The sequence below is a fragment of the Hippichthys cyanospilos genome, chromosome 1 (genome assembly GCF_059441005.1).
Source record: "Hippichthys cyanospilos isolate Australia breed blue-spotted pipefish chromosome 1, RoL_Hcya_1.0, whole genome shotgun sequence".
Classification (NCBI taxonomy): domain Eukaryota; kingdom Metazoa; phylum Chordata; class Actinopteri; order Syngnathiformes; family Syngnathidae; genus Hippichthys; species Hippichthys cyanospilos.
Window position 1 is genome coordinate 21,401,166 of NC_142369.1, and position 71,870 is coordinate 21,473,035.

Consider the following 71,870-nt stretch of genomic DNA (forward strand, 5'->3'; position numbering starts at 1 on the left):
ATCCGGTCGCAAAGACCCGGCGAGAGCGGCATCAACATCATCACCGCCGACTTTGTGGAGCTGGGCGAGTTCATCAGCGCCGTCATCACCCTCAACTACCACATGGACGACGAAGACGACGACGACGCCACCTGAGAGCCGCGGGCGGGCTCGCCAGCGAGCACAGTCGCCCCCCTCCCCGCTGCCCGGGGGTCTCGGTCTGTGCTCTGCCTCTTTTCTCCTTGGCGTTTGTTTCAGAGGAGATGTGCTGCTCCTCTCACTTTATTTAGGGCTACAGCCGAATGGTGAACGACACAGAGATGGGCTCCAGAAAGTAAAAGGTCGGCTCGGTGACTTACATGGTGATCTGTGACAGTGTCAGCCTGCTAATTCTGGGATCGAAACGTCCCCTCTTTTAAGATGTACCATCCCAGCTGTAAAATGACTGCTTTCGCTATACAAATGTAAAGCCTTTTGTTCGTGTTCCTCAAAAGGCATGTTTGCGTACACAAATTAGTCCATTCCAAATGTTTTTTTTTGTTTTTACTCATATCAATATTTTCAAAAATATATTACATTTATTTTAACTATATTTTTCCAGTTTTGGTAAACATTTATCAGTTATATGTGGTTTTTTATTTTGCTTTTTTTTTGGGGGGGGGGCACGATTGAGGATGTAATTTTTAAAAACAAATAACCAGACTGCTTTTTTGTTTTGTATTTTTTTTTTTTTTTTAAGTTTCGGAATTTATTTGCTGATTTGAATCCATCACCTTCCATTGAATGTATGTGGCAAAATCACAAATCTAAAAAAAGGATTGAACAGCAAGGTTTCACGTTTTAACATGCCCCCCTGCCAGCAAGAAAAAAAAAAAAAAACAAGGACATAGCAAATAAAACAAAATTTGACACTTTTAAAAATCCCTTTATTTTTCATCATGTTTTTTTTTTTTTTTTAATTGAGTAGTTAGCCCAAATCATACTATTAAGAGAAAACAAGAGGTGTGGGTGGCTGGAAGCGATGAAGTAAAAAGATTGCACTGCTTGTAAAACATTTCTTATATATTTTTAATTTGTGTTATTTTCTCATAGTGTCTTTTGATTAATTTGAAGCCATCTCACACCATTGAAAGGGTGTGGGAAAATGACCAAATTAGCAAATAAAAAAAAAGTTTTTACTTTTTTACAAATGCTTTAGCTCTTTTCGTAATGTAAAAAAATTATATATATTTTTAAAACATTTGTTCTTTGTTAAGCCTATACTTTATTTGTTAAATCAAACTATCACGCAGCTTTTCACAAAATTCTTATACTGTAGATTTTTAATTGATATTTATCTATGATTTACTTATCAATTTGAACCCGTCTCATAACATAATGATCGCCAAAATTCTTTAATTAGACAACTAAAGTTCATGTCTTTCGCACATTTCGAACGGTCTTTCATTTGTATTAAATCTCACCGTGAACTATTAGGAGCGTGCGGGCTTGGGGGAAGCAAATCGGATTTGAGCGTTTTTGAAACAAGTTCGCTGTTGCTGTAAAGGTTTGTGAAGAGTTGGCTGGCTCCGAATGAATTGGTGGTGGGTGCTGAGTCGTGATGTATAAAAATAATGCTCGCAAGAGTCTATCCAGCATCTGTTTATGCTTTCGATCCCCACCTCGTACGTCTGTATCGACTGCTGTGGTGAGGCATCCATGAGTCACCGTCATGCTTTGCTAGTCTTTCTGCTGACACGCAATTTTAGAGGTCAACTTTCTTCCAAGTCAGCTTCTGATGTTATTTTTTTTGCAGCACTGCTTCAACATGTTTAGTGGTAGTACATTGATGTCTTTTATTGGGTGTCTTTGAATGTCTCCAGAGTTCTGAATCTTACAATATCTGGCTGGCACCGTTGTTCCATTATCTGTGCATAGAAGATCTTGCGAGAGAAATGCATTCGATAGAGGTTTGAGGTGGCGTATACGCTAAAAATAACATTTAACTTTGACTTACACCCACCTGTAAGAGGGCAAGATCGAAAACTTTTTTGTGTGTTTTGGCATGTATTTCATTTTGTGTGTGTGTGTGCGTGTGTGTGTGTGTGTGATTGAAAAGGATTTGGTGGACACATGACCAAAATTACTGTAAAAGCCTACAGCAGTCCGAAAACGAACTTGGAACTATAATGATGACAGAAAAAAGAAAAAACTAACCAGTGAAATGTAGACATTGCTTTTGAATTATTGTTCAAACAAACACATGAGTCCAATGGAGATATGTGTCAAAACTGCAAAAATTTGGCAATGCACATCAGCTCTTTGTTTACAAACCCAAAATGATGCAGACCAACAAGGGCACACGGTTGCTTCTGTGGACCATGGAGGAGGCTTTCTTAGGGTCTCGTGCTTCAATTCCGCATCTATCAAAGGGTGTTTAGGGAGCAATACCATCTCAAGACCATCCAAATATTTTGGAGAGAAATGTGCTTTTCAGTTTGAGTCAGTCGGCTCTTGCAACAGAATAATGACGTATAACACACAGCTAAAAACACCCGCAAATGGCTAAAGTCAAAAAGCTGCATAAGCCCTAATCAAAATCCGGTAGAGGGATCCGAATCGAGCCATCTGGAGTAAGCACCCTTCAAAGCAAACCCAAGTGGAGTAGTTTGCGCTTGACAAATGCTCAAAATACCTGCTGAGAGGTGTCCAAGTGTCAGTAAAAGTAACAAAAATCACAACAATTGCAATAATAGCCTCAAAAGAGTCTGTGACAAACTATTAAGGGTACACTTTCGGTAGGCGCTTAACGGTGTGGTGTGTGAGGGTTGGGTGAATAGTATTTTTGGCTTATACGGCACCTCAAACAGAAGTCTTGCATTCCAGATAAAAGAAAATGCAGCCCTTTCTGCGGAGAATGTATCCTGTCAGGAATTGTTGTTTGATTCCCTACTGTCCAACCATTTCACATAACTATTAGGGATCAGTGAATGTGTCCTCAAAGTGTGTCCTGTGCCGTGCGCTTGTGAAGAATTCGTATGCTTCTGTCTTTAAATGTGTGTGCTTTTTATGTTTTATATTGTGTTTGACTGTTTGTACATACTGAAGTTGCAAAAGAGTACATTGCCAAGAATTTGTAAAGCAGTGAGTGATTTCAACTTTTCTCTTTTTTTTTCTTTCTTAAGTGCGAATTTGGTAGTGGCGTGCATGAGTGGAATACTTAATGAAGTACCATGTGGATGCACAAAAGATCTGTGCATCCGTTTGATGATTTATGTTCTTACAGTTGCATGACTTTAAGACATGTTTTTTCTCCTGTTTGCGGTCAAAACATTCAAACTGCACAAATGACTTGTGATTTGAGAAGGGTGTACAAATTGTGTTGTGGGGTCATTCTTGTCTTCCCTGGTCAAAGATGTTGTCATTGCGTTTATGTTCTGCTTTATAAAACAACAACAACAAAAAAATGGTGACTGATACAATAAAAGAGTCATTTGCTGTTGTAAAACTGAAACCTTCGTTTGAAGAGTGTCAGAAAAATAAAAGCCTTGAATAGTGAACACTATATCTCTCTGGCGTGTGTTTGTTTTCGAATAGCTGTTTGAGTCTTTCTTTTCCATATCCTTGACGCCATTAAGGGCCGTGTAGCTTATTAGCACACTTTCCCCCTTTTGACTGAGACAATTAATTGAGTGCACTGGTGCAACACTCAGACTGGATAAAAAGGGTGTTTCTTCCTTCTCAGATTCTTCTCGACCTTCAAGAGGTAAACAAAAGTACTTGGCTGTATTCATGTGTCTGTGACTGGATATTTTGTACTGAAAAGGTTGATCTTTTTTTTTTTTTTTTTTAATTCCACGTCGCTCCAAGCTTTCTTTATGAAAATTGTGTTCACAGATTTTTCCAACCAGCAATCTCGCATCATAAATAGTTCTTAGGGCAACCAGAGTCAAGTATTCCCACTTGTAGAACAAAGCACCGACCTTTATCACTACTTGTGCCGCCTAGCACACAACTAGCCTAACACCTCACCAGTGAACTACAGCGCTACAGTCATTTTGCCCAACTCGTTGACAAGAATCAAACAATATTAAAGCTCGACTTTGTTGAATTTGAGCACTTTCCAGCAAACAATACTCCGTTCCATGTAAGTTCACCCCGGATTTGTTTTCTTGATTGCCTCATGACAGTCATTTCAGTCTATTCAATTGGACTCACAGTTTTTTAGCTCCCTGCGTGCACAGGAGTATCCACAAAAAATGATAAATATGAAACAAAAATCATCCTAGTTACCACGGTGATGAGAATGGAAGTGGGCGAGCGGTGGCACACGGGGTGACCTTGCACAGACTGCGTTGTATAATTCATGTAATTCACCGTATCATTCAGATGTAATTCACCGTGTGAGTGGAGAACAGACCTGACTTGAAATTGGACTCCTTGTTTGTTCGGAGTATAGGCTGACCAAAAAAAAAAAAAGTTTGGAGTATATGCTGACAAAACACCCGTCAAATATAGATATGCAAAGTTCTGTTGGTTTAAGTTAAATGTGTATTTTTGAGATTGGAGAACATATGAGAATCATAATGTTTGTATCGTGATTGGGGTGTGGGAGGCGGGAGAGTGTTTGTGTGTGTTTGTGGGGGGGGGGGGGTCACTAAGAACACCAGTTCTCCAAAAAATGCACACTTTAAATTGAAACATTACTTTTTAATGTTTTTTGAAGGATGCTTTTCCTCCTTTACATTTTTGTTGTCTTTGTGGAATTTGAATTAAGCAAAAACAAAAAAAAAAGATTTTTTTTTCAGGGCATGATCACAAAATCTGTATTAATTTAATTATTATTTTTTTAACTGCACACTTTAAATTACAACAATGTGCTTTTTAAAGATTTTACATCTTAACTTCATATTACATGTGTCAGCATAGTACGCTCCGTCAATAAAATTAATTTGTTCTGACTTTAGTTCTTCCTGAGATTATATCTGGAACATTGTCATATTAATTTCCAAACTACAGGTGAATATTGCAACTTATTTTTCATGGAATAATATTTTTAAAACTTGTGTATATTGAGTATAGAGAATTGGAGTTTTCAAGTAATTCAGGCAATGAGAGGCATTCGTGCTGTGCATGAACAGGTAAAAATGCGTCACTTTGTTATGGTTAAGTTTGGAGTGGGAGGAGGAAGAAGAAGAGAGCCTCTTGTTCATCTCATTATACGGATCAACAACAACTAACAGTACACTGAGGTGCACTTTAACTGGAGGAGAAGCGCCGTAAAATTTCTAGTGTTGCGTACAAAAGCACTCTGGGCAGATATTTAATGACTAAATGGACCAAGATGAAGTCATTAGGAGGCACACGGGGGACATGAGAGGAATTGTTAGGAATCTTTTGTTCACTCGGAAATGATAAGAGCATAAGCTAAGATTGGGTCAGCGAAATGGTGCCATGTTCGTTTGTTATCCTCGTTTAAAAATAATTTCACTGGTTCTCAATTCACGGGGGCCAGTGACCGAGCACTGGCGTGAACAGCAAGAAAACAATGCACGCTAACATTTCTTTTACTTTATGATTGCCGGTTTTAATACGCAAATTAGTATCCCAAAACAGTTTCATATTTTAAATTTATCTTGCAATGTTAGCCTTGAAAATGAATGGCTTGCAGATTTTTATGAGGAAAAACACGCCCCTCAAAGTGTGTGCACGGCTCTTTCGTATTTCTTGCCTTAATATGATGAAACTAAGACAACAGAGATGAATCACATGCTAACCTCATGTTTTTGGTTTGAGTTGGGTTTTTGGGGGGATTTTAGTTTCATCACATATTCTTGTTCATCCTGTGCAGTGCAAATACTGCAAAAGTGAGAAATAAAGTACAATATTTTTGGAAATGAATTAGGTGAAATTTAATTGCCAACTCCCTTGATAGGATCCCTTTCCATTTCATTTGGTGTCGCTCTATTAACCGCACCAAATGAATATGCACAATGCAAGTATCAAGCTTTTTTTTAAATTAATGATGTTAAATTGAACCAATCAAAGTCCCCATCAAAGTTCTCGAGATACGATCTATCTATCTATCTATCTATCTATCTATCTATCTATCTATCTATCTATCTATCTATCTATCTATCTATCTATCTATCTATCTATCTATCTATCTATCTATCTATCTATCTATCTATCTATCTATCTATCTATCTATCTATCTATCTATCTATCTATCTACCTACCCATCCATCCATCCATCCATCCATCCATCCATCCATCCAGTCGGCACAACCGAGGGTTTCTGGGGAACCGACACATGTTCCAATGCTCAAAACACGCTCTGAAGCATTATTTTGGCTCAACATCACTTTTTGGTGGTTATTCCTTTTTGTTTCCTGTTGTTTTGGATTTTGGTGATCGAGTATTTTTGATTTCCCTTTTTCTAGTGATTACATGATTTTTTGAGTCTACACCTGTTTCTCTCCCTTGCTTCCCTGCATTTGGGTACTCAACCCCCAAACTTGACAGACACTTTCCTTGTGGACGTGTCTTTGGTGGCATTTAGCAGCAACTTGCGCCTGGTACATATAAGCACCTTTCAAATCTGGAAAGACTATCCGTTGCAAATGTGACAATTAAAGCAAGGAAACTAAGTTCTTAAGCATGGTTTGTATTCTGCAAATGAGGGAACTACTGAGCTCTCTCAACCTTTGACGAAATTCACAAGCTGACTCATCACTTCCATGGAAGCGACAAGAGTATCAACAGTTTCTTTTCGGCGTGAGAGGAGACCTGCTCGCTTTTCGGGAACAGATGGCGGTCGAAAAGTGACATGTGACCATTGTGTGGCGGCACTAATGGAGACCACGGTCTGCCGATCTGTTGTCTGAGCCAACTGTTATTGTAGCCTGAGGCGTAGTACAACAATGGAGGCCCTCGGACATGTCTTGCGATTTGATCTGAATACGACCCACTCGTTCTTTACTCGACTCGAGTCTTCACCTGACTCTATTGTTGTGCATATACAGTAGCGCCCAAAACTTTAGAGACTCTAAACCATGAGGCGGAAGTGCTCGTCACTCTTGCACTGAGCTGCTCCTTACTTGCAGCACAAATGAATAAACACATTGTTATTATGAACACTAAGTAAATCATCAATAAACACATTGATGTATTGAAAAGTCAGTAAATATCATTAATACTATATTTTTAACGCACACAGAAATTTTCACCACATTTCAAAGTTCTGTCATGACAAAATCCTGCAAGTACTACAACTGATGATGATGATGAGGACAATCATGCGGTTAAAACAACATTAATAATCTGTTCAATCCACATAAGATATTTTCATAAGTCCTCTGATAAAACTTTGACCAGCAAACAGTTGGATGGTACTTGTAATTGTGTTAGAGGGTCTATCGCTTGTACTTGCACTAAGCTATTTCGAAGAGGGTAGCATTAACCATGCCACACTAAAAAAAAAAACACCCTACAAATGTGGTGACTCCAATACAGTTTACATCAATACAAGTTACAAAGAAGGCAGTTGATTCAAACATCTAAGCGTCATAACTAATGCCATGGCAAAATAAATAAATAAATAAATAAATAAATAAATAAATAAATAAATAAATAAATAAATAAATAAATAAACATAAAAAATGCTGAATCAGCTTCAGTTTAGTTTCTTAAAGTTTATAGTTTTTTTTACTCAAAACACTGCCGCTCTTGTCCGTATAGGGCCGCCATAATCACGAAACCTGAACATTCTTAAGTCATTGCTTTTAACAGAAGTGTTAATCAAAATGTAGTATTATTGTATTTGCAAAGGCAGTATTGAATCTCATTAGTGTTCAGATTTTTACATTTAATCTTTCACCAGTGTTTATGCATCACTTAAGGTTATGCATAGCAAGGCACCAGTGCACAAAACAAGCAGTCAATTTGTGTCTACAATGGTTTCTAAATGTGTAGTGACTGATGCTGACGAGCTCAGCATGCCTCAAAATTGCCTAAAAAAAAACACCAACAAGATGTTACTGGTGGAAACTTTTTAATTGCCCCCCCCACACACACACACGCACGCACACTCACGCACACACGGCTATTGCCTAAAAATTTCAGGATTTCTCCTCCAACATTGTTACCATATCGAAAATACATGCTCTTCACCACTTGCAGTCTGCTCACAATTGTTTTTTTTTTTGCTATTACTTGGACCATGCTAAATCTGTCAGTAGGTTTTATTTGTTCGTGCAAAGAGAATCATCTGTCACTATCCAAACTAATGTGCCCTCTGGCTCAGTGGCACTCGCTTCCGAGCTGACAGCATGTAATGGCTTGGAATTGCACGGGGGCCCTCAACGAGTTTGACAGCAGCGTAGAAATGGAAATGCGGATGAAGCAAATAATGCAATTATAAGTGTCCAGTTTGTGAGGAGATGTTTGAAAGGAAATCTTTTTTTTTCATTGAAATTGTTTTCAGCATTTAATTTGCATGAGAGATTGCACGAGACGTTTTTGTGTTACATTTTTAATCGCGTGTCTTGAGCAAGAAGCAGACACCATTCCGTTTTCACACTATAGTAGGCAGTCAGCTCCTGTGGTTTTGACAGCCACACTCGCGGTGGAGTACGAGAGCACACAGGCACAGACAGGTGCCCTTTTTCTTCCGTATGGCAATTTAGATGCAATAGTGTGTGTAAATTACTGCTTTATGAAACTACGTGTAGTGAGAAGCGATTTTAAATCTCTACTGCCATCCAGTGTTTGCGGCTGTAAATCACAGCTCAAACGCATCATGAACAAAAGTATTGGTACACTTTATATCGGCATAGAAATTTGAGATGGTGAGCCCTCAGATGAGCAAGGTGAGCATGATGTCTATGACACGGACCTTATCTAAAACTACATAGACATCATTATCAATGAGACGATAAAGCTAACGTGAGTCCAATTAATTTCAGTTTGAAAGTCAAATACCTACCAGGATTAAACCGTATTCAACGCGAAAACGTATGACATATACGCTCTTTGCTGAGTTCATATGCTGCCAACCTTTCTTGACATATTCCCTGCATCTACTATACCATCCATCAAACCGTTGCCCTTTGGTCAGCGCTCCAGAGCTCATAAAAGCCGTGAAAACAGACTCAGAGAAAATCTTTTCTCTTCTCTCTTCTCCTTGACAGTCTCACGTCAGTGTCTTTGTGTCCACCTCTCCTTGTCAACCTGCCCCTGTGTGTTGTCCAATCAGTTCCCTCTGCCAATTGTTTCCTGTTCAGCTGTCTTGTGTTGTCTCATCAGTTGTGTGGGTTTTTAGGCTCCCGTTTCCTTTCGTTTGGTGTTGGGTTATTGTCATACTGTCGTTCTGTCAGTCGAAGTTTCACTAGTTTATGTTCATTTGTTTTTTGTTTTCTCCCGAGTCCATTAATTCATGATTATTTTTGTAGTGGCTATTTCCGGGTTTTTATTTATTGCTTTGTGAACTGCTGCCCAGCCTGTTTTTGTTCTACATTTTAAACTTTGTGTTTTGTGAGTGTAACCTGACTCACTGCCCCCCTGCATTTGTGTCCACACCTTCCACCATCTCCACAACTATGTCAAATCGTGACAGCTTCAATAGAAAAAGTGTACATTTTAGTCTGGCCCGCCAGCACTCCAGACCCCTCTATGGCACATTACAAATCAAAAAAGACAGGACTCCAAACTGTTGAGCAACTCAAGTTGTACAAGACTGGGAAAGAATCCCACATACAAAGCTTCAATTATTTGTGTCCTCAATTCCTCATTAAGTATTGTTATAAGGCTAAGTGATGTAACAAGGTAGACAATGCTTTAGCTCTTTTGAAGTGTGCTGCTGGCATCAAACTCAGAATGAGAGAAAAAGTATAAAACAAAACATATCTATGTAACTTATTCAACTGAAGATTTAAAAGAAGTTTAAAAACGACAAGTTATTGTATTCTGTTTTTTTTTTAACATTTTGCACAACAGCCCAACTTTACTGGAATAGGTAATTGCACTAAGCATTGATTCACAGAGAAAAAATGTTTCACTTTTGGTTTCATAGACTCAGTTTTTTTGTTGGCTGATAAACACATCTCATACACACACACACACACACACGTGCACGCACGCACACACACACACACACACACGCAGTGTTTCCTTGGAAATCCACATTCCAGCTCTTCTTGTGCACATTATAAAAGCAACTGCAAAGCTGCTGCAGTCATATGAGTTCGTACGATGCTCATTCTCACATCATGAAGGTAAGAAGCCTAAAATATTTTATACACACTCACATACTGTGCACAGACATGCACTTTGTAAATTACGTGTAAATTTCTATTTTAGAAAATAGCATGCTTCTGCGTAGTTGTGCTGCCATGGCTGCTGTCCCTATCTATTCTGAAAGGGTACTTCCATTTTTTTAAATGAGATTTTTCAGCCTCTTTGTATATTAGTTTCATTATACACTCAAGATTAAAATGTGATCATGTAATAATCAATTCTTACCAGGTCATGTGAGGAGAAGGTGCAATGCCAGTGGGGGCCATTTGATGAGTGGTCGGAGTGCGATGGCTGTACTAAATTACAGGTTGGAGACTTTTTTTTTTTTTCCATATTCATATTCTTTCATTTGATATTTAATATTTTATTTTGTATTTAAATGTATATCCTTCCCACACAAATTGTACGAAAATGATCCATACCGGTATTCCATTTAAAATACTCTAATTATATAATTATACTACATCATTTTAGTAAGATTTTGAAACTGAACATTTAACAACATTTCAATTAATTTGAAAAATATATCATTTAAAGTTACATTTTCCATCCATCCATCCTCCCAAGTCGCTTATCTTATTTCATTTAATTTGAGTTAATTTATTTACATTCATTTAATTTGAGTTAATTTACTTGCATTCATGTTTCTTTGTAAATGCGTCATGTTTCTTTATAAATGCTTCATGGCAGTAGTACAGAAATATTTACATTTCAAAAGAATCTTTGCCTTGTGTGTGCCACTGCAGACCAGGAGTCGGACGATGCGAGTGTATGCGCAGTTCGGAGGCAACCCGTGTGAGGGTGATCAAATTGAGACCAGGTCCTGTGAAGTGACACAGGGCTGCCCTCTAGATGGATGTGGAAACAGGTTTCGCTGCCAATCAGGTTATACATTCTGCGTGCAATAATAAACAGAAGCAAAACAACAGCACTATTAAAATATCAAAATCACAAAACAACGTTGAAACCCTATCAATTTGAGTAAAAGCGAGAAAGAAAAAAGACTTAACGTTATTACGTTATTGCGTTTTACAAACATTTTTTTTTTTTTTTAACCAAAACATCCTTGCTTTTCAAATGGTATAAACTTTAATGGCATGGAATTTGGAGGATTCTTTGTAATTGCGTCATATAACTGTGGTGTCTTCTGGCTTTTAGGGAAGTGTGTGAGCCGGTCTCTCCTTTGTAACGGAGACAGGGACTGTGATGATGGTGATGACGAACGTGACTGTGATCATACCAGAAGATACATCACATGTCCAGAAAATCCACTGCCATCCCATATTGAGCTGCTTGGAGCTGGGTTAGTAAGCACTGTTGCCATTGACAGATGTGAATGTGTCGGTGAATATGAGGTGATGCCAAATGTGTATATACTGAGGGAGAAATACTGAACGTATTTAATTCAGAGTGGGTCATCACAACCTGTCTCTCCAGTGGGACGAGATACAAATTCCACGAGCGAGATGAGGTATCGCACAAGACTGAGTCCACAAAATCAATATACAACGAGATTTTTTCAACATTTTCAACAACAACAAAAAAAAACGCTAATACACATTTTCCAACATCAAAATGAATGATTTATTTTTATTGAGCAGGCTGCAATTAACAATCTAAAGTTTTTCCAAATGCTGCTGCAAAAACAAATGATGCCAATTAAATCTCTCAGAATAGTTGAACATGAACAAAATAAAAATCAATAAACCAATAAATAAACATTAACGCAAGTACTAACAACCCTAGCGATTTTACTTCTGGTCACAACATCAAGCCATCCAGGGTGCAGCAAAATAACATTTGTGTCATCTTTAACAGTCATGTTCATTTTTAGAAATACAAGCGGGTCCACATTGTAAGGGTTCAACTTACAAGGGTCCTATTTGGGCGTAACTATAGCATGTACTGCAGAAAAAAACACAATCTGGCAAATGATGTCGCATAAAATGTTCAGTGAAAGTGGCATAAACATGTCATACAACTCAAGGGGGTGAATAGGCGGTCGAAATCCATCGCCTTCCACCGTCAAAAATGGATTCATATTGAGCGCCATGTACATACCAAAATCTTGTTATTTTGGCAGCTCTCGCACTTAATGGGTCCAGTGGCGATGTCAAAGTGTTTACCTCAATTGGAAAACCAAACGGTTGCCACACAGATGATTTAAAAGTATTGGAGCAGCCTGCATTTCTCCTTTCTCCTTTTCAATTAATGGCAGATTGCAAGTAACCTTTAGGTGCATACCGCTACCTATTGTATGATAGTTAGCACTCGCGCCTATCCATCTACCTCGATGCCCTCCATTACACTTCTGGCAATTTTATAAAAAAATGAAAAAGAAATGAATCTCGTGGCATGCCAGAGTGACAAATCTTGTGGCGTTTGATCTCGCAAGATCTCGTGCCATCCCTAATATACAAATATGTCTCTCTCTCCCTCTGAGAGAGACAGAGAGAGAGTGAGAGGGAGCGATATGTGGAACCTTTATATTTGTTCATCAATGTTCATATGCATAATTAGTGAAAGTAATTTCTCTTCTCCTTGGCTTCAGGTTTGATGTGGTGTCAGGAAAGGGCCGTGGCAGTGTTGTCAACACAAAAAGCTTCGGGGGGCAGTGTCGCCTCATTTACAGTGGCTTACACAAAACTTCATTCAGGCTCCCTTTGAGCACAACCAAGTTAAAATTCAAGGTGGGTCACTCCAATCCGAGAATCTGTGAGTCAAACAGTGACTGGAATTGTAGTTGTTTTTGCCAATTTTTGTCTCCATGCATAATGTGGAGAAAAAAAAAACTATTCAACTAAGCATCTTGCTTCCCCAGAAAAGCTTGCACAACCGAAGAATGTGATGAGCTAAAGGCCCGTGAGACTCATTTATTTTCTCGCTTTTTATCAGTGCACACACAAAATGGCGTTTTTCAAAAAACAAGTACAATCTCTGTTTTGTTTATACTATGTTTATTCATGTTGCAGTATATTTTAATGTAATGATAAGAATAAATAAAATAAAATTTAAAAAATCAATACCATTTACTTGAATTCAGAACACACTGTTGATCATTGATGACTTCGCTTTCCATTATCATCTCAGGCTACAGAATTCATGGCTGCAAAAAATGATGAATGCTTGTCTTTAGGTTGATGTGCAAAGCGATTTTAATGAGATCTTCTACAGTAAATGGCATTATGCAAAGGAAATGTCTGCCAGAGGACTGCACCACCGTGGCCCACCGTGGACAGAAGATACAGCACAGGTGCGCTCCTCCATTTTGACTGCAAACCGAATCTGACCTTAACTGCCATATGGAGCACTCAATATGGCCAAATCCTCACCAGTTCTGGCAGGCATCTGTCTCCTGGCGAACATGATTGTATGTCAGTGGTACTCACCACAATGCCAGTAAATGTAGCCACTATTGCCTTCAGGAAAGTTGGAAAAAATGAACCATGACACCAGTCCCAACAACTGATTCAAAATTTGGTGGACATGTCACAACAGACTGCACCAAAATGTCTCAGGGACCATTGCTGGAATAAAACAGGAATTTTGTATAGGGTTGGAAATAGGGCTCTGTTAAACATCTAAAACGAACACGCATTGCTGCAAAGTTTATTGAGCATTTGCAGTATTGCATTGAAAAAGAGAATTTCGATGCATTTTGTTTTGGCTTTGATTTTGTACTTTCTAGGAGCAGAAAATTTTGGTTTCAAAAACTGTCATGGAGTTAGCCCAGTTTCAAGCCGACTCGCCCCTCTACATCCCCATAACCGAGAGCTTTTGGAAGGCCTTGGCCCAACTCCCGCTGGTCTACAACTACGTCGCCTACAGAAAGTTGATGGAGACTTTTGGAACTCATTACTTCTCAGAAGGAAGCTTGGGAGGCGTCATCACGGTCTATGGCGTGGCCACTATGGAAACGGAGAGTCGGAAGGGTAAAGATTAAGCACACACGATAACTTCAAATCAATTGCTGATTTGCCTTCTAACTAGCTGATGAGGCTGAAATCGATTGTTCAAATAATCCAGCATTCACAAACATGCACATTATGCTTGGAAATTAATACCATTTCATGCACCACATACAGAATGATTTATGTTGTAAATGTAGATCAGTGTTTCTGAAGTGAAAAGTGCTATAGAAGAATTACCATTGAGTCCAGCAGCGAAGCTCTAATATGTATTATAATAAGATAGTCCTACTTGTTCATTGTCTTAACTCAAACATACTAAAATAGTTGCGAGCAGGACGTTTGAAGGCAAGCAGCTCGAAGTGCTGGAAAAGGAACCAGGAGACGTCAGACTTGTTGCAGCAATGCCTATAGATGAGAAAAAGACCTGGGATGTGTCCTCTGACTGGACTAGCTATCTGCACTTGTTCCCCAAGGTCATAAAACCAAAGGTATGTACTGTATAAAATGTCAAATAAATGTTGTCCCCCTATATATATATATATATATATATATATATATATATATATATATATATATATATATATATATATATATATATATATATATATACTGTATATACAGTATATATATATATATATATATATATATACTGTATATACAGTATATATATATATATATATATATATATATATATATATATATATATATATATATATATATATATATATATATATATATATATATATATATATATATATACACACATGGGTATGGGGTGTGGGGTGTTTGTGTTTGTGTGTCCACCTCTTCTTTTGTCAGCTGAGACGGCTGTCAGAGCTGGTGAAGGATATTCCATGCGCTGAGCTCAAGAAATTCAACCTGGATCGGGCTTTGGAACAGTACCTAAGTGAGAGTGACTCGTGCCACTGCCGTCCTTGTCGAAACAACGGGCTGGCTGTCATGGAGGAAGGTGTATGCAAATGTATTTGTAAACCTGGCACATCCGGGCCGGCCTGCGAGAATGGAAGTGATGTTGTGAAAGAAGAGCCGGGTGGGTTTATTATGATTTTCTTTCTCTCACATGTCTTGGTAAAACTTGACTTAGATGTAGAATTATTCAGGTTGAATTATTGTGAAGTGACTTCTATTTTTACCACCATTTAAACATAACCTTTCATACAGTTTTCATTTTTGTTCAATTTTCATTTTATTACCTTTAAATTTTCCAAAAATTGTTGAAATTCTTGAACAATTCATCGTTTTTTTTCCATCCGAATGCACCATCAATCATTTTCCATTATAACAGCTATACTTCCACATTTAATATAAAGAGGACAGCAATCGTTGTTTTGCTGTGTGGGCCCATACAGATGTGACTGACGGCAGTTGGTCCTGCTGGTCCGCCTGGTCCACTTGTCACGGGGGTCAAAAGTCACGAAGCCGTTCATGCTCCAATCCCCCTCCTCTGGGTGGTGGCCAGGCGTGTAAAGGAGACGGCACAGAGACCGTGTCTGACTGCGACTACACTGAACACTTCAAGTCAGTCACCTTCAAACTAGCAAGCCTTCATCCCTGTCAAAAAAAAAAAGAAAAAAAATGGAAAAGGGCTGTTCTTTCTTTATATCAGATTATCTGAGCCTCAATGCTTGGAACCAACAGCAGCAGGAAGACCCACATGCGGGACTCCGCCTGCACTTATCAATGGCTACTTTCTGGTAAAATCCAACCCGCGTTCCCCGTTAACATATTCACACTCAAATTTTTAATTGAATCCTCACTGCTTCCTGGCAGGAACCAAAATATGTCTACCTTGTAGGCAGTAAGGTGGAATACAACTGCACCAGCGAGTACCACCTCTTTGGACAAAACATCTTGGAGTGCACCGCCAATCAGATGTGGTCGGCCGGGCCGGGATTGTGTGACCGTGAGCGCGCAAACACTTTTTTGCCCGTCATCGTCATTTGGTCATTTCTCACTTTCATCTTGTTTTATCCAGTGCCAAGGTGCAAGCTGTGGTCTATTGCTCCCGACATCACCATTAGCCCGCTCAAATCGTCCTATGAGATTGGAGAGGCGGTGACTCTTTCCTGCCCCGAGGGACAGCAGCTTGTGGGTCAAGCTAAGATTGTCTGTGATGACAAAGTGCAGTTCTCTCCACACCCTGAAGATTTTGAATGCAGCCCGGGTAAATTTGTCATTCATTTAATGCCATTCTTTTTCGCTGTGTTAGTCATTCTCTCATCCCTCACCCACTTTCAGATATTTGTTAGTTTTAACCACAATACTCTTACTACGTAGTGAATCTAAAAACAACCATTTATTTTATTCGATTGTGCAAGAGTATAATTTTTTTGGCTGTGGGATTTTCTTGTCTGTGCGTGTGTGTTTTTCAGTCATTTCACAACAGCAGCATCGTTTCACTCGCTCGACATCCTGTAAACAATGGGAGAAAATGATAGGAGGACAATGCGTTTGTAAGATGCCTTTTGAATGCAGGTAGGATCACAAATGAATAGCGAAAATCATAGTTAAGTAGGGACAGTGCTTCACAAATGTGAGTACCCTGGGGGTATGTGAAGGCACTACGGGGAGCGTGTGAGATTTTAACAGGGTACAAGTTATCAGCAAATCTAAGTTCATGCTTTTTAAATGGCATGGCGGGAACAGTAGGTATATGGCGACAGGAAAAGTATTAGTACTGCAACAACTATTGATAATAACACTACTGCAATACTAATAATGGTATAGCCATAATACAGTAGTAGAGGAATTGATAGAACAGTGCAATTTGTATTATTATTACTGTTGTTATTATTATAGCATTTTTTTTTACCTGTCATTACTGTGATCAGGTCTTCTTTGGAAGTGTGTGCCACAGATATCGCTAGCGGCAAGTCCGTTGTTATCAGTGTTTGCAAGCTCCATGCACTGAGGTGCATCCACAACAAGTACAAGTTAGCAGCAGACAGCTCTTGCAAGTGGCCGCAGAACAACGCTACATCAAGCTGCGCTGACTGTCAGATGTGGGAAACCTGTGATGGTGAGGAGTTTGAGGACCTTGAAATATGCCCTTAAAGCGATAATAAATTGTCTGTCTTCATGATAAGCATATACATGTCTTCTAGAGCACACTCGGGAGTGCCGTTGTAAGGACTATGGCGAGTGCTTGACGGCAGGGTTTGAAGTGTGCGTCCGCACCGGGGAGGACGCTTCTGCCAGGAGGAGCATGAGTGAATGTGAAGCGGGGTTGAGGCGCTGCAAAGGAGAAGAAGTGTCTGTTGTAGATATCATGCCGTGTGAGACTTAAAGGACAGGGGCACAAAGACAAAAAAAACTCAAAGATTGTAACCTGCATGATAACTATAGTCGTCGAAATGAATAGATTACATTAATCAAAACTCAAGGCAATAAGCAACAAAAAATTACTATGTGTTTAGTTTACTGCACTACAAACAAGTGATCATCCTGACTAGTATATGTCTAGTTTGGTCTTTTCATTTCTTTTTCTCACCAATTCATAGTGTCAATCCTCGAATGGGTGTTTTTGCAAACTACTGACCCATCCAAAGTGTTGAGAATGGCCTTGTTTATGATGATGCATGTTAATGGTTGTCTCCAGTAATGTGATGAATCTGGAGATATGAGTATTCTGTCTGGCACCAGCAATAAGGTGAGAATGAGCCTATGAAAAATGGACCCCAGGCAAACAAGGATGGATAAGGATTCCAACTTCTGTATAGTGAGAAAATGGATTTTGTTTGAGTCTTTATAAAATGGATTTTCAAGTTGTTGTGGGAACTATGTACACATTTCAATTGGTTTAAAGAGTTAACCAGTCGTGATGAATAAAAAACCTATTAATTCAAAAACCCCACTATAAATATCAAAAGCATGCAAATAAATGTGTTCTATCACGCTATCACATTCTTTTTCACTGTAATCGTAGGTATAGTAAATGCTGATTGAAACCCTTGGCGAATTGTTTCACTTGTCTTCTCTCTGAATAAAGCCATTATAGTCCTGCAATGTATTCTCTCTTTGAGACACTATAGTGCCTCAGGCCTTTAGGAACGTCCATATCTGAGGACCTGAGTGTGTGAATGTGTTGCAAAAGTGTGACTTTGGTAAAAAATAAATAAATAGATAGATACATGTGCATGCCGGCTGATCCACAAACGTACATTTGACAACGTACATTTACAAATCGGCAAGTCATAATCGCATACGCAACGGTAACAAACATATTTGTGGCGTGCTAATCACGAAATAAATAAATAATTAAATAAAAACTAGTGCAAAAATAAAAATCAAACACATTACAAAAATGCATCTGTAACTCAGGAATTACAAATGTCAAAAGCAAATGAAATATGAATTATTCACAAACAAAAAATTGGGAATCGCAAACAAAAAACCTAACAAATAAAAGAAAATTTTCCCCAAACAAAACAAAAACACTCTACAAAACATGAAACTCAAGATCACATTGAAATTGCAAAAAAAAACTAACAAAAAAAAAGTAAAGTACATTAAACGAGAGGAAACACATTGTAAAACAGGAATTGCAAAAATAAATAAAATAAAACAACAACAAAAACAACAAAAAACATTTTAAAAAAAAACATTACAAAAAAAGAATATTTTGGAAGTGGTTGGTGGGTTGAGAAGAACACTCATGACACTTCTTTTGTTGCAGTTTTCCTTCACCATTGGGGAAAAAACGACCTACTCGACTCTTCGCTTTCATAATAAAAGTTTTATTAACAATGTAAAATGACCTACATTATCTTCGCGTACCGAACTGTTCGTTGAACACAAACATCAACCATTGTCCACAGGGGGGCGCCATGCTGAGCAAAAACCAAAAACGAGCCGCCTTAGGGCTGGAACATTTATGTATACAGTATATACAAGTCTTAACATTTGATAGGCTATACATTATGTATGTGTAATTATGTGCAAAATTTCTTTCTCTCCATGGTATCAAATGTTATATTGCACTTTGAAGTTGTAATGTTAAGACATAGACTTCACTAACAGTGAAGTCTATGGTTAAGATATGAGAGTTATCTTTCATGGAAGACTAAATCAAGAACTGGGAGGAAGAGAAACAAGAAACTACTGGACTGGACTACACATTGAAAAAAACTTCCTTGCCATCCTGAAACATTCAGGTGGCAATTACAGAACACTTCTTTTTTTTTTTTTTTTAACTAAACATACATTGACATCCCTAACCCTCCTGTTATATTTGGGGTCAATTTGCCCCGTTCCAAAGTGAAATGAAACACAGTACTGAGCTTCATTTGTTTTGTGACCAAGCTTGTGATGCCCCCCTCCCCAAATAAAATACAAATGTTGTAGTGGATTGTATTTCGAGGTACAAAATGCATAATTAAATATAAAAAAGGAACATAAAGAAACACGCTGCTTTTACAAAGTGTGAAGCTGGAAATATGGCACCCACATAGGCAGATATGCACATACGTGTTCACAGTTGTGCGTTTCTTCTTCATGTTGCTTGAGGGTGCTTTAATTTTATGTGTGATTGACTGTTTGTCCCATTCTTTCACACACTCAAAAGACATTGTCCAGTGTTGCTATTTTTCTTTATTTTTATGTTTTCGTTTGACGTATCTGAAGCTCACTCATAATTCAAATTTTGGCTTGTAACAAAAAGCAAAACATAGGCCAAGTGACTTCTCCTTTCCAGAAAAGGTTTTAAATTGCTGCACTTGCAAGCCAAGTAAAAAAAAAAAAAAAAAAAAAATTCTAAAAAAAAAAAGCGAGATACTGCAGCATTTTTCTTTATTTCTTATTTTATTTAGACCGAAACATGCAGTTGGTCACTTTGATCGTTAAAAAAAGACATAACAGGAGGGTTAAAAAAGTGTTTCTTTTGCGCATCAACACATTTTCTCTTTTACAGTAGACAACCGGCTCCATTGACCCAAAACCATGGCGATTTTGCCGTTTATTTTCTGTCGACCAAAGCAAAAAGACTTCTATTATTGTTTGTTTGAAAATGGCAGTAGTAGAGTGGCGGAGGACGGAACGGGAAAATGTTGTCTTTTGTGGTTTAATTTGATACCTCAGCTGGTTACTAAGCAACAGAGGCCAAAGAAGCGTCTCTTCCTTTGTCGGACCAGCGGGTAGGGAGACAGGTTCAGCAAACTGCTGTCATCTATCCGTCACAAGAACACAAAGAAAGTATTACAAACTCATTTTTATTCCATAGTGTTCCTGATGAGGGTTGTCGAGTTTGCATTTCAGATCATCCCCCAATAAATTAAATCGGTAAAATAGAAATACCCCAGTTAAATTGTCACTAGGAAGATTTTGTGGCTTTTAAGCATTTATTTTATCGCCACACTTCAAAATTATGCGACCATGTTGAAAAATACATAATACTGTATATTAAATTATGGACACAACAATGACAATGGCTAAAACTAAATTGTACTATACCGATTGCTCTTTTTACAATTAAAACTTTTTTTAATCTGAAATAAAAACCTTGACTTATTGTCCCAGTATCCATCAATAACCATGCCCAAACGACACTATAAAATGAACCTGCAGCTGGTTTTATTTTGATTTTGACTGAGATGTTCAATATTGTCTATGTTGTGTTGTTTATGTTTCTAATCTTATCAGAACTCATTCCAGGACGTTTCCTCTCTCAAATCTACAGTGTTTAACTCAAGTGTGAACTCAACTGCTGATAAAATATCAGCGACGTCATTGATTTATTTTTTACTTATTATCAGCAAAAATATTTCCTCGCTCAACCCCAAGTGGGAACGCACCTTGGTTTTTCAGTGGTAAAGGCATTGTCTCCCTGAGTTTACTGAGAAGGTTCTTCATTTCCCTCATGTCTCTGCAACAAACAGAATAAAACAAGAAAAAGATACGTTTTGTCCTTTGCATGTTGCATTATGAGTGAATCTCTTTTTGTTGAAAACTTCTGATATCAAAGTAAAGTTATTGATGAAAATAAATACATGGTCTATTCTTACTTGCTCAGCCTAGACTCATTTCGCTCACATTATCCAAGGAGTCGTGCCCACTGACTTTTGTTTTCATTCAGGGGGAGAGAAGACATTTTGTGCCGTCAGCCAAGGAAAGACCAACGATTCATTTATGCGTTTCAAGTTTTACTTTTCCATAGTGGCAAAAATATGTGCTTAGGATTACACGGCTGGTCAACCAGCTGAAGCTGTAATTGTCATCATTTCACGGAGGACCGCATGGTGAACCTTCTCCAATAGAAGAGTGGATTTACCATAAAATTGCAACCGATGGAGAGTCCATAGCTATAAGTACACATTAGCTTTGTTGTATAGAAATGATCCATGTGCACAGGGTGAATTTATGCAGCACATTCATGCTGTTTAAAGATTGCTTTGATGTGACATTTTTCTGCCACTGAGTTCTTGCATCCCTCCATGCGAAGTACTGTTTGCATTTACAGTGCTTTTCAATTTCTTGTTGTCAAATCACAGTTTCGCAACAAGTTTACGTTCCCCAAGGTTATGTTAGCTTTTTTATTTGTGTGTTTGTTGAACGAACTATGTCATGCCGCAGCCATACAGTGAGAGGCGCTGTTTCAGTCAATGAGACGTTTTACTTCTTGGTTAAAAATGTCACAAATAAATAAAACATTCATACGTCATAAGAAATGAAATAGATTTCATCATTTATATGCATATGTCTAACTCGAATTGTGGAAATACCATGATGCAGGTCCTTCAATGTTAAATTCAACATATATTTGAATGATAAAGCATCTAAGCATGGACCTACTTTTCAATGTTTTCTATGTCGGTGGCCACCAGCCATGAGAGTGGAGGGCCGTCCGTGGGCGAAGAGGAGGTGTCTTCGAGGATGGGGACGTCCGAGCTCTCCTCGGCCTTCCTGTCCACGGAGGGAATGCTACAGGGATCTTTGCCTGACACCACATAGAAAGACCATATGTTCCCAATTTTGAGGAAAAATGTACAAAAACCAGTTTGCTGAGTAAAACTTATTTATTTATTTATTTATTTTTATCACCAGCCGCTGTGGCTAGTGGTTTCCCAGAGTTCCTAGCCACACAGCGTTTTCATTTTCCAGTTATTTGTTCTAAGTTTTTGTATATGGTAAACGACTGTTCCCTCAGTGAAGCACTTCAGAAGACGACGTGAAGAAAAGTTGTTCTCCTTTCTCATTGGTTGAGGATAAATAAGCACATCTGAGAGTGCTGCTCTACGCACTACTTAAGGCCGACTTAGAGATAACAGAAAACACACTTGGTCAAGTGTGAGGCGTTTTCTTCTTCAGTTTTTTCTCTTTGTATCTCTTGTCGTGTATGTGCATCTGTGTGTGCGTGCCTGTGTTTGCAGTTGTCTAAAAAAAAAAGTGCACTAAACATAGCAATCTCAATAGATTAAATAGATTTTTGGGAAAATTTAATTTAAAATTTTGTGTCAATTAAAACATGATTTGACATTGGTCTGGCCAGGTGGTGACCAGCTAATTTTATCATGAATACTGTCTCATATCTCAAATTCATTCAGCCACATAAACGAAACAAAGTTTTGATTAAGCTTTTGTGTTTCGACACAGTTTTGTTTGGATTCTTTTTTCTCAATACTAATGTTATTTTTCAATAATAATAACAGTATTAACATATGGACATTGGACTCGTGAGTGTCTCCAAATAAGCTGCTGGCATTATTACAAAGGGAGACTGGATTTGCAGTGAAACACGCCATCAACTTTTCATCTCCAGGTTTCATATTTCACTCCTCAAATTCGATTTACATTTCATTACAGATAAATGGGCATGAAAGTGAAAAATTGCATGTCCCAGACCGATTTGTCATGTATGTAATATTTCATGGGCAGCGGGGAAACATGTTTTATTCTCTCTGTGTCAACAAAACAAGAAACAGCGTCGTGATACTACTTGCTTGAGTGTACAAATGAAACGTGTTAAATTCCAAGTAGGAATAACCTCATTAAAGAAAGGCAAAATTTTGGATTTTGGCAAAAATTTGTATTATTCGCCCTTGTCTTAATGACATGATCTGCCTGCCAGGGGAAGGACAGCATGCTTGTATAATGTGCATTGTACAGTTGTGTTGGGACTGGGTTGACTAACTTTTTATTAGGCTAGACACTTAGCCACAAACATAATACCGTATTGGGTTCAGTAAGTGCTAATGTGCATGTTCACCTTTCCTGTGGAGCTGCAAGGAGCCCAGCAAGCAGAAGGACTTGAGCATCTCGGTGATGTACATCTCCAAACAGCACTGCAGCTGGATGAAGAGCCTGCAGATCTCTGGGTGAATTTCGCCTTCCTCGGGCCTGAAGCTCATAACAAAACAATCAGTGGTCCCTAAATGGGGACCTATTCTAAAACTTGACTTTTTATTGTTTGTAAACCAAATGGTGGGTCTCTGAAGTGCTTATCCATTAATCATTTATGACATGATATAATAGTTCAAATATTAGATATCTTTCTATTACCTGCCTACGGGCAAGACTTTCTGCACCTCACTGTTTTGTAACACTGGGATTTATTTATAAAATAATTTGTGTCCATTTTCCATATACAAAATCTGTACTTATCTAGCAAATGTGGTGAATATGCAGATTTCCACACGAAATATTGACAAAAGCACGCAAAAATTGCAAAAGTAAGCATGTGTCTTCTTCTTAAATACTGCATGAGTAAGGCAACGAAACATTTGACGGATAAGCAGCAGACTTGCTCATTCATTTTAGCGTGATGATATTGTCCATCTTTAAGTTTGCATAGCTTCCAGAGGACCGGCGATGAAATGGGCTGACATAAAAAGCCCATCAAGTGTGATTTATTTACCCGCTGCTCCCTCATCACAGGCTTTTATGACACTCTGCAACAGCTTCTCACATGCTTCAATCAACAGCAGGTGATAACCGAGCGAGCACTAAATCACCCACTGGTGAGTGAAAGCATTGTGTAGCATTTGCCGCACACAACTGTGTGTAAGCACTGATTAGGAAATTGCACAAATTAACTTTTAAAATATGTTGTTTGTTTGGTTTTCATTACACTCCTCAAACAAATACTTTCTTTCACAAAATGTAGGCTTTCAAGTGATCTCATTTAAAAATAAAACATGAAGTGCACATGCATATGCACATGTGGGGAAGACTGGACATAACTAACGATCCAGGCTAAACTTGGCTCAGTATTTTCTCTTTTAGTGGCATCATCTTGAGAAAGAATCAATCACGGAACAGTATATTATGCCGTAAAAATGTACAGGATGTACTGTATAGTATAAAAAAAGCTTAAAAAATGTAACTTGTGATGCAGTGTTTTGAGGCGAAACTTTCTTTTAGAAGGAAATGTCCATGACAAATTGCTCACCCAGCTATCAAGGTGAGACTGTGGTGTGCGGCCCTGGCCATCTCACAGCCTTTGGTTCGAGTCTTCAGCATGTCGGCCCGCAAATTGGGGCAGTCGACCGTGATCTCGCCGATGGAGATGACCAGCTCGCGGTACAGCGCCACCAGTGTGTTGAACTCTTGCACTATCTGTGTTGCAACCGCATAGTAAGCATCATCATGTAAAGTCGAAAGAATGTTTGTTAGCACGTGGTTCTAATGCAAGAGTTGTATTGCCGTATATAACAAGTCTCTGCCTTTAAAAAGAAATGAATGCCAAGCATTACACTCCAAATGCATATTTGCAGACCTCACTAATGCAGTTTATATCCCGGGCATCTGAAGTTTCCCATGTTTTCAAAGCTACAACTAGATGAGGTCACTATTATACCAGCGTCACTCTGTGGGGAAATAGGGACATTGCACTTGAACAAGCTCCACATTAAACTATGACTTGATTCGTTCATTATAATGAATCCTGCAAAAAACTTGATGCAAATAAAATGAAAAAGTTGTTCTTATCTCTGACTGCAGGTACATACTTCCGTCACTTTATATAAATGAGTTTGTGCTGAGTAGTGTCAGTGCTTCTGTATTTTCAATAGAATAAGTACCGTTCAAAGAAATTTGCATAATGAAATACAATTACAGAATAATGATCAAACAAAACAGATGTGCATTTTAAAGAAAATAATATTAAATTCTTATTGTTACTGATTTTATTATGATATGCATAACACTAAATTAGCTTTGAAAATTACGAACTCGCAACTCATAAAAGTATCCAGTAAAATGTGCTAATCAAAAAGGCTCGGAGGTTGCCTTGATGACTTGATGATCAATTGTGCTGTGTTGACTTTGCACCACCTCAACGACACCCCCCCCCCCCCCCCCAAAAAAAAAAAAAAAAAGATGCTGGACTTGCGTGCCGCCTCTGCAGAGCGTTCTTTGCACGCAGCTTTACTTGCCGTTCACTTCACATGCTTATATGTCCCAGCATCATCATCGTGATCATCATTAGCATCATCATCATCAGAGCATCGGACGCTCATTCATGCAGTTTTGGAGAGCGACCCCCATTCACCCCCCAAAAACCCAAAACGCTGCAGCACCACACGCCCGTGAATGCAATTTATAGTGCAATAGGTCATGCACGCTGCAATTTGTCGTCATACGTGTCATGTGCACGATCGTGCAGGATGCACAAAGAGGAAGAGAGCAGCAGCGGTGCACGGGATGGACTCCCGTACGTCCGCCACCTACCATCCTGCAGTCGGCCACAGCGCGCTGGGCTCTGCGGCTGCTCTCGGTGCTCTCCCGCCGCTGGGGATCGCGGTAGAGGGGCTTGCCGATCTGGAAGATGCTCCCGGCCGATCTGGGGCGGTTTTTGCGCCCATTCGATGCAGAACTCATGCATACACACCCACTAATAAAACAGTCCTGGTACGGAACGACGTCTCCCGTTTGCTGCGCCCCCACCCCCCCTCCTCTCCACCGACACCTCTCTCCTCCTCTTCTCAACTCTTCTCCGTTCTCTCTTGACTCGGACCTGGCTTATGGCTGTGAGTCGGCTGTCCCCTCAGACCCCTGCAGCCCTCACACCACCTCCTTCGAGCGGCGCCAGATGGGCTCCCAGATGAGAACGCACGGAGAGAACGAGAAGGCAGAGGAGGCACGCCTTTTCTCCGCATCAAGTCACCTTCACTCCCGCTGCAAGCAGCTCACCGGCGGGCTTCTCTTTTCATCTCCTTCTCTCGCATCATCCAGCTCAATGCTTTCATGTGCTTTGCACCGAGCACCGCTGGCAGAGGCGGTCGATAAGCATCTGCTGCCTCTTCGCGGCATTGAAGGCTGCAAACGTCACCGCCTCACAATTTTTTGGGGAAGGGGTTGCGCTTTGGCATGCAAATCTGCACATTCATTCACAAATCCCCCCTCCCTCCTCAGTGGTTCCTCCTCTTGTAACCTTGGAGGAGTATTTTCATAGGAGGTTGCTGTGGTACAATAGAACCCATCCCAATCCTTGCGGGTACACTTTCCAGGCCCCTCCGCGGTTAAGGAAAATGACGAGAGAACTTTTTTAACCACATTTTGTGCCCTCAGTGATCATTCCAGATTATAGGGTTTCACTTGAAAGAAAAATAAATTGCCTACATACAGCATACTGTAAAAAGCGTTTTATATATAGTGATAAGAGAAGCTGACTTGATTGCATTTTTGATTAGATTTTTTTGATGAGTGATTCTGCAAAAATATTCTAGCCTGTACCCTCACCTATGAAAAGAATTGTATGTGTTGCTTCAAATCCTCCATTTAGCTTTCAGCATTCACGGTGCCATCACAGATGTGTGAGATACCCATGCCATGGGCAAGTAACGCACCTCAATGCATCACATATGCCGGCTTTTGAATTTTGCGCTGGTAATGATCCTATCCTACGCCACCCTATCATGACATTCACCTGTTTCCCATTTACCTGTTTACCAGTGGATTATTCCAAAGAGGTGTTCTTTAAAGGGACACTGTGTAAAGTTTTGACCGTTTTTCATTAAAAAGGAATACAATAAATGATTATAAATTGAAAAAACTTGCAAATTAATGTGTTTTCAATGACCAAAAGTATGTTTTGAATATAATCGTAGGTTTGGTCTTCATTAAATTATATTACATAGGGCGTGACACTTCTCCAGAGGGTGCCATGTATGTTGTAGCTACAGACAATGATAAATGCAGCATCTACTGCCGTACGTAATGAAAAACGTTAAATCCTACACAGTGTCCCTTTAAGCATTCATCAACTTTCCTTGTCTTTTGCTGCAACTGTCCCAGCTTTTTCAGGTGTCTATTTAAAAACGTGCAAATATTTTCACAGGAATAATAGAGGTTATCATTTTAAACATTATATATTGCTTTTGTGGACTATTCAGTACTCTGTTTTTATTTTCATTTTACCACACAAAGTCCTAACTCAATTGGAATTTCGGTTGTAGTAAATAATAATCATAAACCATTTTTCCTGGGAGGAGGTGGGGGGCTTAACACGGCGTAGGAATAAAAGGTCCACTCAATTTCACAACAGGTAGTTCTTTAGGGCACAACCTACACAACAAGTGCTCGATTAAAATCCTGACCATTGACAGCTAGAATCCATCATGTCAAAAGAGTCCTGCAAAGACATTTTTATAATGTAAAGCCATGTACAGGTATGTATAACAGCTCTTCCAGTAAGCGTTCTAGTTAGTGCAAGTTCATCTAAAATGATGTATTCTTCCATTTAATGCCTATGAATCATCCATCCATCCATTTTCTATCGCCGTTTATCCTCACAAGGGTCGCAGGCTTGCTGGTGCCTATCCCAGCTGACTTCAGGCAGTCGGCGGCTGACACCCACAACCGCTTGCCAGCCAACTGAAGGTCACACAGAGACAAACAACCATTCAAACACTCAATCACACCAAGCACTTTCAATTGGTTTTGATCAACCCCCCACCATTGAGGGACAGAACATGTTGTTTATCATGTGCACACAGAGAACATTGGATGCCCAAATGTGCCTCCTGCACAATATACCCGCTCAATCATTTATTAATGGCTGATTACAAGCTTCTGCTTTTTTCCTGCTAGTCAACATCCCACCTGCTTGTCATCACACATAAGCAAACGGCTTAGTTTCACATATCTGTCATCACACTATCATCATCATCATCATAATCGTTATCGGGCTGTCAAAACGAGGGAAAAAAGAGGTAACAGAGGATGCAAAATACGAAGAAGCCAACAATCCAGTTGACGGAGTAAATGTAGATGATGACCATATCCATATCAAGGTGCCAGCCGTGGGCGTCGTCATCATAGTCCAACGCATTGAGCCGGAAGCCGCCTCCCGCGCGGGGCAACTGACGCCGTGCGCCGGGGCTGGACGTCCTTGTGAAACCTGGATTGTGGAAGACAACATTTTATGAATAACTCCTCACCTCACCTTCGTACATGGCACAGTGGAATCTTTAAGCGTAAAGATGGCCCACATCCCGTTTGTTTCAGCCATCCATCCATTCATCCGTGGAAAACAGTGGCAAGACATCCTTTATGTCTCTACAGTATTGTCCAAAAACTTGAAAAGGGGTCAGGTCAATATGAAACCGAGACTGTCATGTTTCCCATAACTTGAGCTCGTCAAAAGATTACCTCTGAATATTCGAAAGAGTTTTGTGCAGCTAGGCAGAGGCCATTTTGCACAACTCGCTTTCTGGAAGTTTTGTTTCCGACAGGCGTATTCTTTTGGGAAGAACGTCCTCGCCATTTGGTTTAACTCTGTGAAAAAAAAAAAAAAAAAAATGCAAATTCTGTATGAGATGAGTATGACTCATTAGGTATACAGCAAAAAGCATGACGCATGAGAAGACTCTCATCCTCTTGTGTCTGTGTGACCTTGCCGGGGCTAATCAACACAAGAAGTGAATTACCATCATCATCTTCATCATCATCATCATCATCGCCTAATCACCAATGAGAGCTCTCTTGCGTGCGCTTGTGTTTTCCTTGTGACCACATCCTCTCTGAGTTTGTGTGGATGCAGTGGCACTCGGAAAAAAGTGAAAGCGGCGTGGGTTTTTTCCTGTCATTACTTATTTACAGATTAATAAGTGCTAACTGACTACATTAGTACAATATCAATCGAGAGCCAATTCAGAGATTAAAATTGTAAAATTGTTCTTTTTTCAAAGTCGATGAATTTGATTAGACAAAATTGACACATTCAAACTTTATGAATGGAGGAAAAAAAACTCAAATTTTAATGCAGATGTAATTTATGAATCGAGAATCAAGGCCACAGTGACATTAAAAATAAATTACAATAAAAAATGTTTATTATTATTGAGAGAAAAAGTTGTCATTTTCTAGATGAAAGCTATACATTAAAATATATTTTTGAAAACAAATGAGTAAGTCTTACATTTTGAGGAAATAAAACCTTAGGTTTTTCACGGTAAAAATATTTACAATTTTAAGGAAAAAAAATCCTAGCTCCAGAATTGGATGTCGTTGGATTGTGCAGGTGTACCTAATGTTGTGAATGCATGCATCATCAAAAAGCAGATAAAAGTCAGGTGCTTGTCTCATCTGCCATGGAGGTCCATTTTGCCCCCCATGCTGTAGTTAACCGCAGTCTCACCCTTCTGGAAGAAGACGTGCGTGATGATGGTCCTGCAAAGGGGGCAGGGCGTGCTGGCGGGACAGTTCTTGGCCAGCGTCCTCAGGCAAGGTTCGCAGAAGATGTGCTTGCACGGCTGACACATGTACGGGCTGAAGTAGACGTCCAGGCACACGGCGCAAACGTAACCGTCCTTAGTGATATCCTCTTGGTCCTCGTCACTGCTGCTGCCGCCGCTGCTGCTGACGCTCGCTGTGGAACCCTGCGGCGGCGAGTGGAGAGAGATGCGATGAAAAAACTCAAAAACAAACCCCCACGAGTTTCATTTGTTTGTTGAACATGTTTGACACGAAATTAAATATGACGATATATCGTATTGACTTTACGTTAACTTGGTAATGTCATTTCCGACGCGGGCGGCATGGTGGATCACCGATTAACACAACAAAATGCCCAAATGTCTTCAGCAGACGATAAAAACAAAGAAACTGATCTTCCAAAACTTTTGGAGTGAATTGCAACTATATCAAAAACAATCATTTTGAAAACGAGATAGGCTCTTTTTATTTTACTCAAGTTGTGTTTATAGAAAAAAAAAAAAAAATCACTACCATACCATTCAGGCTTTTTGTTTTTAGATTATAAGCCAGGGATGAAACACTCCACGGGTGAGGTTTACAAGCATTATCACTGTGATAACAATATAGCTACTTCCCCACAGACTTAAACACAAAGATGTTTTGTTTTTTAATGTGGAGGTTGCACATAATGTACTTTGAGTTTTGCCTCTATTATTTGACACCCCACATGCACAGGGTAATATGTGAGGTTGAAAAGTATCATGGCAGGTGAGATTTCCGCAAAGTGTGACTGTCTGTCACTAATATTTTCTCACATCTGGCACTGTATGAAGTGAGCTTAAACAGAGGAGGTGTTATACACAGTCCTTTACACAAACTGCATGGTACAATTATTACGTATGGCATATTTTTAACCTGGTTTGCATCTGTTTCCACAGCATCACCCCCACACTGCCACTCATCTCCCCTTGGGCCAACCCTCCCAAGAGCCTGCACACACATACGCACGCACACACACACGCAGACCAACAAATTGATTCCAATTGATAGCCTTAACCTGTTCCGGGAGGATGCACCCGGCCTCATTGTGGCGACATCTGCCCCTCAAGTAACCCTGTCTAACCCTGACCCTTGAAATAGTGCAGTGAGGTGACACATGTTGACTCCTCACGCTGGAGTGCAGGGATTCGAGAGTAATTACCGCTTCAAATTCCTCGGAGGGAGACTCCAAGCAGCGCCGTCCCACCCTCCCTAGGTGTGTCATTAACACATAGGACCAATGCAATTGCTGGCGACACGCCGTGTAATAACTTCCTGTGGGGAACGCGCTGCTTTAATATCAGCGAAGCGAGCCTGCACCTGAATAGGGTCTAACAATTGTTTCGGGAGAACAATGTCAAATAGTTAAGTCAACAGTGATATACGCTTTGATCAAAAGTGTCTTTTTACAGCTGCAAAATGTACATTTCCACCCATCGATTCATTTTCGAGAGCGCTCGCCCTTCCACTGGGACTTATTGAACTTTAAAAATTGGACTTTTCTGCGTGATTCAATGATCGGTTAGTACGTACGTCTCACAGTTCAGAGGTTGGACACTCTAAATTGTCCTTTGGTGCGCTTGTAAGGGTGAATTGCCCAAACACAGCCGAAATAGGCCGCAGCATGCGCATGACCCATGTGAGGATGAGCAGTTACGATACAGGGGCCTTAGAAGTGTCTTTCTGTGTGTGTGTGTGTCTGTGTGTGTGTGTGTGTGTGTGTGTGTGTGGGGGGGGGGGTACTTGAGATTTTAAATAAAACAAACAAACATACAGAAATCCTACAAAAATAATCGTTGAATAAATTAAATATTTCAATTTCCTTCTTTTAAAGAGCCAGATTCTCCCCCATACTAGAACGGCTCGACCCACCTTGTCATGTGCCATCTCTCGTTACCTGTTAAGTTAATGATTTATTTTCATGAACAGATCTCTACTATCATCCCAAAAGAGGACACTTTAAGTTGAGTATTTTTAATTGAACAAATATTTATTTATAATTATTTCTTTTTGAGAACAGGTCTAATACTTTTTGTTGATTAGTTTTTTTTAAATAGACAAATACATATTTATTAATAGTTAAGTTAATGATTTATTTTTGTGAACAGATCTCTATTGTAAACCAAAAAAGGATGCTTTGTATGTAATATTTTTCTGTGGATGAATATTATTTTAAAAGGTTTTTTTTTTTGAGAACATAATGGCATTTTATATTGGTTATTTTTTGTGGCCAAATATTTATTAATAATGAAGTTATTTATTTTGGATAACAGATATGTATTTTAATCCCCAAAAAGGATGTTTTACGTTGTATGGACAAATATTATTCATAATAATTTCTTTTTGAGAACAGGTCAGACATTTTTTGTTGGTGATTTTTTTTAACGGACAAATATTCATTAATAATTAAGTTAATGATTTATTTTGTGACCAGATCTCTACAGTAATACAAAAAAGAATGCTTTATGTCTAATATTTTTTGCGCACAGATACAGCATTTATTTATAATTACCGGTATTTCTTTTTGAGAATGGGTCTAGCACATAACGTTAATTATTTTTTGTGGGCAAATATTCATGAATAATTAGGTTTTTATTTTTGATAACTGATCTCATCTATGATCCAAATGAGGACACTTTGTGTTGGTAATTTTATGTGGACCAATACAAATAAAGTTTGAAAGGGTCTAAAGCTGAATAAATCAGACGTTGATGGCATGTTTTAAGTTTTTTTTTTTCAACCCCAAAATGCTTTACATTGGTAAAGGGGTACTTGGCCGAAAACATATTTCTGTCACTGAAAAAACGTTGAGAACCACTTTCTTAGAAGGCTAACTATAAATTGTCACTGTCAAGAGCAAATATTTTTTTCCTCCTGTCAAAACAGCCAACAAAAAATTAGAAAACAAAACACAACAAAAACAAAACATGAATTACATATTGTGCTACCATAAAAAAAAAAAAAACATTCAAGAGCTCACAGAAAAAGTGTGACTTCAACCAATATTGAGCTTTAAAATGACAAAGTCAGCGACAAATGCTACCCAAATCCTCATCTCACCTGGCCCGTGGTCCTCTTTACATGTTTTTGATCAACAGCCCTTAGATAGATCACGGCCTCCCAGAAAATATTGAAATTTTAATTATTCACTTGTTGATTTGGAAATATTCACACAGATGTGTATTCAAGTTTTCTTCAGTTCATAATCCATTTGTAATTTGTTTGTTTATTGGTCGGCATTTTTTTTTCCATAATGTCATGGGGCATGCACAGGTCCTGTGGTAATATTTGAAAAAATGCCATGTTTTGAGCATTGAGCTTACAAGTAATGTAAGTTGCGTGAAAATATATATCAAATTTACTAAAACACTGGAGTACCTTGGCATACGAAAGGCCCAGTTAATGAAAAACTCAATAAATGAAATCTGAAGATTTTTTCTTTTGACTCAAAAAAACAACAACAAAAAAACACACACATAGGAAAATTCTAAAAATTAGCGGCACCAATTCTCATTTCGCCCCCTCCAGCCTGGGGACCACCAAGTTATGTAGGACTTTGAGAAGGTGTATTGTAATGTATGCTGCTGTTTACTTTGTATTGTTTTCTTTCATTTTAAACAGACCCAACCTTAAAAACTATGTGCTGCTTTGAAAGAAAGGACAAGGACAAACCAAACATAGTGTCTGGGGCTTTTAGCTCAGTGGTCAGGGCACTTGACTCCCAGCGGTGGCTGTTTTGGAGCCGGATCGATCGCCAGTCTTACACCAGAACACTGTCATTAAGTTTTGACATTGAAAATAGAGCTCCCTCCCCAACTTGCTCAAACCCTGCAAAGTAGAAACCGTAAAAGCAGTACAAAGAAGAACACTTGAGGTTACAAGTAGGGAAAACACACACACACACACAATGTTAGTTATGAGGGAATCTTAAGACTGACATTGGAAAACCATGACGATATAAGAAAAAAAATGAGTTTTTAATTTTTCGGTTTCTTGGAGTTATTTGTCTTTATTTTTTTGAGATGTATTTGTACAAATCAAATTCCAATCTCATTGAGAGGTTGCTTTAAAGCTTAAAAACAAAACAAAGAACACTTGAGGTTAATACTGAGCACACACAAAATAACCTTTACAAAAAATACTCAATTAAGAAGAAACTCTGAAGACTGACTTTGGAAAAAAAAAAATCATAGTACCAAAACATATTAAATTTGAATTTTTGTATTTCTTGTATTTAATTTTCTTCTTTTTTTAAAAAAATGTATTTGTTCAAATCCAATTCCAATGAAACTGGGAAACTGCATTAAACAACCCATGCTACACATGCTATTGGCCCACTACCAAAAGCAGTTTGAAATGTGGACTAGTGGACTTGTGCCGAGAGATATCAAAATATTTCAGAGAAGATGCAAATGGCAACTTGCTCTTTTGTTTGCTTTTGTGTGTGAAGAGCTCACTGCAGCCGAGCCACTTCATGCATCCGATTCACATACAAGCCCACTTCAGGCAGGCCTCACAATGCCTTTTGAGATTAGATGCACGCATGAGGACAACTGGAGTGCACAGACTGGCTGCATGTATAAGAAGATTCAAGAAGCTGTTGTTCTGGTCAGTTGGAATCCATTGATTTCGCACGGCTATTGTTACTTGTTGAAAACTGACGAGTTACAAGCTTACATAACAACAACAAAAGTGTATGACTTGATCTTCATCAAATAAATTGTATTCATGGAGTCATAATCCCTGGAATATTTCATGAAGAAATTATTATAAAAAAAATGAATCCACCAAGTTATAAAATTAGAATAGCACTTAAAATACAAAAATAAAATTAAATTATCACTTCTGATTGGTAAAGTACGGGGGACATTCAATGTGTTTAGTATGCCAAGTTGTAATACACCATTTGAATTGAACTACTGAAATAAACAAAGCATTTTGCAATATTCAAAATTAAAAGCTACAGTATGTAACTATGTATTTCTCCAGTAGATACAGCAAAGCCCCATTTATTATGTGTGTATCTTCCAGACCAGCATTAGCTATACAGTTTTAGCCCTCTCACATACAAAGCACTTGAAATGCATTTTTCTCTCATAAATGCCACTTCAACCCACTGAGCGATCTAATTTAACTTATTCTATAGCACCTATGCTCACTGTATCTCCAAGAGAGCAAAGGGGGCTTGTTTCAAGCCCTTCATTTGTTTCTCCCAGTTGCATTTATGTTAAATTTGGTGCGTGAGAGAAACCAACTAAACATGGCGTTTAAACACCAAAATGTTCAAACAAACCATTTGGTTTTGTCTAATAAAAGTTCACAATCTTAATGTTAACGTCATGTGAGGTGCAATAAATGATCTTATGCAAATTAGCAATTTGTGAATCCCAATTCATAAGTGGGTCACATATGGAATGGGTTATGGAAGAGTAAATTATTATTATTAAGTGATCCTCTATTTAGGAGACAACACTAGAACATGACATGTTGAGGTCACGAACAGCATGCACCAAACTACTTGTGTGTAATGACGTAAGAATACATGGCAGCAATGCACAGGATGGTAGTCTCAGTTAGCAATGTATTTCATATTTTTCCATTTGATCATTTTATATTCATGACCTACAAATGAGAAACTGGGCCGTAGGGGCCCGTCCACAATAAAGTACAGTATTTATTGTCTATTCCAGGACTGATCCTCGGTCTTGGTAAAAGGGAAAAAGACATGCAAACGAAAAAGCGCTTAAAAAAAGTGCTCAGCAAGTGCACCAACAACAACCCACCGTATACCAGTGTCACACTGAATAGAGGAAATTTCCACAGAAAGCTATTCCAGAGAATGCTGGTCAACCTATTATTTGGAAACTATTTTGGAAAAGAGTTTAGTGGTAGGCACCCTGTACATATTGCATTCTTTTACGTTAGCCGTCAATTGAGTGTAAAACGAGGTTAACTACTAATTGAGGCGATTCTCCTGTGTATTCAACCAATAAAGAGCTTACTGCCATGTGGACAGCAGGTCAACGCAAACCAAAGATTCAGATTAAGTGAACAGTGTAGATCACCTGAAGCTGACTTTGCCTCCATCGCTCTTTCCTCTTCTGTCTTCTCCTCACACACTTGATTCTCTTCCTGTCCCTCCTGCTCATCCTTTTCTCCGGCACCATCACGTCCATCACCCCGCCACCCCCCTCCTCTTCCTCCTCATCTGACTGGCTCTCCTCCGCTTCGTTGGTCAAAGTCCGCGACGAGCCTCCAGCTCTCCTCGCATCCGCCGAGAGGGCGTCCCCGCCGGAACGGGCCGGTGGCCTCACAGTAGTCATCACAGATGAAGAAGCTTTCTGATGTAGCGAAGGGATAGGTGATCTGTTTCGAGCGGAGGTGTGTGATGGGGGCGAGCACCTCCTGGCAGCTTGAGGATGCCGAAGTCTGGTTTTATTCATAATGGAGCCCTCGGCAGATTCCACCTTTTCCGACCCAGAGCTGGACAGATTTTCCGTGCTTCCTCCTTCTCCTGATCCATGGCCAACGTTTTCAATACTGGCGCTCTTTCTGGGTCTCCCTCTTTTCTCCCATCTTCTCGGGTGTCTTCCTTCATCTTCATACTGTCTCGTCTTTCTGTGGGCTTTCCTCCCCGGAAGCGCAGGTCGCAGAAGCTGCTCCACGTGGGTGCTGCTGTCATTCACCCCGCTGACCCCCGCATGGGAGCTCATGGCCGCGCCTCTAAGTCCCGTAGACGCTCTCCCTCTTCACCCTCGCATTTCCCCCACTTCTTTTTCCTCTGGCTGATTTTGAGAGCACATGAACAGTTCCAGTGTGCAGGGGGTGAATCCAGAAGCCCTCCCTGCTCTTGGCCCTTGAAATAGAGTGTGAGTGAGCCCACTGGGATGTTCCATGTTGTTAACAAAAACTGGTCCACCACCCTGTTTTTACAATAGATTAGAATAGGATGGGGCCTGTTTGTGGTCCATTTGTGAGGACAACACAGTGCAGTGCAGCCACTGGGTGCTCAAAATAAGGAGGGGGGGGGGGGGGTCAGTAATGTATCTTTTTTCTAGTCAGAGCACAAAGAGTGGATAGTGTAGCATCTCACTGCTGATATGAACACTATAATTTAACATCATTTTCTATATCCATTGTCTTCTTAGTTTTCATGAGTATGAAAGCAGATTTTGAGACACAGCTGAGTAAAATTTTTATTTAAAGAAAAAAAAAAACGTTAAACCTGTTCAATAGTGATTTTTTAGGAGGGTTACTCAAGTATTGCACTGTTGCCGAACACATGAGTAACTAGCTATCGTGCTTAGTATTTTGTTAGATATCACAAATAATCAACACATTAAATACAAGGGGACAAGGGGATAATCTATAACAGTTGCGTTAAATATAACGCAATTATGGGTAAAATAAATACATAAATAAAAGTCCAGTCACCTTAAACCCCAACCAAATCCCAACTTCACGTTGTGGTTGGATTTGGACAATATCTTATATTTTTTCAGAATGTGGAACCCACTTTCTAATATCAAAAGCTGTGACCTGACTTTCGGGACACGTGAGAAAAATGACTGCTGGAATCGGAGCTTCTTCCGCAGCTGGATGCAAAACTGTTTGCGTGCAGCAGATGGCAGCAGCAGTTCCTCGTTCTCCCCTATGGACTGTCTGGAATAGTTGAAAAATTGTTCAGAATGTTCTTGCTTGAACTCCATTATATTTAGAACGCTTTTAAAAGAAACAAACAAACAAAAAAAGTGTCAAATTCTAATACAATGCTTTGCATTTGAATGTTTTTAGGGCTTCTTCAAAATTTTGCCTTAAGATGCGGCATGAACCACATCAGCTTGCGCATAAATCAAAATAAAAATCCTTAGCTGAGAGCAACAAACTGGCGAAGTGAGGTGCGCTTTGAAAGAGGAAGAAGGGAAAAGGGGGGGAGCAGTCGTCGTCGGAGCGCCTCTTAAGGGGGGAGAGACCTCCTGGGTCTGACGTGTGGCGAAGCCGCTGCTATAAAACCATTCGCGTCGTCACCGAGCTTAGATGACTCTCGGCATCAGTGAGCGCGCACGCCTGTCACCTCTCACGAATGTAGGCGCCCGCACGCGCGCATCCACCCGTGCGTCATGCGTCCTGAGACTAACTACTCGCCACCTCGGCTGGAGCGCGCCAGGGCGCACGGGATGCGCTCGGGTGCCGGCACCCGCAGCGGCTGAGGGATAGCCAGCCTCGCAACACCCCCCGACCCGAAACCCTCCCGGCTGGCTGCATGCACTCCCCGCGCCGCTCCGGGAAAGTTGCGCACAAAGTATGGATTACATTCCCGCCAGAGCCAACGACAGCAACGCCACCTTTGGCTACCCGCCCGGGGTGGAGGTGGTGGCGGACTGGCTCGGCTACGACAACAAAAACAACAACGACACCGGCGGTTCCGACTCGTTCCCGTACATGCAACTGGGCTACCAGATCGCCACTTCGCTGCTTCTGGGCGCGCTCATCCTGTGCTCGATCTTCGGCAACGCGTGCGTGGTGGCGGCCATCGCCCTGGAGAGGTCCCTCCAGAACGTTGCCAACTATTTGATCGGATCCCTGGCCGTGACGGACCTGATGGTGTCGGTGCTGGTGCTGCCCATGGCGGCCCTGTACCAGGTGCTAAACAAGTGGACCCTGGGCCAGGGGATCTGCGACTTGTTCATCTCTCTGGACGTGCTGTGCTGCACGTCGTCGATCCTGCACCTGTGCGCCATCGCCCTGGACCGCTACTGGGCCATCACGGACCCCATCGACTACGTCAACAAGCGCACGCCGAGGAGAGCCGCGCTCCTCATCAGCGTCACTTGGCTGGTGGGCTTCTCCATCTCCATCCCGCCCATGTTGGGCTGGAGGAGCGCCGAGGACCGAGCCGACCCGGACGCCTGCAGCATCAGCCAGGACCCGGGCTACACCATCTACTCCACCTTCGGGGCGTTCTACATCCCCCTCATCCTCATGCTGGTCCTCTACGGGCGGATCTTCAAGGCGGCCCGCTTCCGGATCCGGAAGACGGTGAAGAAGACGGAGAAGGGCAAAGGTGAGCGCTGCTTTACTTTGTCCCCCGCGGTGCTCCACAAGAAGAGCAACGGGGAGGTGGGCGGCGCGAGGCCGAGCGTCAACGGCGCCGTGCAGTTCGGCGACGAGGGCGAGTCGCTGGAGGTGATGGAGGTGAGCGGCTCCAAAAGCCACCTGACCCTGCCCAACACCCCGCAGTCGTCCTCGCACGAGAACCTCAGCGAGAGGAACTGTGGCGCCAAACGCAAACTGGCGCTGGCCCGTGAGCGCAAGACGGTGAAGACGCTGGGCATCATCATGGGCACCTTCATCTTCTGCTGGCTGCCCTTTTTCATCGTGGCCCTGGTGCTGCCCTTCTGCGCCGAGAGCTGCTACATGCCCGACTGGCTGGGCGCCGTCATCAACTGGCTGGGCTACTCCAACTCCTTGCTCAATCCCATCATCTACGCCTACTTCAACAAGGACTTCCAAAGTGCTTTCAAGAAGATTATCAAGTGCAAATTCCACCGGGCCTAAACGCTAACCGTGCGCGCAACTCCGTTAGGTACACCTGCTGCACCGTCGGGGAAACGCAAGAGCTGTAGGCCTGTCGGTCTTCTGTCGCTTTTACTTTAAACCATATTTATTATTGTGGTTGTAATTTGCATTGCATCACATTGTGTGCGTTAAAAGTACCGAACATCAGCCAGCTGCTTCGATTCCTTCCACCTTTAGCATTAAAGCTAGGTGACACAAAACTGTAAGGTTTATTATTCATTTTGTTGAACTCTCCAGAGCTTCCCCTGCAGCTGCAAAGTGGAACTGCATGGTAGTACAAAAGAACTGACAGCGACAGTCACGAGTATGACTTGTTTTTCATTTAAGAATATTTTTATTTGGTCATTAACAACTGGTTTCTCTCATATTTTTATATCATATACATAATTATGTAAAATGACCGCCTGTATCACTTTTCTGTTTTCATTTTTACAGGGGCTACTCATTTTTTATTTAAAGTATTTTCATTAACTTTTTTTATATTTAACTTATTTAAATCAAAATCAACTTTATATATTTGTATTTAGGTGATTTTCTATTCAAATACATTGATCCAATTTAATAAACAAAATGTGCTCAATACCTCTCTTTGTAAAAAGGCTGTGTTTTGGGGATACGGTTCTTGAACTTGTGCAGGTGTACCTAATGAAGTGAAAGGAGTTTGCCTAGACACATTTCTGTGTTACTCAAAGGACAAAGGGCCACGCTTACTGACAGCGTAGAGCGCCCCCCCGAAAAAGAAAAATCTAAACGCACTGACTAAATGTGTATCAAAAGGCCTCTGGTGAAAACAAAACAAGGACTCGTATGTGCGTTTATCCACTGTTGTGCCCAGAGTGTTTGTTGCCAGTATGCAATGGCGTTCTCCATCCATGCATTTCTGTCATGCAGGTCGACATCACAAGCTTTGTAGCGCTGAAACAATAAAATGCAAGTCAATCCAAGCCCGTCCTTATTCAGCTAACTGGAGTCCATTTTTGTTTCGTGTTGATGGAAACAAGAAGAGCAATGAGGCAGGCTGGTTATTAACTTATTTCTGCTCATAAATCTTCATATGCATCACAGGGAATTTGTCTTGTGCAGTGCTGCTGGGAGAGTGTGTGTGTGTGTGTGTGTGTGTGTGTGTGTGTGTGTGTGTGTGTGTGTGTGTGTGTGTGTGTGTGTGAGTGTGGAGGGGGGAGTAAAGCGATTTATACTGATGATGATGATGATGATGATGATGATGAGATGATGATGGGGGGGGGGGACAAAGCGACTTATACTGATGATGATATCAGTTGTGTGTCTGATGCCTGTATGGAATTGGACTCAAATAAAGCACAGGCTTTCCAGCAGATATTTGCAACAACAACAGTAGACAAAATGGATGAGGGCAGAGGGTGTGTTGTTGTCCGCATAAGCAGACAAAACATTAGGTACACTTGGGCTGCTCCTTTATGACGAAGATAATGTGAAAACATGAATGTTGCTTTTTATAGGGTAAGGGACTACTGTAAAAGTACTCTGTGAATGATTCTGATATGACTGCTACTATTACTACTAATAATAACATGAATGCATATATATAAAATAATAATAATACAATGTAGACACAATTATATATGTAAAATGGTATACAAAATAATAATTATACAATGTAGACTCAAATATATATGAAATAAATTAGTGATATGACATTATAGCAATGTAGGTAGTGACGATAACGGAAATAAATATTGATTTTATAGTATTAAGTATCAAATATCTAGATGATCAAAAACAACAGTAATGATGACGTTATTTAGCCAAAGTCCATAGCTGACAAAAACAACAAACAGCAGCAGCAGCAGCATTTCAACCAAGAAATGATATAAAACAGACTTATTGTAAAATGATGTTGTAAAAAGATGATCATTGTCATTTGAAAGCCAAGTAGGCTAGAATATTTAAGCCAAGCTAAAATATTAAAGCCAAGTAGGCTAAAATATTTAAATGTTTTACAATACGAATAGCAAATCATCAAACAAAGGTAATTATTATCAATTTTTATTAACATGTATTTTTAAAAAAATGAAAAAACTCACTGAAGTAAAACAAAAGTTTTTGTGGTGATATAGTGGAAAATAAAAATACGTTTTACAAATAATGTACATGAACTGCACTTCCTCAAATTGAACGAGGTTTGTAACATTTCAGCTGCAATATTCAGCAAAATGTCAGAGGAAGCTCTCAGTATGATACGACTTTACATCAAACTACAAGGGTAAATACAGTATATTGTTCCATAAATATCTAGGCTCATGTGTTAAACACTTATATCCACTTGTATCGTGCCATCAGGTATAGCCATACAATAACAATGACAAATGAGCATATGCAGGAAACCACCACTGGCGTAACGCTCGTCTCTCACGTCTGACCCGGACACAAATCCACTTAGTGCGGATGAGAAGAGAAAAAAAAAAACGTGCACGGAGGAAACAAAGGGTTTCAGGAAAAAGCCCTTGTCGAGAGGCGCACAGGCCACACGGTGTGGCCAGCTGATTACTCAGCTCATCGCCATGACAACAAATCAAAGCCAAGGCATCGGGAGTCATCGAGCGACTGAAGGAGGGAGGGAGTGAGGACGGGAGAGGCGGGGACGGACGGGAACGCCGAACAGCAGCATCACAATGTAGAGCTGACACCTGTGGCACACAAACAAATGGTGAAAGGTGGCAGAGATGCTGTCGAACATCCCACTTACTGGCCATGTACACCTGCACCCTCAAAAGAATCCACTTTGAATGTTCTTTCAAAGGACAGCAAAGCCACAGCGGCGTATTCAATAAATCTCCCTGAACAAAGACAGGTACTCATTAAATAAGGTGTTTGTTATTGTGGTCAGAGTAGTGCAATGCATCATGCTTTTAATATAGTAACCTTAATAAACTAGGAGTAATGTCACGTGAGGAGCAGAGTTTGGACACAGAAGCAGACAGGACATGGAAGTAGAAGAGAAGAAGGAATAGTAGTCTTTTTACACAAAAAAACACAAAGACAACAAACAAACAAAAGACAAATAAAGAAGCAAACCACACTAAATACAAGATCATAAGTTGACAAATACATGAGAACGACAAAAGGTGACAAATACACGACTATTGGTGATATACACACTTGTCCTCAAAATAATGAATACCCTACAAATGTCATTTCTGTGGCAAAACCTTTTCATTTATGCAAGTTTCTTCATAAGTTATGTGTTAAAAGTTATGTGACAAGCAAGTAAAAGAATCAAAACAACAAACAATTGAGGAAACGCAAAATCTAACAGGTATTTCATTTACGCTCTTCTAAAAAAATATCTTTTCTTCTCTTTTTCATCATTTGTTTTAAAATGAGCCTTTATTCACCTAGTGACATCTTGAAATAGCATTTAGCATCAAAATGTACACATTTGGGACATTTTTGTTGAGATATTGACAGGGGTATGAATAAAGTTCAACATAACAATTTATGGAAATCTATCACATTGAAATGACACATCTCTTGAATAATGTATTGCTTTCGTTCATTTGTTTGTCGGTCACATATGACAAAGAAACTAAGAAAAATGATCAGTTTGTCACAGACACACAAAAAGCACTTCCAATTCACATGGGTATGAGGACAAGTGTACACGACCATAGCAGCTGCGTAGAAACTGAGATCACAACAGGTAAAAAGGTAGAAATTAAGCAATGTGATCATGTGTGACAATGGCATGTATAATAATTTAAAAATACTTTACGCAATACACGCACAAAATTCTTGCATATTTATTGTCCATTTCCAGCAAGGGTAAGCTTCTGAGCATTTAAGATGTCTTGTATGTCTTGTAATGACCTCGTATCTGCAACAAACTAATATTTGCTCCATCAAAATCATATTACGATACTTTATTCACAATAGTGTAGTCCTATCATAGCATTTTTCTTGGCTGCACTGCTTCAAGTACTTTATTTGTGTATGTGAAATAAATGGACCGGCGCATTTAGAAAGGGGCGTTTGAGCCGCCGTGGGAGTGAACGCAGCTGAATGCTTCCTGGCCAATATAGGCAGCTCCTCTCTCCTTTAATATTCAACGTAGTAAATGTGGACACAGTCTTTGACATTGCAGAAGGAGAAAGAGACTCAATGGGGGGATGCAATCAGAAGAAACTGAAACGTGTAAGTTTAGAAGAAACTACAACCAGATTTCCATTTGCACAAGTGCACAGTCCAATTGTTATTGTCCGTGTGTTGCAGTCGCCGACATTTTTTTTCCAGATGACTCTACTACACTGAGCAGCCGCAGCATTTGCTATCATATCTGTTCATTTTTAATTAAAGTAACTGAATTAAAATCGAGTCCACTCAGCAAAGTAGAAAATGAATGGATATATTCATTATTCAATCATTTAATAAAAATGTTTTATTGATGCTATAATTTGTATTGAGATAATCCGAGTTTAGAGCAAGAGCAGATAGGACGTGGAGGAGGAAAAGTGAACGCCTGCATACAGACAAATGCACAGTAACCACGATTCGGAAAATCAGCCTCCAAAAGTACACCGGAACTTGAAACTCGACTCAGATTTAGAAACTAGACATTAGGAAAATAACTGATAAGAGCTCAACTTGGCGCTTTGATCACGCGTTCCTAAGAACTTGGATCTTAAATGATGTCAGATACCAATCCTACCTGACATAAAAAGAACCAAAGCAACTGCATGGCAAAAATGTAACAAACCAGTCAAAGGAGCTTATAAGACAAATGTGATAAATACAAAAAATTACAGTACACCACCACGAAGCAGCTGATATCACAATAGTTTCTTATGGAGAGAGATTCCCTTCTGCAGTTATCTGATGTGTTTTCCCACATCCAGAAAAAAAAGTCACCGCTGATTTTCTGTAATATCTGTTACATTTAAAAACAGCATGTAGATTATACTTAGTTATTTTACTACCTGATAAAACGTCCCAAATTGCAACTCAAAAGCTGAGTCATGCTTCATTGGTGCCTCACGGCAATGAGGCTCTTTTAATCTTTCCTTTTCATTCTTCCTTCTTCATCGACATTCACTGGGCGGCAGCAATGACGTCGGCGTGCCCCAAAGTGCTCCTGGGGGAAATTTATTCTAAACTGGTGACCTGCAGCTAAAATGACAGCGGCGATCTTGCATGGATTTTTCGGTTGATGTTTCATTTTTCTAGTCTAAAGAAAATACATTTGAGATCGCTAGCATTTGGGTCTCGGTGAGGCGAGGGATTATCATTATGATATTAATCAAATGAACTACTGTAATCTTCTAGGTTTTACGATGTAGATAGATAGATAGATAGATAGATAGATAGATAGATACTTTATTCATCCCCGTAGGGAAATTCACATTTCCAGCAGTATCCTCAAGTCGAGATATAAAGTATGAGAAATAAAATACACAAGATACACATAAGTCCAGTAGGCCTGCAGTAATCCCGCCCGCTGTGGGATTATTTATGTAAAGTAGGTAGGTGGTCGCCTGGCGCTGACGCAGGAGCCCCACGTTCACCCCGACCTCCGAGAATCATATAAAGAGGACCCGCATGCAAGGATTACAGGCTTTATTTTGCTTTGCAGTTCCTTCCAAAAGAAAATCAGATCAGGTTTATCATTTGTAAATGAGCAATCAATAATACTAATGGTAAAGTGTATTGTTTATTAGAAAGGTCATATCAGGTACAATGTAAAACAAAAAAGGGTAAAATAACAGAAATTTACTGTATATTTTACAGGGTTTTTTGTATTTTTTCAATATTTATTTTTCAAGAAAAAAACAATAATTTTATATTTCAAATGTTAAAAAAAAGTAAAATAACTTTAACTGTAAAAATACGACACAATACAAAGTTGTTCCCATTATTTTACAGATTAATACAATAGAAATGTATGTATTGGTAAAATACATTAAAGTGACACTGTAAGTTTGAGACAAGTTTTCATTGAAAATGAATAAATTACATTATTATAAATTTAAAAAACGTCCAAATAAATGTGCTCTAACCGACCAACAGTGTGTTTCAAATATAATTGTGGGTCTAGTTATCATGAAATTGTATTACATGGGGGGTCGACCCCTCCGGAGATCGCCATGTTTGTTATCGCTATGGACAGCAGGAGGAGTGTTTATTGCTGCATTTACCGTAATGCCCCTATAGTGCCTTGTTTTACGGAATTTTATAGGCATCCTAGCTGCCAGGAGGTTCTTTTAGGATTTTTTTTTTTTTTGTTGTGTAGGGTATGAACTTGCTGTTACCATGCTTAGCGCTGGTTTAGAGGCATTATGTAAATAATGTAAGTAAATAATGTAAGTAATCATTCTTACTCTTTGCCAAGGCAAAAATAATAATAATAATATTAAAAATAATAATAATAATAATAATAAAATAAAATAATAACAACAATAATAAAATCAGAGAAATAAATAGCCTTCACATCTCTATTGTTGTGTCAGTGCTCCCCAACTCTAACATTATTTTATTTATGATGCAATTTTTAATTTAATAGACTCATTATAGGATTCTGTATCATCCATCCATTTTCTATAGCCGCTGATCTTCACTACCATCGCTGGCCGGTGCCTATCATCAAGCCCTAAGAAATAAGAGCTAGAACGTCTAATAATTTTTGTAGTATTAGTGCTGGAGTCATTTCATTAGAATATTGGCCCAAAAAGTGCCAGGAGGCTCTGGTCTTCTTCAAAAACTGAATGGTATAACATTTAAAAACGTCATAATAATTCTTATACATTGTATTGCATTTCAGAAATTCTGAAGAGTAAAAAATTGACCAGAAAAAGAAAAGGAATCAAAGCAAGCTCTCCTGCGTTTTAACATCCTAACCAATTTAGTGATGGGGACGGCATTTTTTTTAATGCACTGAATTAATAGCGGCGCTTCATTAAAATTATTTGTTTGAAATATTCATTCACTGAACCGTTGAGTGCTTCGTCATTGATTCATCGTTCAATCTTGAGCTTCATGTTCTTTGGATACATGGGCTGCTTCCCACATCGCAAAAATATCTTTGTTAGGTTCATAGAAGATTTTGTTGAACCCATCCCCTGCTTCAGCTTGCTCTGCAATTCTGCATTTCACTTGCTCATGTTTCTTAGACAGTGCTTCTCAAACAGTGGGGCGGCGTGAGGCAATGTCAGGAGGGCGCAGATGATCCCAGGGAAAAGGATTTGTTTTCGTCATGAGAAGTGTAATTGCTGATAAAATAAGGATTGGCATCCTTTTTTTCAGGCACTTTGATGCAATGGTTTTTTTCTGCTTCGACAAACCTTGAACACTGCCGTGTATGTTTGTTTTCATGTGGCTTGATTCAATATTAGCAGATGCCAATAAAAGTGTATCCCTGCAAGGAGCAAATGGAAAGAATCCTTCGGGGCAGAATCATTGACTGAGTGACATGTCACGAAGGGGTGGTCTTGCAATTCCACGTCAAGCAGACACGTTCATGACTTAGCTCAATTGAACTGAGAAAGGTACTGATCGGTTCATGTACATTCAAAAAAAAAGTTTGTTTTGTTTGTAATGCGCTCAAAAAGATCAGCTAGACACAATTGTAACAATATCGCCACTCTCCATTGTGGTTCTTATCAAAGCAGATGACTATTGCAGTACCAAGACTGGCCTTTGAGAGGTAGCATGGTGCCATAGAGCATCTAGTCTTCAAGATATTACAAAGAAGAAAACAGCTTGGAAAAGAGCTTGGTTTCAAGCTCTTCTTGTCACCTTTCCTGTTTTGGGAGAAATGCTCAAATCTGGCCCAGTTGTCACTATTTGCAAAATGTAGCCCGTTGAATCTGAGCCGTCCGTTGTTTTAAGTTTTCACGATAATTTATGGAGTTCTGCATTGATGTTGGAAGACAGTGAAATGAAACCCTTCTGCAGTATTTTTACTATTTTTTCCATTTTCTTTCACATTATTCTCACTCTCAATAAGGCATGGCACACTTCAGGTAAGACCATAACAAAGTGCCATGTTGTCAACATCTGGGTGAAATTTCAGCTCCCTAGTGTCTTCTTTCTACGCTTTCGCTTTGATAAATAACTTTCATGTAAAAATGAAAGGATTTTACAAAATGCCACACCAGGGTTAAAAAAAACTGTCAGTCAGGGACGGTACATCACAGTTCTTTATTTCTCATCGAAAATACCGAAATGGATGAGACAGAGGAGTCAGCCCAATACATCTTACTTCACCGCCTTAGTCATTTGTCTTAGTTTTTTTCAGGAAAATCACCAAACCTTCTGACATGAAGAAATGAGGGTCAGCTGCAGGTTTGAGATATGCTTTTGTTTTCTTTCATTTATTTTTATACCCTAAAAGATGACGCTCTACTGTCTTTGTTCGCTAGAACTACAAGGCACGCACGTACAGAGGCACAAACACACGTTCTCATAACTGTGATAGAGCGCAGGCACAGTGCACTCAAGGACAACAAACAGAATAAACAATGTTTAACACAACCTCCCAAATGGTGTCAATTTTACAAAGCACAACTGAGATGAAGAGCAGTGACGCCGGTCATGCGTTACAACAAAATGTGCACATTTTCCAGTAACGACGAAATGAGTGTATTACTTTTCCCGGTCAATCAGATTATAGTTAGTCTGCAAAATTGCAAGTCATTACGTTGCAGCCGAAGGTGACCGCATCCGATCCCCATAGAAAAACACATGACATCCCATCTCGGAATAGAGTTCAAAAAAGCACCCAAAACATCTCCAGTCATTGTAATTGTGATGACTGCAAGTTAGATTGTGAATCATTTATTTTATTTAACGCAAGCCGATTACGAAATCAACAGAGGTGACGCACAAATTCGGCAAGAGGAATAGCTAGCTCCAACAATTGCTGAGTCACTCACTTTTCAACTAATGGAACAACTCCAAATATGGATTCATTCTTGAACACAGTCCTCTGTTTAAATTAACTTTATTTCATTTAATTACAGAATGCAAATACACATGCTCTTTAAAAGTAGCCTATTAGATGGGGATTCCATCGAATTCCTGAAAAATTGTCACGCTCTGCTTTGTACCATATATTTAATTCAATGTAAATGTGATAAATTTGAACGCAAAGCACAGTGTTCCTCGTCCCGCACTTCATTTTTTCAAGCTTCGATGCTTCACATTAATTTTTCAAAAGACCACCACTTAACAGCAGCGCCGACCTGATGTACTGCAATAACACTCATATGCAACATGAAAAAACAACTCACGCAAGTCCTAACAACAGCCTGTTAAACTCGGTCTTGTTCAGCTCTAAATGAAGGCACTTTTGCTTAAAACACATCGATGGAGTCATGGTATTATATGTATACAGTATATATATATATATATATATATATATATATATATATATATACCCTTATATAAGGGCATTTTGACAACTTTTCAGGACTCTTACTATCAGCTGTGCACTCTGCACGCTCAGTGTGGCACACAGGTTATGAATCTGCCACAAATCCAGCCAGTCAGAGCTAGTAGAAGCACATTGAGTGACTGCTCGGTCTCCAGTTGGATTGCTTGTTGTGTTCACCCGGAAAGAGCGAATGACGTTGCGACAAACCGACTTGGGCCGGAGGTCGACTTATATCATTTAAGTACAAAAACAAACAAGGAAGTTCTATCAAATGAGACATTACAAATAATAGCATTCAAAATAATGCCCATATGTTGTTTCCAAAGAAGTCCACCTTCTCCAAACCAAGTCCATTGTTGATGCAATCTCATTTGGCCTTCCTGATTTGAATGCCTTCAATTTAGTTACACGGTGCTTCTAATATTGGCTGCTTGCAGTTGTAGCAAGTCTGCCAGACAATTAAAAGTTCTGGGTTTAAATCTGTGTGGTGTTTGATATCTTTCCTTGTTTGCTTGTTTTGCTGTTTTTCACATTCCACACACGCGCATGGTAGACTCACTGAACATTTTAAATTGTCCACAGGTGTTTTTTGGCAGCGTGTGATTGGTGAGCGGTCCTGACTCCCACCCAAAGTTTAGATGGGACAGACTTCAGTTCACACCATATGCGATATAAAATGGACGGATGATTCTCGCTCACTTTTCCACTAGGGTTGTAGGGTTGTATATTTAAATTCACAACAGCATTTTCAGACAAACATATTGCTCTAACTGTAGGCAGTGAGCGGTTGCGGCTAAAGCGGTGTTACACAAAAAAGATGAAGTGAAAAGCAAGTCACAGGATTTCGTCGTTTCAGGCAGCTTGCTTTGTTGCTGTTTTTGGTCTGTGGATGAGATACAAAAACACATTAGTGAGGAAATATCGCTTGGCTTATTGCATCATCGCAATTGCTCATCACCGTGCACTGTATGTTGCCAAGTGTTAGAAATACTCCCTGAAAAGGAAATCGGTTCTCATCCACTACAGGCTCTCGCGGCGCAGTTTTATGCCCTGTAAACAGGTTTGCTTAACATGTCAAGCCTTTGGCTTTGGGACCCTAAGATATATTTAGTGAAAATATTTTGTATGTGGTTGTGTATGTGTGAATGATTGTTCATCATGTGATGAGCTTTTACTATTGTTAAGCGGCACATCTTTGAATGCTTGGCATCCACTACATTCGCCACATGGCACCACACACTAATTGAAAAATGTATGAAGTGAATTTAATTACTATCGCCACAGAGCTTTGATGGTCTTTACTGGTGCTTTTTTTCCCCTGTAAGTAATTGCCGTAATTACTGCAATAACAATTACTGCAAAAATATGCCAACCCACACGGCTCTGCGGTAGCAGCTTGCTCTCCTAGCTGAGAGGCCGTGGGCTCGATGCCCTGACCATCTTGACCATGTCAAAGTGTCCTTGAGCAAGACAATGATGCTCCTGATGCTGCGTCATTAGCGTCCTCAGTAGGTAAATTCCCAGTTAATGTAAAGCGCTTTGAGAAGCAAAGGTAGGAAAGCGCTCTATAAATGAAAGTCCATTTACCATTTTAATTATTTGAACAAATCCATACTCTCCATTGGCTTAGCAGGCAATTGTGAATAGATCCTTGCATGAGACAAGGCTGCCCTAGAGAGCGCGAGAGAGAAATTAGTGTATAGGCTACAGCAATATGTTCCGAGGAAGCACCTTATAAAACAGCCATAAAAGTAGTCATTTCAAAAGTGAGGGTGGTGTTCTGTCACTAGTCTGACTAGACTCGGAACTCTTGACGTATGGGGACCAAAAAGCAGGTTCTCCGCTCCTCGTCCCGTACCCAAACCGAGTGTTAGATTCATGTGCCACTTGGAAGACACAATAAATCGGAGATGGTGTAAGCTGTCTCCAGTTAGACATACACCGGAGCAATCTGCTCATCAAAAAGTAATTCCAGACCATTTGCTCAGCCGGTACCTTGCTGTGTGCACATCATTTTTCGCCCCACGAGGCCTTGAGAGAAAAATCTAATGTTTGATGTGTTCTGTCTGATGTGTTGAAAAACTCATTGTGTAGGCACTGCTTGGGCAATGTGCTGAGGGCACAAATTCAGGAGGCCAATCAAAACAACCTCGGTTCCCATGATTTCAAGATGGTGGCCCCCATTAGAAGGCATCCCCAATAAAATGAGGAATAACATAATTTTGTCAGTGTCTTCTGTTATATCCATAAAATTAGATGAGGCATAATTTTCTCTACTAATATGTAAGCATTAGCCACTTCATTAGGGACCATCGTTTTGAAAATCTGTAATCACGGGACACACAGTCGAAGAACCATTCACGCACCCAGTCACACCTAATAACAATTTAGAGTGTCCACTACATCTGCTATGCATGTCTTTGTAATGTGGGAGGAACGCGGAGTGACCGGAGAGAACCCATTCGGGCACAGGGAGAACATGTAAACTCCACACAGGAGGGCCGGGGTGAGCTGCAATCGTCATTTTTTTTTTCAAGGCAGACAAAATTGTAATCGTCAGTTCGTCGGTGTATTTTTGCCCAACCTTCCGCCACCACAAGAGGGCGAACTTTGGTGTTTATTTTTCAGGTCCGTTGATCGTCAGGCGCCGGTCTCTGCTGAACTGTAAGTCAGACGTGTTAACCACGCTTTGACAGTGCCGCCCCAGACCTCACCCAGTATGTTCCAAACATGTAAGTTGTTTAGTATGTCATGCTCACACTTGTTCTGTCGTATCCTTCATTTGTGCCCAAGTGGCTACTTCCGTGTGTGTGCGAGTATGCCGCCCACTGATTACGGACAGATTCTAGTGGGTTTCAGCAGCGATCCCCATGGCAAAGACTCTCCATTAGTCTCTGTCACTGAGCCTTTGCAGCTGCAAATTTCCACAGCCTGAGAGTAGGCTGACACTTCATCATGTGTGCGTAGTCTCTAAAGGAGGCCAATTAGATGCCATGGGGCTTATCCTATGATCCTCTGGCCACGCCATTTAGCAGGGGAATGATATAGGACATGCATCTGTGTGTGTACTTGCGTGTAGGAGAAATTACCATATTTATAATGAGGTGAGTAGTCATGCATGGCAATTTGTGCAAACAGGAATGTGTGTATATCGTATATGAACACAGAAGATAACATTAAGGTCAAACATTATTGAAGCAACAATAGACACGCTGCCATACACTATTCATGACGATGACGTGATGTGAGGAAATATGGCGCGAAGCAGCAAGGACTTGATCCCGCTGGCTAGATTGGCGCAGAGCATGTGTCCCTCCCCCCTCCCCCTGTCACATCTCTTGAACTTCAGAGATCTTATGTTTGGCACATATATGAACCTTATATCTACAAGTTCTGTAATAATATTTGTAAATATTTAATTGTGGCGGCATGGTGGATGAGTGGTTATCGTGTATGCGGTTCACAGTTCAGAGGTTTGAATCCCATTCTGGCTCCGGTTTTCCTGTGTGGAGTTTGCATGTTCTCCCCATGACCATATAATTTTTCTCCAGGTACTCCGGTTTCCTTCCACATACCTCAAATCACGCACGGTAGGTTTACTGGACACTCAAAATTCCCCTGTGGTATATTTGTGAGGATGAATGGTTCTTTGTTTATGTGTGCCCTGCAATTGGCTTGAAAGCAGTTCAAGATGTCCCCCGCCTGCTGCAGTTGAGATAGGCTCCAGCATGCCCGCAATGCCAGTAAAGATAAGTGGCTAAGAAAATGGACGTATGGATGGATATTTGTGTTCATTGTTTTATTTAGGCACTTCTATTAATTCTATTTGCTTGAATTAGACCTCCTCAGTCAGTCTAATGTATTTTAATGCTGCAGAAGTGCCCACCCATGTTTGTAACTTGAATTTGTAATACATATTTGTTTATCTTTTAAACTATATTACATAGCCTCATTAGTATTGTAGGCGAAATATATTGTATATAACATACACGCTCTCATTTAGGCCATTTTCCTAAATGTGGCATCTACATGCAAAGACTATCCAAATGAACCCCATTTGAGATTCAAAACCAGAAAAAGGATTCTATTGTGCTGCCTTCAGTACATTTGTTTTTTTTTGTAAAATAGGGATAATAATTTTCCGTCGCACAGTAGTAGAACAACTCCTGCTAAGATAATTATTTCTGCAATTTAAAGGCCACGAAGGTCCTGGAAAAGTGCATATAATTGTGGGTGATTTATGGCGTTTTTAACCGAGACGTTTACTAAAAGCGACCTTCTTCTTTCACTTTATTTTCCATTTTTCACGCCAACCTTTTACTTTTTCGCCTTCATCTCTTCCATTTGCCACTTAACGGCAAAGAAAAACAGGTCAGAGAAGAGCAGGGCCCACTGGCTGTCTGACTGCCCTGAACTCCTGATCTTTCTCTTCTTGTTGTCTCTTTCTGAGGCTGTCAGGTGAAAACTCAGCTTGAATGCTAAGAAGTCCTTTGCATGTTGTCCATAGAGAGCCAGAAGCTACACAGAAATAATTGAGATATCTTGTTTTAATAATGTTAGGACAGCAAGTAGGAGCTGAGCAATCTTAATCCCAAATTGAAAATATTTTGCCAATATACCCTTTAGCCAGTTTGTGTCTTGAAGTATACACGTTGGAATAGCAAAGTGGGACTGCGATTGTAATTTCAGGCAACGAGTAGAAAAGGAAATGCTGGTTGGTTGAACACCAGACGGCAAGCTCAACTTTGGTTATTGGCATGCCATATACTACGCAGTGAAGGTCTAGATGTATTTGATAACAAGGGCGGATATTTGAGAAGGGTCGAAATGCAGAATTGCAGGGGGTACATATTTTTATATATTATTTTAAGGAGGTATAATTTGGGCAGAATAGTCTTTACTGTTTCAATTGTTTTAATACATTAGCAGAGTAGGCTTAACTACTTATGTTGTTTTTATAGAAGTTATGAAAGTTCCACCATGAATTGACATGATTTACCACATACAGTGCAATGCATCAAGTTCTGTGGTCTGTTAAACAGTACCTGTATTTATGTTGCCAATGTCTGTTCATCTGCTTAAAGCTTTTATTTAGTCCTTTCAAAAACGCAAAACACTTCTTAAATGAGAGATGAATTACCGCTAAGATCTGTAAGTGAACAAATTAATCTCTCTTTCTTTGCACCTGAAATTTTCTTCGAAAATCCTCAACCTGAGTTTTCTTCTTTTTTGATGCATTGCGTTATCATGGCAAGTTGATGTCCATAAATAAAGAAGAGGCTTCAGTCAGTTATTGATTCATTTACCTTCCGCTTCATTTGAGACAAAGTTGCTCTCAGGAATTTTTTGGAACTCTTACATGCTCTTCTATGTTCACGTCTTCCTTCTGCTCCTGAACCAAAAGAGGAGCCCATCGGGTTGTATTAAATCCAATGACAGGCAATCCGTGTCCACCTCGGTGTGTGATTGACCTTTGTTTTTCATCTCCAACTGAAGCACAAAAAGCCAATGCATAAAAATGGATCAATTCGTGTACAGAAAACATGAAAATAGAGATCAAAAATAAAATAACGCAATCTTACGTAAAAAGATTTTAGGCATGACTGGAATCATTTGATCTAAATTAATCTGTTATTTTGACACTCTTATTTTTATGAGACAATATTTTTGTAATCCTTTTTAGTCCCTGTGCACACACTTTGCAAACTATACACTGCGTTTTTTTCCCTAATTTTGTAAATGCTTTTAATATTATGATTTATTCCGATTTTTTTTTCCTTCAACCACTAAAATTGTTCAGTGGCATCAGTTCTATCCATACATATGTAGGTTAAATTTATTAACAATCACAAAAAAATTGAGAAATTGTATGGTCTCTCTTAGTCTGTGAATTGACGATGACATTTTAAGACATAGCCATTGACTGGTCTCTACCGCCACCTACTGTCTGGAGGTGAAACACAAGTCAACAAAGAATTTTCTGTTTGCTGACAGTTCGACAGCCGCTCAACGGAATGTTGCAAATACTGCCGATAAATTACTGTAATGAATCCTATTAAAATGCATCTCAAAAATTGTAATTATAATGCTTTTATACGGTCCAAAATTTGGACAATGATTATTTTTGTACACAAAATCACACACATCCAGCTGCGATCACATAGAAATGTAAGAATCATTACATTTTGAAATTTTATATGTTTTAATCATCTGCTGATATCATAAAAAAAAAAAAAAAAATCTGAAATTTCCTTAATTTGTTACATAATGCGACACGGGTTAATCTTGCACCTGATCTAAAAATAATAAGTCCTAAAAGTAATCAAACTAAATATTAAAATTAGAATCCCCTCTATAATCACACTTTCCAAGCTTTCTCCACCCACCGGGCTTGAGCAAATTCATTTCTTCTTGTGCCATGTCAAGGACGGTCAGCGCACTTCTCACAGGCTGCATTTACAGTAAATATAAAGATATCATTTGTAATCGTGAAAACGTGATCTGAACATGACAAAATAACCGATAGCCTAATCAGTTTCATCCTGGTAAACATATAGGCAGTCAGTGCTATTACCTCATATAATGAATGTGTGACAAGGCATAAACTGAGCCACCTACAAGTTGGAGAAAATGTTGCGAGTCAGCGCTTCATCACAAAGACTCCAGTGAGAAGATCAATTGCAACTTTACAGATCCTCAGGCTCAACTGACTTTTTTTTATTTTTTATAGAGGAAATCACTGCATAGCCTGCTACTTTCATTGACAGGCTGACTTCAAATGGTCCAACTGAGGGGGCTAAAACTTTAATCTACACAAGTTAAAAAAAGTTGGTATAAAACCTCTGGGCATCTATCTTCGTGTCACCGCTTCATCCATTGTACTCTTCATGTGTTTTAATTATTTGTACGTGTGTAACCCAGGAAATCTAACGTTCCACAAAAGTTCGAAACCAATTTGCACAGCTCAAAACTGCTACCTACAAGATTGGAATGAAACAGTTTTGACTGTAACTTTGCAGGACTGGAGCTGGCTGACGGGTGCCACCAGGCCCGTCGGAACGAAGCTTTTGTGGTTGCCGAGGAGAATTCTCGGCTGTGGGAGGGGTTTGGCGAGACCAATGGACAGCAACTTCCCCTTTTATGAAAAACTGAGCTCAAAGGGCATGTTCCAACTACCCGGGGCTCACACTCTTATGTCTGCTTGGTAAATTCTATTCAGGGGTGCTAGAAGGGAGATTCCATTGGGAAGTCACATCTTAGCTTTGGATGGAGCGGTGCGGTTTTCACCCTGGAACTGTGGCTTAATTCTACGCCCTCAGGAGTGTTCTGTAGAGTGCTTTTGACCAGTCGAGATTGTGGATTTGGAGAAAACATTTCACAGTATCCCTCAGTGACTCTTGTGGGGGGTGCTCCGGGAGCTAGTTGTACATTAAAAATGTGTGGAATAGATCCTGTGCGGCTCTATTTTGGGCATTTGCATAATTGTATGCCAACTTTCCATTAATTATCTCCACCCAGGAGAAACATAACGCTGCTGTTTGCAGAGTCAGTGTCTCATCCGTGTGCCATTGTAACGAGATTTACACTTAACGTACTAAACCTATATCTACCACAGCACAGATTGATATGGATAGACATAATAACTTACATTATGCAGCAGTATAATATGATGCAGCATGGTCAAATATACGTACAGCAGACTCATGTGTTAGTCTAAGGTCAATTTAGTGGGTACGCCTGCTCAATCTGCGGGCTATAAAATCATGCAAAGTTTGGGTTGATATTCTCAGAGTTAATTTTTCAATAATATTCACGTTCGTGTTCAGGTTTGAAGCAGTGTAGAACTGTATTATACTTCTTATTTGTTTAACATAAGAGAAAAAATATCTTTCAACGATAAATTAAAGGCCTCAAAGGAGAAAGAAACAACAGTGGAGCAGACGTACACAAGCGAAGCTGTCACTGATCATGTCATGGTTCGAAACAAATGGAAAGTAGAAACAATCATCACAGCTCGTTAATTTTAAAAGAGGAAAGGAAAATAATTGACCTGCTGCCTTTGAGACAAAAAAAAAACATCCACTTGGTGCATTTATAAAAAAAAAAAAAAAAAACTTGCAGGGGGGGGGGGTCATATTTAGTTATTTCATTTAAGGTTCAAACTGAAACATTATTGTTTTGTTTTTGGGAGGGAATGGCTGTTTTCTGAAAAGCTCTAAATATATATAAAAAAAAGGTCCATCCAACGATTACAACGACGGAACACTTGTTCCACCGTTCTTATCACGCCGTATTTTTTTTTTTTTTTTTTTAGCATTCCTGTTACTGGTCAGTCCGTCGGCAAAACGGGTGTCTGTCGGTCCTCATGCGCCGCCTGCCTCTGATGAAAGTTGCATTACATCATTCTGAATAGCTATGGTACGCATCAAATCTCTCAAACTAGCCATCTGCTGAACTTTGAATGTTCAGTGGGCACAAGCACAGTTCAAATGGCATAGTGTGAGAGCATGCCATACTCATTAGAAAAGTATAAGTGTGATCAATGGCTGCATGCTGTCCCAGCAGGAAGTGGAATTTTCCTGCAGATGAAGTAGTTCATGCAGAGCTCCTGCTGCGCTAAAGCACTCGAGGTGCAACGTACCCAAAGAGGATATGGCTGATATTACATGTCTTTTGAATACATTATGTGGATTATGCTCAAAAATCTCTCGTGAAGGGTGAATATGATCTTGTGCACTTTCTTTGATTGTATTTTACAGTACTTTTAAATGAAACTGACCTTTCATTGCACACCGTAACGTGGATAAATTTTGGGGGGGGGGGGGAGACAGCAGGAAGAATCATGATGAGTGATGATGCATTTGAGTCCCCCTTAACATCGCACACTGAATTTCAATTAGAAATCCTCACTGTTGGCCTTCTGTGAGGAAATGAATACTCTTCGTAAAAGTCTGTGGAGGATTTGGCATTTAAAAATGTCAGTTTTCCCCGTGAAACACATACAGACAGCTCTGTTTAGGAAGCGAAAAAAAAATCAATGTATTCTATTCTGTTTCCCTGAAAATTCCCAAGCTTCGAAGACAAGTTAAACTCACAACAAAATGTCAACTTGTCACACTAGCTTCAAATTCAAGTTTGTTATCGATGCCTGGACCAGCCAGCTTTTTTTTTCTTTTAAAGAAGCAGCTGCAGGAGGGAGCCAGAGAAATTAGCATGAATGTTATCATAGGAGTAACTGCAAAAATGGCTTAATGGTGTATAGGCTTAATGTATATAGGTGGTTGTACTTTAAGTAGTTGGACTTGGACACTGTGCTGGTCAAAATCCTTCTTTTAATAATGTTTAATAATGTGCATAGCATCAGATATTATTTGCATGTGTGTTCATTTCTAAAATTGCATGAAATGTGTCTTCACACATTTGCGCTTATTTTGATCACACATTGAGACGACAGACTTGTATGATGATCAAGCAAAAGCACTATTGATACTCAATGAAACAACCACAACTTTTTTCCGCATTGCATTTCTCTTTCTGGTTTTACGGATAGTGTTATCATGTTTCCTCTTATCTGTAGTAGAATCATAATAACATCTTCAACAGCAATGAGATTTAGTTTTTCAGCCATTTCCAGAAACAAATTGAGAGTTAGGGTGCACATATTTATTTGTGCAGCGACTTACTTAGCAAGGGCTTTTCAAATACAGCAATTCTTCAACAACAGAGGCGGCCATTGTGGTTTTCTGATGAGAGAAAAGTTGTTTGTGCTGGTTTTTAACTGGAAAAAAAATGCAGTTGTGGCAAGAGATTCAAAAAACATTCTTTTGAAACCCCGTACACATAGCCAGAGATGGAAGTATGTGATGGAATAACAAGACAAATACAAATGGCGCATCTATTTAGAATCAGTTAAAAACATAAGAGAGGAGATCAACTATCCTAACATGACAGTAAGAACAATGACTTCGGCAGTAGCATTCGAGTCGCAGCATCAACATTACAGTACTTGCTTCCCCTTTGTTTGTCTTGACAGCTGTCCAGTTCATCTCTTTTCATTTTGTTAACAAACGCGGCCAAGAGAACTATCACTAAGATGATGCCCCAATCCTTGATATCATGTTGCCTTTTCCTGTTACCAGTACACAAAGCAAGGCATGCCTGAGTTTCAGACCAAACGACATGGCCCAACATTGTAATCATACTGTATATATACCTGTAGTTCAACTGAAAGTTGAAAAAAGCAAGATACAGAACCTTTACGAGAATTAAATTGTAATCATCATCAACATGACAAAGAAGGAAATTTGAAATGAACATCATGACAGACTTACGCTATCGCATTTATCAAGCTTTCCCCCATAGTTGGAAGCTTTTGGCGGGAAAACTATCAAAATTTGATGATCTCAACTTTGTGGGAACGGTTTGGAAGGCCTGGAGGAGGATTCAACTTGGATGACAAGAATCACTGTTGGGAAGCGCTTGAGTGAAAAGGCAATGAAAACGAACTTTTTTTTTTTTTCCTAAGCCCTGCCTATGGTTCGGGAAATTAAAAAACTGGAAGATCCAAAAAGTGCCGCGCAGGAACATCCGGAGAGCAATCTAACAAAATAAAACGTTCAGCTGTGCATCATTCATCATCTTTGTGATCGCATGTCCGACTTTGCAATGGTACTCTGGACGCTCGCAATGAGTCATTGTCCTGTCACCGGTGTAATATTGCAAGAAAATGGCGTTCGCCGTCACCAAGAAAGAGGGCAGGCAGAAAAAGTTCCACCACATCAGCACTTTCATGTTGTCAGCACTCCTATGAAAAAAAGAAAAAAAAAAAACCTCCAGTTGGGAGAATTACCGGAGCTGACCGTGCCCTCATCCTCCCTTCAAAAAATAAAAATAAATCATCACCGTCCAGAGATACAATAAAGTTGATATAGCAGGCAGGCAAAGTCAGAGCGTAGGCAGCAGCAGTAATTGCATTTGGCAATATCCAATGCTAATAACTGCAAAAATGTTAGCTGGCCAATTTTATTGTTGCAACGGACTGTGAAGGCAATTGGCATTCTGGAGCGGTGGAAAAACTGGAATCCGTCATCATCATTCATCATGTGGCTCCCTCCGCGCTGATGGAATATGCTAACATGTGGACACACAAGAATGACAATCAATAATCCTACAAACGGCAGGATTTCTTGAAATTTTCTCTCTTGCCTTACTTTCTTCAAATGCATCTCTCCTGCTCGTCTATGCGTTGTTTATGTGACGAAAAAAGGTTGTACTTAAGCTGCAGTTTAATGAGGAAAAAAGACGACACAAACGGTGATAAAGGCAGAAATTTCATACCGAGGTAGTTGAAGTATACGACAATAAAGTCACTTTTATAGGGAAAAGAAGTTTAATATCATGAGAGTAAGTCTTTATTATAATAAGATTAAAGTTGACATTTTACAAGAAAAGGGGTGTAATAATGTAACAATTAAAACTTTCTTTTTATCAGAGAAAAGGGGCTAATGCACAGTGATAAATGGGTTGAGCTGAAGTAATTGGACTTGAAAATGTTTCACCAGAAGTGGGCACTGACAGACTGTCCGTCACTCCATTGCCGGTGGACACCCGCTTTGCCGACGGACCAATGATAATGTCATCCAGTGGACATGATTGCGAATCACACTCTTGTCCCACCTGTGAGATGAGATGTGGGGTCATAAATATGATGGTGTATTATGGCCGAGGGTTAAAGCCCTGAGCTGGCTTTGTTTTCGTTTTACACTTATATTACTGTGTTATGTTTCAATTGCAGTGTTAACTTTAAGTGTAAAAAATAAAAGAGAAAAAAAGAAAAGAATGCGTTCAGACAGAAGTAGACCAGCACCTAACAAATAACAGACCAGGAAGTTTAGGCAAAAACACACCAATGGACCGACGAACCAACGATTAAATGGGGGCGGAGCTCTGATTAATGACGGACCGGCAAAAAAAAAAAAAAAGTAAGTTGTCTACATCTGTGTTTCAGCTTTAACCCAGTTTCCTTTCGTTTAAATTCTTCTATTTGAGACTCAACACCTGTGCCTCATCTGGGCACTAAAGCTGCAGTAGCTTAACAGTAGTAGTAGTGGTAGTTGAAATAGTAGTAAAAGTAGTCATTGTAGTTATAGACTCACTCTTAATTTGAAAAAGTAATGTGGGAATCAGGTACGGATTTTACAAAAAGCAAAAGTTTCTACTATGCAGACAACATTTTTAGAGGGAAACAATTGTATTATGGAAATGAAGTTACTACGTGTTTTAAGAGATAAGTCATTCTCCTGTCATATTCGTCTCAAAGGCACTTCCCCCAATAAACAATGGTTTGCAGCATGAGGTAACAAAAATAGTCACCAAGGATCCGGCAGTGAACGACGAGTGGGCCTCTTTGCTCTCATCTTATCTCATCTTATCTAGTGACATCAAACACAGGCGACAGCATTAAAAATGCAAATAGTTGCAGGCTGGACAACTAGACTATTTGTATGTGACGACGACTGGGGAAGGATTTGATGGCGCACACCCAAAACAAAACAATATGCAACATTGTAAGAATAATTATTTTTACCTATACATGGGTCATTTTTAACCAAACAATTTTTAGGGTCACGATATCAAGAATAAAGGTAGTAACCTTATATCTAATATCAAATTGTTATGAACGTAAAGTAATATTTTTTATAGAAAAATACGTCATATTATAAATGTAATTTATTCAGCAAAGATGTGTTGTGAAAAAAATCTCTTATGACAGAAGAAGGTTTAATCTAAGAATAATTTTCTGATGGTAAATGCCTAATATATGGTGTCATAGTCCTAGCTATGATATCTTCTATATTAAGCATGTGTTTATGCATTCACTTCTTAATAAATCCAATAAAATTTAATCATAATACTAAACTCATAACTGAATGTTTAATTAAGAGATGGTTCAAACAGAGTTGGCCAGGCTGCCAAGCAACGCAAAGTACACATGATGCATAAAATAAATAAATAAATAAATAAATAAATAAATAAATCTTTAATTCACACTCATGACTGCAATTCTGTGATCAGCATTCAAAAAGCCAAGAAAAAATATAAAATAGTTGTTTTTTTTTGGCTGTTAAAAACACACATGCAATAGGAACATTAAGCACAAGGGAGAATATGCCTGCATATGCGCAAGAAAAGCATGACATTTTATTTTTCATGTTTATTTATTTATTTTATTTACTATAAAGGTGTAGTTTGTCAAATTGAAGCATGACATGGATAAAGCTTTAACACTATTTATAAGTAGTAGTATATAACTAAGTATAATATTGCGAGCAGAAAGTTCTCATTTTATGAGACAAAAGTTACAAAAAAAGTTTGAATATGAGAATGACTATGTAACTTCATGAAGGAAAAACTTACGGAAAAAGGTTAAAAGGGTCAAAAGTCTGGAACCGGAGAAGTGGCTTACCTTGAAAATGTGCAAGTCGGTGTGCTTAAAAAAGATGACTTTGATGATGAGAGAACAAACCCCCAAGACATTTTATGTCCAGGCAGATGATCTTTGACCTTATCAGAATGGCCCTCCTACTCCTCAATAGTAATTGGCCTTAATCCGACGGGACACGCAGCTTGAGGCAACCGCAGTTCACCTGAAGGGGCCCGAGGCGGTGAAGATGATGAGACGTTTCGGCCGCTCGTAGGTTGATGACGACCTCCTGCGTGAGGTCCTGGCCATCGTTTACACACGCACACACAGTCTGCATCATAACAACTTTCAAGTGACGCACGAGGGCTCGCGTGTCCCGATCGTCTTGACATTTTCAAGCAGGCGGCCTCAATGTTGATTGCGACGCTGCTCTCCGAGGACTAACGTTGCTTCACTTCACTTTGCCACAGCTCGAAGACAATAAAAAAAAGAACATTTTCATCTTCCGTGAGATGTGATTTCATTTTAGTCGAAAGATAATGATCCCAGCAAAGTTCTACACGGGAAATGAGTCATTGTTTGGTGCTTTGAAGACTTCGACCCTAAATCACATTGGTTGGACGTTAGAATACACAAAACAAAGGCGCACAATGTATTGCAAGTGAGTCACTACAACACAACGTAGCAGTGGTTTTTTTTTCACGTTTTAATTCATTTGCTCTAAATTTGAAAAGAGAAATCTAAATCTGATTTGACGATACCCGCAAAAAGCCTCTTAAAGTCTCACATTACCCTGAAGCGCATTCACACACCCTGATTTGAGAACCGCCAGCAAAATCTGAAAATGGAGAATTGTAAATGTTCTTGAGAGCTATTTTAAAATCAGAGCAATGTCAGAAATTATTTTTTTTTTAAATCACTGTGCTACACAGCTATGGGAAAAGCACAACAGGGTGTGGGCTTGACCTGCTTATATGCTGCGCATTGTGCTCCCGCCATGTTGAGACTTCAGTGCAAGACTAGCGTTTGATCGACCGTAAATGAAGACAGTTATGACCACTCGAACAGCGGTGCAATTATAACTCTTTCAGCTGCACCTTTCTGCTTAATACAAATAAATACAAACATCTGTTATGACCGGCAAAGAAAAGTCCACTAAATCATTGTGCCCGGTTAAACTAATCTCAGCAGAAGTTAAAACTTCTCCAGCTATTTTAGGTTGGCATATATTTGTTCCACCACTAGCCAAAAGATTGGATGAGAGTGCAAAGCGATGTGATTATTGTGGGAAATGCGTACGAAAAATAAAGTAAGACCGGCGAAGCATGACAGTCGCGGCTGGATCATAAGCGGTTCGGATAATGGATGGATGGAAAATTCTCGAGTCCACCGTTGCCGCAGCCATTAACCAGCACCAGAGGCGCAAGGGAGCGTGACACTCCATAATATTAAAATGTTGTTTACTTTGAAGTGTGTACAGTGCTAGTATGCAGCAGTTTAAAGTCGGTTTGACATTTGCCTAGGGAAATAAAATAAATGTGCCCACTAGGGAATATGCGAGGACTTACCCGAGTAATTGATTAAAAAATTGATAGGATAATCGATTATACTAAAAAAAAAAAATGCATTGGCGTATCTTATTTCCAGTGTGGCCTTGTGACACTTGCAAGCTGAATGAACACCAAGTAATTGCAACGTCATTTTCAGTCCGCAGCAAGCGGCAGAATAGACATTTTGAGATAGATAACTGGTGAATTTTGCTTCTCAAGTCACATTTTTTAAATGCAATATTAATTAGAAAAACATTTTAGATGAATGTAACATATTGATATAGACATTTTTTGACTCTGCTTCCCTTTCTTTTCCAGTTAACATACACTGTCATATCGAAAATGTCTATTTTAATTTGAAGAAATGGGTGAACATAACATTGATTGTCAAATCAAATCAGACTCAAAGTATTCATAATGGTAAAAAGATGGTAAAACATTCAAAGGATATAATGAATTGTTTGAAAATAGGGCGAGCAAATCTCCCATTAAAACAAGTAGGTGCATCATTACACCTAGTTTGACTAGCTCATTTAGAAACTGTCACTCTTCAAATCTAATCCAAACAATAATCAGACAGCATCCATCCTTTTTTTTTTGTTTTTTTAAATTTTTTCTCATGATTAAGGCAGCGGGCGACCGCAGCTGATTTTGACCGAGCGGTCCAATCAATAGGACACAGTCAGACACGTTGAGTTGAAAGCATTCTATTATGTGCTGTTACATCAATGCATTGCAGTTGTTGACACGTGTACTCGGGCCTGTTTGACAAGGAAGCAAAGTCGTAGCTTGCTTCTTCTATTGTGCTGTTGTTGTTCCTATAATTGAGACGGTGAAACAGAGGTGGAAGGCAAACAACAACGCAAAGGAAATGAGGTATCAGCGGAACACACGGACGGTCACAGCATGAGCATGGAAGCGAAGCATTCACAATTCCCTCCACAAAACCTGTCACTCACAATTTCCCGCATCCCACATGCATTTGAAAAATAAATGAAAAAAGATCTTGAAGAATCACACTTGATACTGCTTTTGTACTTATGTTTCTTGTTGTCGCTGTTGCGAGGATAACAAGCCTTTTTTGTCCAATTATTGTGTACAAAATACAAATAAATGTCTTAAAATTAGATAAAAAGAATCAATATCAGGATATCAGGATTGGAAAACTTCCTACCACAGAAGACACTTTGTACAAATATTAATCCATCCATTCACTATCTATCACTTAAATGGGTAAGGTTGCTTTAGCTATGAAGCCAAAACTTCCCTCTCGCCAGCTCCAGCTCCTTTGGAGAATCCTCAGCCATTCCCAGGCTAGCCGCGACTTAGAGGCTCTCCAGCGCGTCCTGGGTCCTCTCTCCTGCGGGTCATCCACAGAACACCTCAACAAGGAGGCGTCCAGGAGGCATTCTAATCGTACGCCCAATTCTATCAACATGCAGGAGCAGCATCTCAACTCTGAACCCCCCCAGGTGACCGATCTTCTCACCCTACCACTAAGGAAGAGACCTTGCGGAGGAAGGTCCTTTCGGCCGCTTGTATCTGGAATCTCACTCTATGGGTCACAACCCACAGCTCGTGGACATACAGGTAGGTGAAGATAGGAACATAGATTGACAGGCAAATAGATATCATATGCCAAGCTTTCAAGCAACCTACTCCGCCTGCCTGCCCTTGTACCGACCCAGCCGGCATGCGACCATCTGCCAGCCCGCCGACTACTCTTGTCTTCCGTGTACCTATCCAACCCGTTTCCGACCATTTGACAGCCCGCTGACTACTCTTGCCTGCCCGTGTATCGACCCTGTCTAGTCTTGACTCCCCACTATAGCTGATCACTCAATTCTGCCCACAAACCAGCAAGTATTTGACAATAAAGAGACTGTATCTATACCTGCCTGCCCCGTCTTGTCAATAGAGACATTTGCCTTTGAACTGCTTCGGTAAGAGTTACCAAGAGTAGCCAATAGCACCCATCATCTGCAAAAACCAGAGATGTAACGCTGAGACCAACAAACTGGACCAACTCGACGCTTTGCCTACGCCCAGAAAGTCTGTCCATAAAGATAATGAACACAATCGTTGTTCTCTTTTTAATACCTCCTAAAAAGAATTACAATAAAACACTGGAATGTGGCAACGAGAAGCAACTGATGTCATTGCAAAAAAAAAAAAAAAAATCAAGGATACTGTGAAAGCGTCCATTATTCAGCATCAGGGTGGCACGCAAGGATGACGGGGAAGGCCGGCACTTTTGCAACTGAGAGAAAAATCGGCGGCTGCAGGCGTAGCACACACACATGCACAAGGGTTGACGGACAAGAGTTGTGTGTGGCAAACAGTCGCTAGGGGAGATATACTGAAGGTCCAGGTTACAAATGTACTTTTTACTAAGTGATCCCAGCGTGTATGTAGGCCAGTAGGCACTGGGATGATGGTCAATAAAAGACTCTTGGCTATAAGAGTTAAAAAAAAAACAAAAAACGATGTACATTGCTCAAAGCGCAAGTGCTTTTCATTTGCTTCACCCGAACAAGGTAACATGACTGGCGCTCAACCAACATTTTGTTCAGTGATTTCTCTCAAAACTTAAAAAAATAAATAAATAAATAAAAAGGCCAAACCATTACTGTGATCAATCTGAAGTCTTTTCTTTTCCCTTTTTTTAGTGACATCACAATAATTTGATTAAATACCAAATATCAGTACATCCCAGCCAGCCAGCCAGCCAGCCAGGGAAAAAAATAGTTGTTACTCAGCCTCAACTTTTTCCTCAGGATTTGAGCCCTGCGACTTATAGTCCAATGCGGCTATCTGTTATTGTTGTTTTTTTTTTTTTTTCTGCTAGCCACCAGCAAGCAAATGTATGTATTTGTTCGAGGTTTCAATTTATGGAACAACTATGAAATAGAACTAAAAAGATGTGAATTAATGGCTGCGCTCAAAAACAGTTTTAAAAATATAATTAAAAAATATATGTTTAAATTGAATAAGAGAATGTATTTTTTTTGGAATTTTGTGACGTGTAAATTTTACGTACAGTACACACTATATATGATTTTATTTATGTATTTATGTTTGTACATATGAATTATGTGCAATGTGTTTTTAAGTTCACTAAAATAATCTATCAAACAAAGGGAGATAAAAGAAAATGCTATTGATTTTGCTATTGATTTTGAACTATTTAAATAAACTATTTAAAGGGTATTTTGTTAGTGTTGAAAATATCCATCCATTTTCTATAAATATGTTGGGACTAAACATTCAGGCATATTAAGTCTGTTAAAGAGAGGATGTTGCTGTTGGCAGACAGTTACAAAAAAATTTAAAAAAATAAAAAAAAGATAAACATCCATGTACCATTTTTATGCATAAATATCTCATGTTATTACCTGTGGCTTATAGTCCAGTGCGGCTTATCCGTGACGAAAATCAGTTTTTTGCTCATATTTTGCTTCTAGGGACCTCTTGATTGAATAAAACAGAAGGTGCGGAGAAGGTGCTTCAGAACAAAGTAGAATCGTACATTGTGCAATCTTTCTCCGTTCTCCTCATGCATGAGAAAGAAAAAAAATGCATGTATAGTTTCTCACAAATGTCCAACAGGTGAACTGGACAGATATTAATAACATGATCAGGGTCTTCACATAAACTGATAGCCCTTCGTATTACTCAGTACCAAAGAAGTAGATCTCGGTTTCAAAAAGGTTGATGATCCCTGATATAGAGTGGCCAATAAATGTGATGGATGAATCGCTTTACAATAAATCCAGCAAGAGAATTCTTTTGAAAACTGACCAATTTGGAGGTCGTCAATAATCAAAGAATGCAGTGGGCACAATTTGACAGATGCCGCTGTGATAAACTGTTGACTTAATAGCTCATTGAAACACTCAATGAGTGGCATAACGAACAGATTGTCATGCAGGCCGAGCCTCCACCTCCTGAACATTGCTTGGCGCACAGAGCTGTGACCTCATCGACCGCGGCCTTCACGCAGGCGGCTCTCTGATTCTGGCCGTCCGCCACCGCCATCACGCATGCTGCACTGTCCTCCTATATGTCACTGTCTCCCCTCCCCCCCGCACACGCACACACGCACACGCACGCACACTCACACACATTATATGCGCACTCATACCAAACTCTTTTGAATGTGCTCAGCTAGGGAGACCGTTATTAGTTTTTCTCTACGTGGCTGTGACATAGTCATAAGTATGGGAAAAAAAAGTGGAATCGAAAACGGGACACACATACAAAATGTAACTTTTTTCACATGTAGGAATAATAAGCCAGCATATGTGTTCTTACTGCTCTTATAGAGTGTGTGGAGTAGTCATATCAGAGGTGGAAAAGACACAAGATTATATATATATATATATATATATATATATATATATATATATATATATATATATATATATATATATATATATATATATATATATATATATATATATATATATATATATATATATAGACGTATATATTTATATGTTCATATGGAGAGAGAGAGAGAGAGAAAGGGTTAGGTTTAGGGTTATTAAGAGAGAGAGAGAGAGAGAGAGAGAGAGAGAGAGAGAGAGAGAGAGAAAGGGTTCGGGTTAGGGTTATTAAGAGAGAGAGAGAGAGAGAGAGAGAGAGAGAGAGAGAGAGAGAGAGAGAGAAGATAAAGCTAACATATAAAGCTAGAGTGGAAAATTAGACTTGGAAACTAGAGAGAGAAGATAAGGCTAACATTGTGTCCATTGTGTCACTGACTAACTGGAGTTTCAATATTGTCACCTGTATGACATTTTAAAACAAATGAAAAGACCAAAGAAACTGCATAGCAGCTGATATCACAGCACAAATTTTTTCTTGGGTCCTGGTTTCCACTTTACAGATCTGATTAAAATTTAATGTATAGGACCAACTTCACAGAGGCGAATATCTGGGTATTACATGCAAAAGAAGCAACGATTGCTGGGAAGGATTTAAGATCTGGCAAGTGGGCAGCCGCCGTGCTCTAATCCTGATGCTCCTTGATGTTTAATCCACAGCTTGCTGGCGCAAGTGCCATCCCACATACGACTTTACTGGATATCATATGCGGTGTGACATCTGCTCCCCCGCACCAACTTCATCCAGCTCACCCACTGGGCACCATTGTTCTCCCAACACCTTCATCTTACTGTAAAGGCGTCAGCCCCTGTTGAGATGCGCACTTTGAAACCTATTCTAGCCCTTTGAATTACATGAGGTGCAAAACATTGCAGTTAAGCATACTGTGAGCCAGAGCAAACTAAAAACGCCATGTATAGCATACTAAAATGTGGCTTGCTGCTGTTTGAGTTGTCTGTGAATTATTTTTTTCGGGGGGTGGGCAGCGTTTGGTAAAGATTTTTTTGTATAGTTGTTAGATGGATTAGTTTGTCTGCGCTTTAATGTTATTGACAAGAAACAGCGTGAACGTGGGGATTGTGGACCCAAGTGCAGGAAAGCGCAGCGGCAAGGAGGACATGCAGGAAGCCATTTCATCAAACAAAGAGGTAAGAGGAACCAGAACGTGAGAAAAACAGCACAGAGAGTAACTACAAAGACAAAAGACAGGCAGAATAATCCAACACAGACTGAAAGAAAGCAAGGAATTTAATAAGTACACGCCAAGCTGATGAGACAACAAGGAACACCTGGACAAGAGACAATTGGTACAGAGAGCTGATTGGTAAACACAAGGGGCGGGTTGCTAAGGACACATGGACATAATCAAACTAAACATGACACGAAGGGCAAGAAAACATGAACGAAACCAGAATCCAAACCCAACACAAACCTAAACCAAGACAGTTATTTTAAGTGTTTAGTATTTTCGCTAGGCGCGAGACTCATTAGATATTTGATTGATTGGTTGGTTCGCACCGCGTTTAAATATTTGATTACTCAGTTGTTTAATGTTAATATGTTTGGGTATTTGGTTAATTTATCGTTTGACTTAGGGGCCTGATTGACTAATTGTCTGGCTGATTAAATCACCGATTAAGGCTCTTCAAACATCGGCCAAAAATAGTCAGCCAAATTGCCCATATTTGCCGATTATTTTAACTTTTTAACTTCATGTACCCTATCCATTTACAGCAGCTGCATACAAGTGTGAAGATGATAAAATACAAACGTAGTGGAACATAACTCAAGCATCAATGTGCTAAGTACTCTCCATTCATGTATAACAAGTATCCAAGCCCTTGAATAATGAATGAAATGCATTAAGCCACACAATGCACTCGGGAAACCTGTTTGCAGGGACTAGGTTTTAGACTGTGAGCATGTCACTGAAAATCTTCATATAAGTGATGCCCATTGATATGCATTGAGAGGACACACATGTTTTTCTGGCGAACTGTGATTTGTTTTTTTAATTATTTGACTGATCAATACCATGTTGCGCCGTGCTGCCACTTAACTACTTGTTAGTAATGGCACTAATTTTCAGCCCCTTTCCTCCTCTTTGAGAAAAGAAGATGCTAAAAGAAACAACTTTGATTGTGAGTGTGGATGTTCCCAGTATAAGAACTTCTACACAAACACACACATATTGAAAAGTACATTATCAGTAGAGACTGTGTGGAACAGATACCCATCCACTTGTACATCGCAGTGTACTTTTAAAAGTGGCACATGATGCTTGTATAAATATCAGGCCGCTTTGGTAGGGATGTGGTGCTGAAAGCTCGGACCTCCGATGGGCCGACGGGCGTTTCTGCCAGTGTTTTCTATAATTCAACTCCGTCCGTCAGCGGGGCTCAGGAAAGAACATCTTTCTGCTCGCACGTGCATTCAAGCATGTGCCTTTTAAACGCTGCATGTACTAAATGGCGGGCAGCGCGGATGAATAAAAACAAGAGATTCCGGAGATTCCACTCAGTTTAGTGTCCATCAAAGTGTGTCATCTTCTAACTCTGAAGCAGAATGGCGTTTTTAAAATAGGACACGTGGGAAGATTGCGGCAGGGGAGCAGGGAAGGGCGTCGTCCTTTGAGGCCTTCAAAGATTAACAGAGAGGAAAAAATGTTTGAAATGGAAACCAGCAGAGCGCTGAAGCAGAAAGGAAGCCAACGGATGACCTCAGCTACTCCAGAGCGTCTCGGATCAGACAGGATGCAAAATATGCACGATTTCAGCTTTGACATACAGCAATTAACTCCAAGGGGACCGTTCGCCTCGGCTCCCTCGGGCCACATTGATCCACTCATTCAAAATCAATCGGCTTTTTGCTTTGACATGGAAAAATGTCAACACGTTTTGATTTGGAATTCCACACTTAGCTCTTTTCAAATACCATTTAAAATGTGAAGGGTCTCTGCTCAAATTCCCTTGATTAAACGTGGGCAATTTTTAACTGAGAGCTTGGTTAGTATATGTGCAATACATGTTGAAAATAATTGCTCTGGGAAACACATTAAAATAAAGATCAATGTGGAGTTTTGTGGATTGTAATTGAAATTAGCCAGTTTATTCCGAAATTGCAGTCCGATTTTTTTTTTTAGCAAGTCATAATTTTCCTCCACAGTTTACCCTTCAGATAAACACAATTTCACTCATCAGCGGTAAAAAGAATATATTAAGAGAAGCTGATTGAAATTGGACTCATCTACAGCTACAAAGCCATTTCTTTCAATCTATAATATTGATATTTAGACATTGTAAATTGATTTAAATGATAGTAAATGAGAATCGCCATTCTTATGTGCATTCATTCATTTTTGCACGACCCTTGTCAGTACTATTATCTGCAAACAGAAAGATTGTCAGACTTAAGAATAGCGCATGTAAAAGGAACCCATATAAATACAGCTGTGCGTTTCCCGACTTGAGATTTAACAGCAGTTACCACGCTTTTCTTGTATTAGATGTTAAAAATTAATAGAATTCTGTTTGAAAAGAGCTCTAATCCCTCAAAACGGAACACGCGCTCACAGTCACGCAATGGCCATCGTGCACACGGTCTAATCAGAATATTTTCTGTGAATAGACTTTGGCATGAAAGACACAGTGTGGCGTATGCATGTATAAAGCATG

General features: G+C 39.6%; 5 protein-coding genes across 8 annotated transcripts in view; 3 read left to right on the plus strand and 2 right to left on the minus strand.

Moving 5' to 3' along the window:
• The window catches only part of plcxd3 (phosphatidylinositol-specific phospholipase C, X domain containing 3), a 25,049-nt gene extending 21,526 nt beyond the window's left edge, over positions 1–3,523 (plus strand). Inside the window, exon 6 of the mRNA XM_088431103.1 lies at positions 1–3,523. This exon is cut by the window's left edge and continues 25 nt beyond it. Coding sequence (XP_088287229.1) covers positions 1–135 — 135 coding nt within the window. The 3' untranslated portion in view covers positions 136–3,523.
• Positions 3,524–10,137: 6,614 nt separating this feature from the next.
• Positions 10,138–18,191, plus strand: c7a (complement C7a). Of its 2 annotated transcripts, XM_088431191.1 has the most exons (17): positions 10,138–10,232; positions 10,318–10,379; positions 10,483–10,561; positions 11,001–11,139; positions 11,413–11,557; positions 12,806–12,944; positions 13,391–13,507; positions 13,943–14,186; positions 14,490–14,653; positions 14,985–15,216; positions 15,536–15,704; positions 15,793–15,880; positions 15,957–16,089; positions 16,162–16,350; positions 16,559–16,661; positions 17,018–17,205; positions 17,291–18,191. In XM_088431191.1, exons 1-17 carry the CDS (start codon positions 10,197–10,199, stop codon positions 17,470–17,472), a joined length of 2,409 nt encoding a protein of 802 aa, XP_088287317.1. In that variant the 5' UTR covers positions 10,138–10,196; the 3' UTR covers positions 17,473–18,191. The 2 variants fall into 2 exon arrangements, with proteins under 2 accessions (XP_088287317.1, XP_088287327.1); XM_088431201.1 differs by lacking the exon at positions 10,318–10,379 and having other exon boundaries at positions 10,156–10,232.
• Positions 18,192–18,901: 710 nt separating this feature from the next.
• Positions 18,902–26,069, minus strand: rgs7bpa (regulator of G protein signaling 7 binding protein a). 2 transcript variants are annotated; one of them, XM_088407795.1, is made up of 6 exons: positions 25,848–26,069; positions 24,568–24,734; positions 23,386–23,516; positions 21,972–22,116; positions 20,975–21,045; positions 18,902–20,349 (listed from the first exon to the last, which is right to left on the minus strand). In XM_088407795.1, exons 1-6 carry the CDS (start codon positions 25,995–25,997, stop codon positions 20,258–20,260), a joined length of 756 nt encoding a protein of 251 aa, XP_088263921.1. In that variant the 5' UTR covers positions 25,998–26,069; the 3' UTR covers positions 18,902–20,257. The 2 variants fall into 2 exon arrangements, with proteins under 2 accessions (XP_088263921.1, XP_088264000.1); XM_088407874.1 differs by having other exon boundaries at positions 23,386–23,522; positions 25,848–26,051.
• A 2,066-nt stretch (positions 26,070–28,135) lies between these two features.
• On the minus strand, positions 28,136–36,617 carry rnf180a (ring finger protein 180a). 2 transcript variants are annotated; one of them, XM_088424701.1, is made up of 4 exons: positions 35,921–36,617; positions 29,758–29,998; positions 28,770–28,895; positions 28,136–28,518 (listed from the first exon to the last, which is right to left on the minus strand). In XM_088424701.1, the coding sequence occupies exons 1-4, from the start codon at positions 36,566–36,568 to the stop codon at positions 28,310–28,312; spliced, it is 1,224 nt and encodes a 407-aa protein (XP_088280827.1). In that variant the 5' UTR covers positions 36,569–36,617; the 3' UTR covers positions 28,136–28,309. The 2 variants fall into 2 exon arrangements, with proteins under 2 accessions (XP_088280827.1, XP_088280828.1); XM_088424702.1 differs by lacking the exon at positions 28,770–28,895.
• A 1,216-nt stretch (positions 36,618–37,833) lies between these two features.
• On the plus strand, positions 37,834–40,378 carry htr1aa (5-hydroxytryptamine (serotonin) receptor 1A a). Its single transcript, XM_088418616.1, has one exon. It carries the CDS (start codon positions 38,160–38,162, stop codon positions 39,411–39,413), a length of 1,254 nt encoding a protein of 417 aa, XP_088274742.1. The 5' UTR covers positions 37,834–38,159; the 3' UTR covers positions 39,414–40,378.
• Positions 40,379–71,870: the final 31,492 nt, after the last annotated feature.

Bases quoted from the DNA above. Each gene is read 5' to 3' on its own strand.
- rnf180a (XM_088424701.1), bottom strand. From the start codon at position 36,568: ATGAGCTCCCATGCGGGGGTCAGCGGGGTGAATGACAGCAGCACCCAC. The intron at 28,896-29,757 runs GTGAGACTGCGG...TTTTTTTCACAG, and splicing joins GCACGTCTTCTTCCAGAAGG to AGTTAAACCAAATGGCGAGG. The intron at 28,519-28,769 runs GTAATCTTTTGA...TCCACAATCCAG, and splicing joins ACTCTTTCGAATATTCAGAG to GTTTCACAAGGACGTCCAGC.
- rgs7bpa (XM_088407874.1), bottom strand. From the start codon at position 25,997: ATGAGTTCTGCATCGAATGGGCGCAAAAACCGCCCCAGATCGGCCGGG. The intron at 23,523-24,567 runs GTGAGCAATTTG...TTTTGTTATGAG, and splicing joins AGTCTCACCTTGATAGCTGG to CTTCAGGCCCGAGGAAGGCG. The intron at 21,046-21,971 runs GTAGGTCCATGC...TGTTTGTTGCAG, and splicing joins GACATAGAAAACATTGAAAA to AGACATGAGGGAAATGAAGA.
- htr1aa (XM_088418616.1), top strand. From the start codon at position 38,160: ATGGATTACATTCCCGCCAGAGCCAACGACAGCAACGCCACCTTTGGC.
- c7a (XM_088431191.1), top strand. From the start codon at position 10,197: ATGAGTTCGTACGATGCTCATTCTCACATCATGAAG. The intron at 10,380-10,482 runs GTACTTCCATTT...AATTCTTACCAG, and splicing joins TCCCTATCTATTCTGAAAGG to GTCATGTGAGGAGAAGGTGC. The intron at 14,654-14,984 runs GTATGTACTGTA...TTCTTTTGTCAG, and splicing joins CCAAGGTCATAAAACCAAAG to CTGAGACGGCTGTCAGAGCT.